Source organism: Ixodes scapularis, unplaced genomic scaffold (assembly GCF_016920785.2).
Source record: "Ixodes scapularis isolate PalLabHiFi unplaced genomic scaffold, ASM1692078v2 PGA_scaffold2__306_contigs__length_199485367, whole genome shotgun sequence".
NCBI classification, from domain to species: Eukaryota; Metazoa; Arthropoda; class Arachnida; order Ixodida; family Ixodidae; genus Ixodes; species Ixodes scapularis.
Window position 1 is genome coordinate 114,746,817 of NW_024609857.1, and position 72,089 is coordinate 114,818,905.

General features: G+C 46.2%; 2 protein-coding genes across 2 annotated transcripts; both read right to left on the reverse strand.

The window, feature by feature from the left end:
* Positions 1-9,087: 9,087 nt before the first annotated feature.
* LOC8026161 (luciferin 4-monooxygenase-like) lies at positions 9,088-16,658 on the reverse strand. The gene is made up of 6 exons (XM_040221236.1): positions 16,486-16,658; positions 16,164-16,362; positions 14,438-14,710; positions 14,212-14,356; positions 9,258-9,518; positions 9,088-9,113 (listed from the first exon to the last, which is right to left on the reverse strand). Exons 1-6 carry the CDS (start codon positions 16,656-16,658, stop codon positions 9,088-9,090), a joined length of 1,077 nt encoding a protein of 358 aa, XP_040077170.1.
* A 26,747-nt stretch (positions 16,659-43,405) lies between these two features.
* Positions 43,406-57,213, reverse strand: LOC8041584 (long-chain-fatty-acid--CoA ligase-like). Its single transcript, XM_029983756.2, has 4 exons — positions 57,085-57,213; positions 49,733-49,934; positions 44,378-44,481; positions 43,406-43,612 (listed from the first exon to the last, which is right to left on the reverse strand). Exons 1-4 carry the CDS (start codon positions 57,211-57,213, stop codon positions 43,406-43,408), a joined length of 642 nt encoding a protein of 213 aa, XP_029839616.2.
* Positions 57,214-72,089: the final 14,876 nt, after the last annotated feature.

Sequence of the window (72,089 nt, forward strand, 5' to 3'; positions counted from 1 at the left end):
TTTCGTGAACGGCAAGTGCAGCAAGACGAATTTTTTCGCGACAGAACGTCGGTTTGTAATTGAACCTGCCGAGGTAGCGATTGCGCTCGCACGCCATTCGGCGATAGGATAAAAAAACTTTTGCCTCAGTGCAACAGAATTGCACTGCGTCTATTTTCTCACTCGCCCCCATCAAGATCTCATCTCATACTGAAGACGAAAAGAAGTTTCTATCATTGTAACCTCGTCCTTCCACTAAAGGGGCGCAGAGCCAATGATTGTATGTATTACGTGCGCACCTTTGAGCGTTGGGACACTACACTATCCTTCAGCAGTTCTCGAAGCCACTGCTGCCTTCGGGTTTCATTGGCCGAGAACAAGAAAAAAAAAAAAAAAAAAAAAAAAAAAACGGCTCCGAATTATGAGACGTATGCTTATTTCCTTGACAGCCTTTCAGGCAGCAGTGGAACGGAATCTTGACCGATTCGTTCGATCATCGCGGGTCCAGCGTCTGACAATACTGCGGCAGTACCGTCAACCGCTGTAGCAGACGACGTAGGAGACGACGGTGCTCATCCGGGCTGCCTAGAGGCCGCTGCGAAGATCCACTAATGATGACGTTTAGAGGAGGAAAGGCGCAGGCGTTGTGATGTGGTATTGCTGCAGCCCTTCGGAACTGTCGATCAGACGGCGCCTACAGACAAGGCTTCCAGGACTGAACTGGTCACGAGCTTCCAAGTGGCCGTCACTGGAGGTCGTCTGACGTCAAAACCTGGTGGTGCGAAGTCAAAGGAAAGACTTCAACCGTCGTCACGGAGCCCGGTCACTGCGGCCTTTGAAAGCAGACGAGGATGCCTGGGTACAGGACATTGCGTGCGCAGCAAGAGGCCTGAGCCCGGCACAGCAACCCTGTTCCTACGTTGTCGAGACCATGGGGTAGTGCAACGCAACTGCAGCCACCTGTTGCCCTTCACCCCCAGCCGGCCGAGCAAGCCGGTTCGTGTCCTGTCAGCCACATCCGGCCAGTCAAACCCCATAGTTGTACTACAAGCCAGCCCTTTGACTCTTGGCTCTTCAGACGTGCCTGGTGCTCCCAGTACTAGTGTCATCCCAGGCATTACACGGTCACCCATCTTGGTGGCCTCACTCGCTGCCCGTCTTGGGCGGCGAGTGAGGCCACCAGAGAGACGACTTGTAAGCTCGAGGTTAAGTCCGCTTCAGCTCGAAAGAGGGATGTAGTGAGCCCATCTTGCAAAAGATGGCGCCACCCATTTTGTCTGGCGGTGCTTACGTTTTCGTTCCTGAATTTGGCGGAGTGAAGGCAGTCTTTGTTCTGCGTTCAACTTGCGTGGCCATTTCTCGGCTGCTGTCTCGTCAGCTGCCTCGCGGTCGCAACAATAAATACTTTTGAGTCAATCCTCTTTTCAGTCAATACGTAATTTCTCAGTAAATGCTTTTAATTCTTTTTTTTTTCCGCAAAGACAAATTTGCTTTTCACGTGACAAAACTCGGTTTCGTTTTGCTGAGCACCGAGACAGCAAACTATTGTTTTCATCCAAATTAAAAATGTTCCCCAGACATGGTCGGCCAAACTGATCTGAAAACACTTAGGTCTATATTTTAAAAGACCCTGAGGTATTAATTTACTTGTTAAAGACCGACGTATACACTTCGCGCTTTCCACTTTTACTCGCTTCCTTGTTTCCTGTATCCTCTCCACTTTTTGCCTTACCCCAAACTTTCCTTTCCTTGCAGCCTAGGAGAGGGGGAGCTCAAAGAGGATAATCTCCATTGCAAAAAAACGAAGGTTGCACGTCGGTCTTTAAGGTAGTTTAACAAGCTGACCCCGTTTCTCTTGCATCTTGATTGTTTTCTCACAGATTTTCCGGCGGGTTTGTGTTGACTTCTGCAGCTTACGTATACAACTTCGGTATAAATAACCATCCACGAAAGTCACATATGGCATCAGCATTTCAATGACAAATATAATAGCAACTGCACATGCAGTCTAATCGGGAAAGCTTGTTTTTGAAGTTACAAGAACATAAAAAAGAAAATTTAAAGTAGATCAAATGTACAAACCAACAGGGAAATATATCCCTACTAAACAACCATACATTTGCACCCCTTCTAATCTGAGTTCTTTTATTTGTATTACAATTTATACTATAGCACCCACAAATACAGCAATCCAGCGCTTTACATAATTTCAAACTTCGCGTGAGATGTCCTTTCTCTACAAAACCCGATGTCCCATTTTGAGGCTCCATGCATCTTCTCACGATAGTTCTACAGGTGGTTATTCCCTGTGGTTCAAGCTTCTTTTGTCTGCTTTTCCGAGGGCATTTTTTGGAATGCAATCAACAAACACAACTCCTCCGTAGAGATGCTTGTGGACTGGCAGACGCTCTGCAAGAAAAGAAATTGTTTGAGTAGTTATTTTTGAAATACCAACCACGCAATTTCTGCGTCGAGCTTATTTACAGGAGCAGTTTCGCTTATCTGGCTTCGTAACTTGCTGCGGCATCTTGCACAAATTTACGCTCATCCTCCGCCCTAATATCCCCTCGCAGTTCGAACCAGATGCCAAAGTTTCAGAACTAACCGTTTTAATGTGAAAGCATCAACTGTCCCATGGAGCGAAGACGGCGTTGTCTGTAACCGTCTGTAGCAGAAAAATGGTACCTAAATTTCCATCCCGAATAAAACATACCGAAAAGCACAGCAACGCAGATGCCTATAGTGACGGAAACCGGCGGGTACGCTCAAGGTCGAAGCGGGCACGTTCCGGAGATCAGACAAAAGAGAAGCACAGCAGCGCAATGTTACGTCACAGAAGCCGTCGTAAAGCCGGCAGTGTTTGCCGCGCCTGCGCAGTGGGGGAGCGTGATGTCACCACCGGAGCTACGTGTGCGAAAGGAAGACGTGGCACGATGCTTGTAGGAGTTCGCTGCGTGAAGGAATGCTTTCGCATTCCTACACGTTAGGAGTCCTAAGTGTCTCTGCCGAATTTTCACTTGTTCAAAAGTTATAATCGATTTTTTTCCAATTTTAAATGAGAAAATGGCGCCTGATGAACAGCTGCTATATACATGCTGCTGACTGGCGACAGTTACCGAAAACGGGCCCCATTTTCCCATTGAAATTTTCAGAAATTTCAGAAAATGGTATAACTTTTGACTGAGATAACGTTTCGTTCCGAAATTATGTTATCTGGCGTGGGCGGGAAATTACCATTAGGCGATGCATAATTTATTTCTAAAAAAAAATACGTTTTTTTTTTCTGTGAGTATATTATTAGATATGGTGAAAGTGCAGCTAATACTACCTAGAAAACAAGAAAAGTAGTCTCCAACGTTTGGCTAAAAGAGGCTCCTTGAGGGCTGTCTTGAGCACTACGTAGGCTACTGAGTCAGACGAAAATAATCCCTGGAGAAGGGGAACAACAGGGACAAAGGACAAACATAAATCTCTAAACACAGCTAGGTGACTGGTGAGCAACCGAAAAAACCCGCCTGGTCCGGGTATCAAACCCGAGGCCTCTCCATTACAGGTGGAGCGGTCTACCAACTGAGCTAACTAGGGGTTAGACGCCAGTAGAGCAAACGGCTTTTGTCAGCTGCCACCACACTCTAAAAAAAGGTTGTTTAGACGTTAAACCCCTTATCACATATACGACACCACAAAACTTGAGTTCGACGTACATCGCGCTGACGTCGAAACGACTGCCTCAACTTTTGCGAGAGGGTTAATGACGGTACGATATACCATATTAAACTGCTAAAGTATTTATCAAAGTTGAGCCTAGAAAACCCCTATAACTTTTTTTGCGCTCAGTCACACTATCAACCCGCTCGTGAAATTTGGCAGCGTCGGTACAACGTCAGTGCGCTGTACATCCAACTGAAGTTTTGGGGTGTCTTATATGTGATAAGGAGTGTAACGTCTACACCCCCTTTTCTTTAGGGTGCAGTCTAACACCAACGAGGACGAAGCTTGCGATTTAAGGTTATAATTATAATGAAATTAAATGCAAAGGTGCAAGCGAGCTGGACAAGAATGACGAAAATAATCCCTGGAGAAGGGGAGCAAGAGGGACAAGAGGAAAACACAAATCTCCAAACACAGCTAGGTGACTGGCGAGCAACCGAAAAAATCAGCCTGGTCCAGGTATCGAACCCGAGACCTCTTCATTACAGGTGGAGCACTCTACCAACTGAGCTAACTAAGGTTTAGACGCCAGTAGAGCAAACGGGTTTTATCAGCTGCCACCAGTCTAACACCAACAAGGGTGAAGCTTGCAATTTAAGGTTATAATTATAATGAAATTAAATGCAAAGGTGCAAGCGAGCTGGACAAGAATGACGAAAAACCCGTTTGAATGATAAAACCCGTTTGCTCTACTGGCGTCTAATATCTAGTTAGCTCAGTTGGTAGAGCGCTCCTCCTGTAATGGAGAGGTCTCGGGTTCGATACTCGGACCAGGTGGATTTTTTCGGTTCCTCACCAGTCACCTAGCTGTGTTTGGAGATTTGTGTTTTTTCTTTGCCCTCTTGTTCCCCTTCTCCAGGGATTATTTTCGTCATTCTTGTCCAGCTCGGCTGCACCTTTGCATTTAATTTCATCATAGTTACTGAATCTCTTGAGGAAAAGTCAAGTGCCACACTTGGGCCTCCCAGGAGCTCTCAGTTTCTTCTTTTCTACCAGCTACTTGTCCGGAGACATCAAATATAAACTAGGGACATTGCACTATATCTTCTGCAAACATAGTGTTACTTTCGCAACTAAAAAAAATGCAAACCAGCTTGAAAAAAAAAAAAAAAGAAAGGACTGAAGAGAGATACGATAGTGATTACCGAAGACAAACAACGTGCTTATTGCACGTCACGTTGCCGACTTATGAAATTCCCACGTTTACATCATGCAGTCTGTCGTTGCCTGGGTACTTGGATATTGTCCCTAGAGCAAGCGAAAAATTTCTATCTGTGTTATTTCGCTCCGAGCTCTAAATTTTAGGCTTATGTCAACGAATATACGCTCTGAGGCCCTATCTGCGAACCCCCATTACAACCAATCATCTAGCTTTTTTTTTTGCCATGCGATCTATAGAACTTCAAGAAAGTGAAACTGTACGGTCAGTGAAAAGAAATTTTGGGTTTGTTGCATAACGCACTACAAATTTCAGTTGATATGTATAAGGCTCCGGCATTATGCTCATTACATTCAGATAATAAATGGAAGTTGAGGTCCAGGTAAAAAAAGAAAAGAAGCTGAGCGAAGAGCTGTCTCCTATTGTTCTGGAGTCTACAGCAGTACACCTAATTTATTTACATATTTATACCTACGAAGACGGTCGAAGGCTGAATGGGTTTAACTCCGTCTTTATAGGTTTAGGTGCTCTGTCCCTACAATTCTTTGTCCCCTGAATTTGATTATTGCGATTGAATTGGACAGAAATAAACAAAAAACCTCAGTCTCCCCATGTTATTCTTGCTCTCAAGCTCCATTTTAACCACCGTCAGCACTCTGTCATCTGTTCAATGTCATCGCACCATTTTTAGATGCGGCGCCACAGGCCTTTATGGCATGAGCTAATTCCCTTTCTGCGGCATTGCAGCTCTCCTGAGCCGCAATACTAAGACTAAACCGCACTTATTTTGAACATCTGTTCAGCGATTGCCGCAGGGCACGTGGCGACCCCTCTGCCTCCTTCACACCTACACCGTGGCCTCCTTATACCCGTAAAAGGTGTTGTGACATCATCATCGGCTCCTGAGAGCCGGCTTAGAGGCCAGCGATGGTCATCTGACAGCACCGAGGACGTCACTTTTTCTAAAATTCCTCTACTAAGCTCCTGCGCTTGGCCAACACCCTTTAGATAGAAGGGGCCTAATTTTATGTCATCTACTCGGGGCCAGCAAGGGGAACCATATTGAAAACGAGTGCTGAGACATTGTTCGGCTAGAACTCACCTTCAGTCAGAACAGGAGTCGCAGCCAAAAACTGACGCAGCATTATCGTTCAATCTCACTTCTCTGGCCCTCAGTAGGTGATGTAGAACATTCAGTACTACTATTTTCTATCTAGGTGGTGTTGGGTCAGCGCACAGCAGCGACCTGGGAGCTGCGGCAATATTTTAATTTAGTAAAGCATGTTCCTGGGCTAGTTGGTGTATATTTAGTAGGTATTAAGTGAAACACCGCAAAAGAGGCAAGGACTAGCTAGAGCCACTCTATGTGGCAGCGTGGCTGCAGAGTAGCGCCACGCTTTTCCCTGTGCCGCCTCTCACCGCGATTGGTCACACGCGGTACCATAGCAACGAGCCGAGCTGGCAATATGCCCATAGCAACCGAGTGAGTGCTCGTCACGTGACCTCGCAAAAGCCACGATGTCACCACTAAGGTGGCAGCGCCCAGAACTGGTAGATGCAAGTTTGTTTGGTGCGCGGAGTCGTAATGTGCTCTCTGGTGCAGGTATAACGTGAAGATCTGAAAGAATGAGACTTTATACCTTTTCTGTGCAAGATCGCTGTGGGTATTAGCACCTGTGCGACAGAATCAGTCATATCGCCGTAGTGGTGCTCGGATTCGCGGATGTGTTCGAAGATCGATGAGGCTTTTAGCACGCAATTTTTGCATACTCTTGGCTTTGTTTCAACGGTGGAGTGCCTGAGAACCGATGCGGAATGTATGAGTCGCAAGTTGGGCGTTGGGGAAGTTGTTTCAGCCCCAGGTAACCGCATAATCACAGAAACGTTTAGCGAGGAAGCTCCTGCGATCTTTACGTTTTGTGCTACTCAATGATTTTACGATATAGCTTTTAGGATAAAATCTTCGCCTTTTTCTAGCTTCCTTTGAAAGTTTGAATTTCTGAAAATGAAAACGAAAGGTATACCTCGCGTGTAGGGCCTAGGGGAAGTTGTTTCAGCCCTGGGTCACCGAATAACCACAGCAACGTTTACCCAGGAAGCACCTGCGATCTTTAACCTTTTCTTCTAATCGATGATTTTACGGATTGGCAGTTCTGAAGACTTTGATATAACGTGCTTTCGTTGCAATGGATTGCATTTGATCGCAGAGTTTTTTGGTTTATTTTTCAAGTGACAAGCTGGCGTTTGCTCAAATGACGTGTATAAGATGACCTGTTATAAAACAATGCATCAACACATACTAATAAACTTAGATGATCAGAGATGTGTTCGTCTTTGTAATTAACAAGTTACAGACATAATTATTTTTTTTCCGTGTAATATTTATTTTCTGTAGCTGGGCCCGTTTTGTGCTCATTAATGTCAGTGTGCTATGATGTTATCATCGTTTGTGTATGGTTCTAAATATCCTCTTTGCAATGCCTACAAAGGCCAAACTTACGTCAGCCGACCCCAGCTCATGCACTGGACACGAAAACTGCGTATGCGCTCGTCAATAATTAATTCGTCGACGAATATTTGAATTCGCGTTTGTGGCCAATGAGCGCACTGACGGAACTTATCATCACTGGCGAATGCCAAGTTCTAGGGTGTGCTTAAAAAGCACGGTGGAAGCTTGGGGTCATCGCACCGGTGCCCTAGCATGTTACGACCGCATGATTTCGCAATTCGCTTTTGAGTTGATGATTACAGCTACGAAAGAAGAAGTTAAAAACCATTTCACGGTTCCTTTAACGCGGATATCCGTGCTACACCAGATAAAAATATTGACATTTCGCATGCCGGTAAACTTCCGGACGACCACTTGGCCTGTCGGCAAAAACACCTCATATCCGGCATCCGCCTCTTTTGATGGCGTTTACAATCCTCTGTAGACCACCGTGCTGTCCTTCTTGGTTTAACCTTGTCGACTGTTCCTCGCCCAAACGAGGGTTAGACTGTCGTCGACGTGGCACCTCGCCAATCGGTGAGATAATCTTATCTTGAATGAATGATTGGGTCTTCAAGAAGTATGATGCTAAGCATACATTCGCTAACTATGGGGCGGAACAGACATGTCCCGAGGCAAATCTTCCTGTCGTGGCCGGTGTAATCGGACTTTGTTTCGTAGGAGCGAAGTTCGAAAGTACAAGGATGGGACGTACGTCCCACCAAGCGGCCGCCATTCCGGCGGCGTGGAAAACCACTCGCCTTCTCCGTGCACATACGATACCAAGCAGCTCTCGTCGGCCGACAGTCCCCGGGCTGCAAATCGTCTCACTTACAGAAAAAACACACACCGTTCCTCCAGAGGCCCGTGCCGTACCGCCACGCCAAGCGTCTTTTACCACTAATGGACGAACGGAGATATCCAACTAGCAAAAAATTGCCGCCCGGCGTCGCTAGCAGCACGGTTACCATGGCAACCTCCCAGGCCCAAAACGGAGATCACTGTGGGCGCTTCTGACGTCGTGCACCTAGATAATTTTGCGTCGTGTCGCTACTCTGGCAACTATGCTGCCATATAGAGTGGTTTTAGAAAGGACAAGAGGGTAGACAGGCATGTCTACTTTCGTCCTTGTCTCTTTCGCGCTATGGTATGTTGTACTTAGGTATCTTAATGGGCGATTACGTCGATACTACTACTTTTGAAGTCGAAAGAAAACTTAGCACTCGCACTAGTCTGCACACGAACTAGTGTGCTGTCTTCTTATCTTCGTGGTGGTTCGCGTGTAATCCAGTGTTTTCTTATTATAGAAAACTTAACTCTTTTTTTAATGCGGAAAAAAAAATTTGAAATTATTTATGGAACTTTAAAATATATTACCAGCAATACAAAGCGCTTGAAAATATATTCCATCTCATGTTAGCAGCGCTAGATTATTCAGTAGCTGCTTGCAATAATTCATCTGACGTAGTATTTAGCCGGAGTGAAAAAGAGTGCCGTGATCGGTTTAAAACTACTCAGATACCTAGACTCATGTGCTAAAAACCTACCCAGAATTGGCCTTGTATGTACATGGACAGTGCGTTGTCCTCAGAATATAACCTACAACCTAGGGTCATTCCTAATAAAATTGTTACCTAGAATTTCAAGAATTGCTTTTTAGCGTAGACTCAAAGAAAGCTGCTTAACTTGGCGGTTGAGACATCACCCTTGAAATCTAGCGAACTTCACGTTGCTGGTGCGAATCACTTTTTTACGTCAGTATTTTCCTGACGGTACCTTAAACTGTTCAGCGTTAATCAAATATTAGATGTCAAACCAGCACAATGTATATTGCCTTTGATATCGCTGTGTACAAAAAGCGATACATAAAAACTCTGACCATTATCGTTATCCGTGCTCAGAGGAAAGAAGTCCTCTTACCTGCGACAAACTGCTGCAATTCCTCGGCTGTGGTTCCTCGAGGTCCTTTGTGACATGGTTTCACGACTACGAAGGCCTTTCCCACGTCGCCATATTCCACGTGGGGCAGACTAATAACTGCTGCTTCCTCGACGCTCTCATGAGTCAACAAAACAGTTTCGACATCTGACTGGGCAACTTGCCGTCCCATACAGTGATAAAATTGCTTCATTCGCTCCACGATGTAAAAGCGCCCGGTTTCATCGTAGTATGCAATGTCTCCTGTGAATAAAATTTAAGTAATCAACCTTTACGCTGTTTATTAAGTCACACAGAGGCTTCTAGACCCATGAAATGCAGTGTTTAATGTGCGGTCGATTAAGACTTAAACCGTCGTTTCGCGAGGTGGAGAACCTTTGTTTTTATCAATTTCCCCGCTACATTGGGTCAAGCGGCGTCAATTTCCCCGAAACTTTACATGGGAAACTGAATTGGTGTATAGATCACGCGGCGTAAATTATTCCCCTATATTTAGCGAGGAAACCTATTTAATGTGTAGGTCACAAGACGTGAGGTCACGTTTTGTCGATTTCTCCGCTAAATTTAGCGCGGAAACTGAATCGGTGCATAGGTCACATGGCGTCAAGTGACATCACGTGACCTAAAGAGTACTGCAGTTTTCTCGCTAAGTGTAGCGGAATAGCTTGGCAATGATAATAAAGGAAGGGGGAAGTATAGTATCGGCGAAGAAATCGAAATATAGGGGGCGCTTTATCCAGCTGTGTTCTAAAGCACCTTGATGTTTTTCCGTTTGTCTTGCAAATAGCGTCAGATGCGCGAGTGCACGAGGTCCGTGTCTCGAGCGGCCTTTGGAAGCAATTGACGACGCAGCACTGAAATGGGTGGTCCTTAGAAGCGAATGACGGCGGTGCACCCGCTCGTGGCACGTGGCTTGCGCGTTACCACAGCAATGGTTCGCGGTACTTGTAAGCGTCAAGCTTATTGAGGGACTGTATTCTGTTTTCCAGAGCTCGGTGTTCACTCAATACGTGGTCTGTGCACCGGGTTTTCTACCTGGTGCACCTTGATCCAGCCCGGGGGGGGGGGGGGGGGGGGGGGAAGGGAAGGGAAGGGAAGGGGGAGTGGAGGGGACGTGAGTATTGCGTCAAGATTCTTATGTGGCACGTGTTCAATCGGTGCTTCACTAATAAAGGACAAGCCCCAATGGAATGCTGACGCAGCCTTCAGGCCGAACCGCACCGGGCGTAGTTCCGACGTATTTACGGGCGTTTCGTCGGGCGTAATCCCGACGTATAGGTTCGTCGAGACGAGCGCGTCCTCGACATCTCATGGTTGGCGTAAATACGCGCGTATTCGGCAATCCTAGCGAAGCGAATCTCGGCGCTTCGGTGTATTTCGGCACGGCGTATCCGGAAGCGTACGGCGCGGTGCCAGCCAATCATCTCGTGAGTTGACAGCCGGCATGTGCTCGAGGATCGGCTCGCCGAGCTTTGCGGCCGGATGGCTGGCTTGACACAGCCACCAAAACGGGCGGTCTCTTGTCGCGCAACCACGCTCAAGGTCACGTACTCAAACTCACGTACCGCCCTTGGCTGAAGTGCAAGGTCGTGCAATCAAGATCACGTAAGCGCCGGTTGCGTAACCTCCGTTCGCGTAAGCGGCGGTCGCGTAAGCTCGTACGCGACAACAGGTCACGTCAGCTTCAGCTGACGTGACCTGCTGACATCGCCCTTGAGGTCGCTCCCAAGGTCGTCCTAGATGTCGTCCTAGAGGTCGTTTTAAGGGTCGTCCTGGAGGTCATCCTAGAGGAAGTCCTTGGGGTCATCCTAGAGAGCTTTTTGTTTTTGTCCTAAAAGTCGTCCTAGATGGCGTCTTTGGGGTTGTCTGTGATGTTATCCTAGAGGTCGTCATCGACGTCGTCCTAGACGCGCTCCTTGACGTCGTCCTGGACATCGTCGTAAGCGTCGTCCTCGAGGTCATTATAGACGTCGTTCTTTAGGAAAGCATACCGAGCTCCCTGGACGTCATCTTTTGGGAAGACCTCTTGGGAGCTCGGTGTACCTTTAAGTCGTCGTCGATCTCTGCACGGCATATTACGGCAATTTCATCACCATGTCATTTCCCTTCTAATTGTTTTCACCAACGATGTTCCAGTAAAGCGCATTTTATCGCGTTTGGTCGAGTGAACGTGCGTGCAATTGTTAGAGAGTTTACATAAACAACCTACTTCCACAAACGATGGTGATTGAGTATGAAATGTGCTCTACAAGTGGTAGCTTTCCAGGCTTGACAACGCTCCATATAGGCGACTTAAGGTGGCCGACCGGTGGCCACAATCGTGCAATGGTCTCAAAGCGGGGATGAGCGATCCAGCACATCGTCATACAGATCAGTGCGCTCAACGGCTTATCGGCGAACTGTACGAAATCGCTATAACTCTTTCGAATGAGCGATGAAGGACTGAGACAGAAGAAAGAACTATCTATGTGGCGCACGATGTGAAAAAAAAATATAAAAGGGAGGGTTTTGAGCAGAAATCGTGACCGTTCTCTAGCCGGAACTTGTTGGCATTGTGGCTATTGCAAGGAACATTCTTGAGACAAACATTAGGAAATTAGGCTTTCGTGGTTGATTAACATTTAGTTATTTCTCTCCCCTTGTGAAAAGCGATAATATAGCAACTGATATACATTTTGCACCTTTTCATGAAAATCGCGAGTCGGGCCACATTCCACCAAACACAGAGGGGACGTCGACGAAAAACGCAGTGTGTGGTTTGGCTGCCTTCCCCTCTCCCCTTTTGTAAAAAAGTGCCTGCCAAATGCTGTGATTACGCCCGCTCAAAGGAGCGTAAATATGTTGAGAATGCTTACTATGTTGGTCGGCCTTTCGGCTACGCCAGCCGAGCGCTGCGTCGCTAACAAAAACTAATAATTCATATTGTCCCCGTGGGCTGAGTTCTGAACGTACCCGCTAGAAGCTCAGCGTTTGGATTTCTTCTCCACTAGGTATGGAGATAGGGTCATAAGGAATACCAGCTTACAGCCACTTGTGATAAGAGTCCTTGAGCGATTTAATAAAGGCCGATAGAATTACCATCATCGAAGAAGATACCGGAGTGGTCCCTTAATAGAAATTACTTGGAGTGGTTTATGATGCTCCATTTATTAAAAATGACATCCAGCAAAGTAAACCCAAATGTAACCAGACATTCTCTACGGTATTATGTGTAATTCAAGGGTGCTTATTAACACGATTATTGTTCTACCAGTGTGTGGAAATTGGTGATCTCTTTTCTGACGATTTGCCCCTATCGAAAATTCCATCAAGATACGTAATTTGGGACACTGACTGCCAGTCAACAGCCTTGGTAGAACGTGATGGACCATCAGACGTCATCTGATTGTCCATCAGATGACGTCTGACTGCCACTGCCAAGGGAATTTCATCAACAATAACAGCATTTATAAAAGAGTAAATATCGCCAAATGCCTCGATAAAACAAAATGTTCGAGAAAAAAAAAAGAAAAAAAAAAAAAAGCAGGACCACCGCGGATCAAACCCGCGACCACATCCGTACAAATCGGACACCTTAACCCCTATCCTATGCCACCGCTTGGAAACTCGATTTGACCATTCTTTTTACACGAGATGCTTCTGCTGCAAATGCAGTTAAGCCTTCAGCATGTTATGCAAAGCACTCGTACATCACTCGCCGTACTTCAGTTCTACTCACCTGCCATGCAGAGTACTTTCGCGTCGTAGAACGATCCTTTTGTTCGCGCGTCTCCGGCCAGTAGACCTGGTACACCTTGTCGTCTTCAACTACACCGCTAACTGAGTCCCTTACATCGTCGGAACTCACAACTGGCTGGGTCTTGTCGAGTAGAAATTCTACTAAAACATAAGACATTGTAGAGCCCGGACAGGATCGACAGGTTGGAGCAAGCGGGCAAACAAAACGAGTCGAGAGCGATCGTTCATGAAAGTTCGGAGAAGCCTCTATGGGCAAAGCGAAGTGGCGTGTTCGGCTATCGGCGGGCTTCTGATCAAGGGTGTCGGTCGGCTGCGTGTCATATCTCTAACATCAGCGGTTTTATGGGCTCACGTCCCGAAATCGTTTTCTTGTGCATAGATTATTTTTCGTATTCATAGATTTGACGAAATAGTGGTATCCGAACGAACTTTACGTCCTTTGACCGTACGTCTGTCTGCACGTCAAAGCTTTTTGACGCACAGTCAGAGACAAAGGATGTACAATCAGAATCGCCACCAGGACATCCTGATGGCATTTCGCGGCGGCCGACTGCCACCAGGAAACCATCAGAAAGCCGACAAGTGGAGTCTGATGGGAGTTTGACTGTCGGTCAGAGTAACTTGTTGGCCAATCAGGCATGCTTGACGTACAGTCAGGCACAGTCAGCGGTCCACTAGAAAATATTGACTGCCAAACAGGGTTACATTGATGGATTTTTCCTTCGGGGTGAATTCTGGGTTATTTTGCTTATGGGTTGTGAAACGTGACCGTACTTTTCTGTCTTGTTTCACATATATTTATAGGTGACGAATTCTATGGGTTCAAAATTCAGATGCGTTACTTTGAACTTCAAAATAGTTTGAACAGGAAATGAGCCTGCTACATTCTGTTTGCCGCTCCAGTAGCGAATAAATACTGAAATTTTAACTTTACTGTATAATATAAAATCGCCGCTGTTTCTTTTTGTGCGCCCCCCGAGGTCACGTGACCCCCCCCCCCCCCAGAGCTCACGTGACCCCCCCCCCCCCCCAGAGGTCACATGACCCCTCTCCCCCAACAGTACCCTTCCCTACTCCTCCTCAAGAGCTGCGCTCTAATTCGGCGTTAGAGGGAGTTGTAAACGGCTTCCACTTTTTTTTTTAAGTATTAGGCACGTATTAATAGCTTCTACAAAATCTCGAGTTTTCACAACGGTACCTGATCGGAGCCAGGCATCGGAAGTAATCACTTCGACAGTCGCCTCAGGGTTGTTGTGGTAGGCTCTCATATTGGTGGGTGACTTGGCCCAGAGTTCTCCGTGCTCGTTAGGTCCAAGTACTTTTCCAGTGTCAAGTTCAACGATCTAGATTTTTTTTTGAGCAATGGTGAGATGTACGTTTAAAGTATCGTGTTTAGTAATAATTGATCCGTGAAATTCACCTACCTTCATTTGCACGTTTGGAGCCGGGAACCCGATTGTTTTGTGCTCTGTTGTGTCGCGCGGCAGCCAGGAGATCACGTTCGAGTGTTCTGTCGTCCCGTACATGCTCCTGAAGCTTTTTAGGGAGAATGCAGATGAGATAGTTTCTGCGGCCTTTTCTGTTACGCGACTGGCGACGACGAGAACGTTCTTCACGCTAGGAAGCCGAATCCCACTTTGGATCATCTTTCTGGCCAGCTTATATATTACCGTGGTGCCAGCGAAGAGCGTCGTGATCTGAAGACGACAACAGGAGTTAGAGTAATCGAAATGTCGAATTCTAGTAAAAAAAGAAAGTAGGTCAGTTATTTCCTCCACAAAATGGCACTAGTTTCAGTGGTGTATAAATAGGGTTGCTTGTTTTAGGTTATGCCGATAAAACCCGTAAAATACCCCCTGAGCCGGTATTATCAAAATTGGCTAAAGCCGAAACATTCGAATTAGAGCTGTGTTAGTAGGAAAAACTGAAGCTCCACGTGAGTAGCTTTGTTTAGCTACAGCTTTGGATGGTGCAAGCGCATAACTCCCGTAAGATTTACAAGGACAGCATCATGACATTCAACACTCGTCGGCACGTTGTCCCTACGCATTGCCTACTCCTGTCTTTCAAATTGTTTAACACTTCGCAGACAATATTATTTTTCGCACTATATTGTAGTGTAATTATGGGCATGTTTAGACAGCGGAAGCTGGTCAGCTCCAATTGGCGTCTGTTGTTTCCGCCGTATATAATAAATTTTGCCTGCGCAGGATCGCTGCTGGCCTGAGGTGTTCAAAGAGCATCACGCAGTAGTGATACACAACCGCGCGCCAGTATAATGCTCATCCAGATCGAAATGCCCTGGTGGGGATTGAACTTAGGACCCTCTGGGTTCTGCAGCGCGAGCTTTCGCCCTATGTTCTCCATGCTGCGGTGCGTTCACCCACTCGCGGTAATCTGGTTGGTCCGAGTCACTTTAGAGCAGCCAGAACGTTGTTTATGAGCTGGCTACAAAAATGACTTTCGGAGCGCAAGCATGCTTACTTTTCATTCATTCCACCACGAATACTCCGTTAAGATTCATGTGTCGGCCTGTCGTATTTTTTTTTTTTTTTGCCGTTCATGTGGAATTACTTTTTATCATCGATTGCACAGTCGCCAGTTTGATGACATTCACAAAGCTTAATTATTTAATAATTTTTTTTTAAATACCGGTACGAACATCATCGTGCTCTGGAGTAATGTGCTGTCGGCTGCGCTGCGGTGAAGCCAGGCATGTAGGATCATTTGAGGCTAATTTTGCTGCAATTATGGCTCGAGTTATTTGCAGTTCTGTCAAATGTAGCAGGATGTGGCAGGCTAAGCACCTTGGCACAGTCTGGAGCAAATGGTGCAGCAGTCAGATTATTGGACACGCCACCCATCCCCCGTGGTGTAGAGAGCAAGTTACTATTGTACACCTGGGCGAAGAGCGACAAGGCTGTCACGACCTCCGCCACTTATTCCCCCCCTCCCACTTTGGCTTTACTCGGGTCTCGTACAGCAGCATCCGCTCGTAGCGTTCCTTGAGCTGACACGCGCTTTTCTTTCATAAGGTGCCTATGTGTCTGAGGCAGGCGTGTAAAGGCCTTACTTTTTCAGGCAACGCGCATCAGTGCCGGCCAAAAATCAACTTTATGGTGGCTTTACAGGCTTTCTAACGGGACCAACCGAGGTTACTCCGCACACAGTCACTTGCGGCGTCTCGGTGTGCCCTAAGCCTTGGGTGACACACACCTCGCTGCTTCCCATCAAAGTGATTCCGTGTGCACGCCAAAGCCACTGCACGACGTTGTGACTGTAAGTACTGGTATCACTACCATCCTCCACGACGCCCGCGCAGTCTCGTTTCGACTGAATATCCTCAGTCCTGGGGCATTCCAGATAACCATCAGGTGCATTCGCTCTGGTCCGTCGCTTGGTCTCGTGGCGCTCAAAACATCGTCGTGCATGTCGTTGCGTCGCCTTTGGGCATTTCTATTTGCCCTTCTACTGGATTTTCTGGCCCTGGAGCGTCACTCGGGTTGAGGAAACCTTTGGCGTTTGGGGATCCAGTGGCTTCCTCTCTGCTCTGAGGACCCCACACTTGTTGCGCTTGAACGTTAGCCCCGACGTTGTTCCACCTTGTCCGCACATTTCGAGCAGCTCCTCAAGTGACACTGCCATCAGCCCTATTTTGTCTCCTTCACTTTAAGCAGAGATTCTCAGCACCACTTCCCTTCCTTTGTTTCCTTACTTACGCAGAAACCTGACCCACACGTCTTCTCACACTTCCTAGGCCTGGCACTTTGCATTATTTCAAGCAGCGTGGAAAGCGGATACTCCTTCAGCCTACCTAAGTTCGAACCTCTGACATCTGCCCGATTATCGTATATCTCGGGCCAGTGTGCCACAATGTCCCTCCACTCCTCTGGCCTCCTACTTGCGCTCAAGCCCCATTTAATCTAATCTGCTATGAAATGAGTGAATATGCATCGTAAAGATACCAGATGCTGCAGGTAAAGTGATCTCCGCTCTTGGCTGGCAACATCCATGGCCCGCCGGATGACAAAAGGTTATCGTCCAGTCTTCTTCTCTTCAGGAAGCCAGTTTGAAGCTTCCCTACTATACCCATGTGTTTTGCTCATTTTTGTGTAGGCTTCCTAACATACGTAAGAGTTTGACAGAGTACCAAAATCACTGCTGTTAATCGAGTTTTTTTTTTTTTTTTTTGTGGATAAGCTTGTTTTATTTCCCCTTGGACAACACCCTGATTCACAATTTCCAGTCCTTCGGTATCCCTTGTAGCGTGCCTTTAAATAGCTCTTAAAGCGAGGAAAAAAAGTGGACGTATTAGCATAAGATATGAAACCCGTGCTGACGCTTACGCGTCTTCTGTCCTGCTCTAGGATGTTCGACCTCCAGCACGAGCTTGTTGCCTTCCGACACGTTTAGGCTGCGCGCGCACGCTCGAGGTGCCCGAGACACCGAAGTATGGTTGAAGGTTGAAAGCTCGCACTGGAGGTGGGGCAACTTAAGGTCTCTTCATGTGTTTGGGTTTGTCTTGCAAGTAGCGTCAAATGCGCCTGGGCACAAAATGCGTGCCTCGAGCGGCCCTTGGAACCAGATCGCGGCGCAGCACTGAAAGGAGCTGCCCTTGGAAGCTAATAGCGGAGGAGCATCCGCTCCTGGCGCGTGTCTTGTGCGTTTTCACAACCGTGGTTGGCGGTACTTGAAAGCGTGAATTTTATAGACTGACTTTAGGGTAACTGAAGCGCCCTCCTGTCGTTCTCACCATGCCAGTATCACATCTGAGAGCCCTTCCCGGAGCCGTTTCCTAGACCTCTTTGACACCGTGTCCAAGTGGCTAATTAGGGTGTCATCTAGACCCGTTGCAGTTTTGCCCCTATACACGGCATGACCCCGTTCACCTTGCCCTGGGATGTTATAAGGCGTCGCTGATTGATATTTCGTGTCCCGTCTTTCTGAGAGCCATCTGGATCATGACATTTAGACCTTCAAAGATTTTTGTTACCTCTAGAGTAACTGCTCGATAGAGTTTTTTCCAGTCAAGGTTATTTCATTTGTGGGTTCCTTTGCTGTCGTTGGGTTGTAACTTGACAGTGTTAGGAGTTGCCACATACAGCAAGTTATAGTTCTGCACCTGTGGAAACTCTCCATCGCTGGACTAATCGAAACTATTTCTTTTTTCCTCCACGACCTATTCCTTTACTCTCTTCCCCAGCCACCTGATAGATTACGGGTGGAACCAGCTGAACAAGGAAGGAGAAACAGAAAAGACAACCAATCGCTGGACTGCCAACTATTTTAATAAATCGTTCTCCTCTTGTACTTATTCTTATGCGCATCAAAAATTCTTTTTCTCAAATTGTGTGTTTTTTCTTAAATCTGTTTTTACGTAGCAGGGAGGGCGCCGTTCAGAAAGGGCTTTTCTTGCGGTTGCAGGGTTATTGAGGCGGAGCTCATACAGTTTTCCTCTTCGTTGTCTATTAGCGATGTGCGCGACCAAAAGCGTCGCTGCGGTCAGCTTTCCACGATTGGCCAGACCATGGGCATATGAGCATTGTCAGATTGTCAACTTTGACGGTGTTAGTTCCGGTTGCGATGGTTCCTAGCTTCCACTGTGCTTTTTAAACACACCATCGAACTCGTCGTCGCACCTGGTGGCAAGTAGCAAGGGTAACAACTGGTGACGTCACGGTGAGGAAAATCCCAGTCGTGACGTCACGAAGGGAAACTATTAGAGGGCGTTACCAAAATATCTCGGCGCTAATAGCCAAGGCCTCCAACATCTCCCTTGGAAGCTGGTTTTAGGGGATTTCTCCTCGCGTGTCAAGGACAAAACCCCGAGCATTTCTCCCCGGCACGCGGACCCCACGCCGAAAGCGTCAGGCTTTGCGATGTGCAAAAGCCTCCCGTTTTCATCTCGTGATGCGCGCGTGCCGGGGAGAAATCCCGGGGATTTCTCCCCGGCACGCTCATCCCACGACGAAAACGTCAGGCTTTGCGATGTGCAAAAGCCTCGTGTTTTCATCTCGTGATGCGCGCGGGCCGGGGAAGAAATTCTCCCTCGTGTGAATACTCCTTTAGGGTCTAGCCATGTCCGTATGTCCGTCAGCCGTCGGGTGCACGTGCTCCTGCTCGTGAGCTCACGCGCTCACGTGCTCACGAGCTCGTGAGCACGTGCTCCCGTGCTCGTGTAGGGTAAAAAAAAACGCGTCTCCACGTGGTGAATGATGTTGATTGGGGCGAAGCTCTGGTGGTGCTTGTCTGCGTAGACGATGAGCCGCAGCATACCGAGCCTTTCGTTCGTTTTCATTCATGTCAGAAAGAAAATGTGTGGTATGTAACGTGGTTATATACGCATTTGAGCATTTGACCGCAGCGTGACATGGATGAAAACGAACGAAAGTCTCAGCATGCTGCGGCTCAGCGTCTACGCAGACAAGCGCCACCAGAGCTTCGCCCTAAACAACATTATTGACCATGTGATGATGCGGTTGTTTTTATGGTGCCCTATGATGCCATAGCTTGCTTAAGCTTTGGTTTGCACTTGTAAGTTCGACAATGCGCAGCAAGGTGTCCTGGTTCAGCGAGATTCTTAACGTTCGCCACATGTTCACATGCACGGTCGTTTATGCATCTCCCCGTGTCTCCAATATAGCATCGTCCACATGTTAACGGTATGCTGTAAGCGACTCCTTTTGGGGACGGAAGGTATTTTGTCCTGTGCCGGGTGTCGCACATATATTTATTGTTCGTTTGTGTCTGATTAATCTTGCGGCATACACTCTAAGAAAAAATGGAGGAAAAAAGTAGCAACGGCGCGTCTTCCTCCCTTCTACTGACGCGCCCCCAAGTGGACACGAGAAAAGGGGAGGAACGAAACGTTTTTCTCCTTCTCCAGGCAGACGGGAGAAAGCTTTCGCCCTCGCGACTCATCTTCTTTCGGCTTTCTTTTTCGAGCAGGTCGCGCACGTTGTTTAATAAATAGCTGTTGAGTTGATTGAGCTTCAGCGGCAGCGAAGGCCGCCTGTGATTCCGTCTTATAGTCTAAACGTGCAGAACATTTCGGTTGCATTGATGTTTTTATCACTAATTTTATCAAACGAGCAAACAAAGCCGCTGAAAACAGCCAAGTTCCGGAGCAGTGCCAGCAGCGCCACGTACACTGGGGGATGGCCGCTTGGATGGTCGGCGGGTTTTGCTGCCGGCTGCCTGGGTGCCTTCCGTCCTGAGTTCGGTTCTGTTTTCCGATGCCGAGTGCAACCGGCGTTCAACGTGGTTCTGTATTTGTGCGTGTCAGCAACATAGCTGCAACATCGTGATGGCAGTTTTGTGGGTTGTGAACAGGAGACTGGAATTATCGCCGATGTGACCGTGTGTTCGCGTATCAGTGGTGTAACAACAAGATGAGATCGTAAACTGTCGGGCATTGATGCCGTTGGTCGGGCCGTAATCGGAGGGGGCGGGGTGTCACAGGTTGACATTCCGCTTTACATTAAAAAGTGTAATCCCACTTGAGAGATTACGTGCAATCGATCAACGTGAGGATAGCCATGTTGGAACGCTGGTCTGAACAGTAGAAGCTCCTATCGCTGTGACTGTCGGAATTGTCTCGTCCCCGAGAGCGATTGCGCTCTGGGGCAAGGACTGAACCGTACGAAATCGTGACGGAAAGTACGTATATTTACAGTATGGAATTTCGGCATTAAAAAACAATCGTAGGTAAAAGCGAAAAAATAAAAAAGGTACCCTCTATTTTGCTGTTTAAATATACTACGGTTCCTGGAGAAACTGCCCTCCAAGTGGTGCGCTGGAATGAGCGCTAGAAGTTTTCGGGCTCGCCACGGCGTAGCTCCGTACACTTAACACCTGCCGCAAGTCGCGGCTTTGACTGCATTCAAGTTGATCGAAAAGCGATTTCTCAGCCCATGAACCATCACTTCCAGCTGAGTGAATATCCGCTCTACAGAGATTAATTCAACACGGCAATTGCAGCTTTGCGCGAACAGCACAAATAGAAAAACCAATAGAAATACAGTCTATGACGTGGCGTGTGGGGAAACAAACTCATGGCTTCGAACCGCATTGGAGCGGCTTGATTTATTGGCTTTAAAATGATTACGGCATGATCGAGCGTTTACTTTTTAATAAGAGATTAATCCCCTGAGCCATTCAAAATACTCTCAGAGGTATAACATTGCTGGAAAAATATCAACATGCTGGGAATATTTTTTATTGCTTAGGGAGTCACCGAAAAGTTCCGTACGTTCAAAACGACCAGTATAAAAAAGGAAACGCAGAGTACGGGTTACTGTTCGGGTCAGTGTGGTGTTGCGTTGTATTGTTATTTGTGTGTGCCGTGTCTGTGCTCAATATATGTTCACCTGATGCTTGTAATAAGCGTAATGTGTGTATAGTAGAGGATCCCAAGCTCAGTAGCAGAGCCGTGTATGTAGAGAGTTTGGTCAATGGGAGGTGCGGGCAGAGCCAGGGCAGCCAGGGCGTGCGGCAAACTCGAGAAGAGGGCTTGGCATGCTCTCTTGACTAACCAAAAGCCGAAAAGAATCCCCTAGCGGTGGTAGCGAGAAACAGTTCTGATCAAAGGTCTATGTTCGTATATGGTTTTAATTAGCGCGTAAGAGTGAAGTGTAGTAACTCTTCGTGGTTGAAAATAGGGTGCACGTGTTGTTTTCATCATGATCATGCAGAAAGATGTAAGAAACGAATGCGCCGCTCAGCTCTGTTTCGCGCGGACAGAGTGTGACCACTCGGACGGCAGATTCCCTTTCCTCGGCGCTTGGCGTACGGATTATGTCGATCATTCCGCTAGTCGCACTCTTCCACCATCATTTTGGATGAGCGGGATGAGCGTGATTGAAACATCACGTGTACCATATTTTCAGCCATCGAGAGTTACTCCAATACAGTTAACAGGTTTGTTTCTCGCGACCACCGCCAGGGTATTATTTCCGGCTTCTGGTTGGTCACATTCGAATTTCTGAAGACGCTCTGGAACACGCCCAGCCCGCTTTCGGTCAATGGCGCCTCCTCATTTGTCTCCTATACTTCCCAACGAATGGCCAAACTCTCTACATATACGGCTCTGCTCAGTAGTGGCCTGAGAAGAGCAAATTATTTTTTTGTAGAACATGAATTGGGCGGTACCTAGCGCCACCTAGCCTAGCTACTTGCAATTACTCTGCCAGACCCCGCCATCTGGTGGCTAGCGACTTAACCTTTCACGCTACGCGATAAACAGCGGCTTCGAGTTTGTTCTTTCGAGAGCGGCTTTTGGTTTCGCGGATTGAGTTTGTTCCTTCTCCGTGATGTGCGGTTAACGAAGGAATTGTGACTCGAGGAACACCAAAGGTAAGACGCAAAGTGCGCAAAGTAACTGGGTATCGGTTGTCTCCGTTTAACATCGCAGTGCTGTCGACGAGAAGACTGGGTAACTGCTTTCGAAACGCAAGTTTCTGTACCTGTGGGGAGAATCTGGCTTCGGAAATAAACACAGTTTGCGGAAAGCTCGTGTTACGCTTTTATTTGCTGCTGCTCTCGTCCCGTACAAGAGACGTAGCGTCCTCGTCAAGCCTTATTGGGCCCGATTTGCTCGATTCGGGGCCGCCATATGGAGATGCAAGCGACGGAGGAACTTTGCTCCCCTGCTTCAGGGACGAAAGTTTCTCCCTTTCTAAAGGAACATAGGTTACAAGACCGTTCCTCCCCTAAGGGAGGACTATCCATACCCTTTTTTCTAAGAGTGTAGGGAATAAGCCTTATTGGGAGCCGAGCACAGAACTTGAACGTTTTGCCGGTTTGCTATTTTTTCAATTTGTGGGTGACCCCATGAATATACGGGACTACTACAAAGGGCTTCTTGGTTTTCCTTGCTTGTTCTTCACTTTGGACATTGTTCCTCTGGCCACTGTGGCATATTTTTTCACATATGGAGGCCAATAAGGTTTTTGGATATCCGGCATTGCGAAGTCGTGAAATTTGGGTATCAAAGCTTTGTTGGACTTGATGTGGGCAGGTCTTCTTTAGGCTTGCGGAGAGGGCTGCGATGGCCACTCATTGCTTAACATTTTTTGAGTGTTCGGTTTTTTGATTTGCCGTTGAAATTTCAAGCAGGGCATGTCTGTTGGCAATACCATGCACGATCAGGAAAAGGGTTTCTTCCTTTTGCTGAACTTTTTTGCAGTTTAGGAATCCCCCTAACTGATCTCTCGTGGGGTGGATCTATGAGCCTCTCGACATCCTTTCGTTTTGATACGAGGCGATTGAAACAATCAAATTGAGTGCAGACATTCCCAAAGGCTTGACACCGCCCCAAGAGCACGCACACATCCCGGTCACTGCTGTCAAGTGCACACAAAATGGGCCGTGTGGCTGTGTATATTTAGAGTCATTAAGTATGTTAGAGCACCGTAGCTCGGAGCGCGGAAACGAAAGCTCGCGCTGCAGAATCCATGGATCTTTGGTTTAATCCCCTCCCCTGCCCGTTTTGATTCGGATGAGCATCGTACCAGCTTGCAGTTGGGTATCACTACTCTATGACGCACGTTGAAGACCCCAGGCTATCAGTAGTAATGTACTGGCTAATTGTACAATCTACAACGGAAACACCACACGGCCACTGGGGCTAACTAAGTTCTCACTGTCTAAACAAACACGCGACACGATTACTTTACACTGAAATCTTTGTCTCTTTCTTTATTTCAATTTCTTGTAGGCCTTGGACATTTTTTCAATCACATTACGACAAAGGGGTGCCATAAACTAAAGGACCCAGTCACGATAAAAAATAAGAAATTCTACGCTATATTCTCTGCCACAGTACACTATAATTACTTACATAAACTTTGCCTTACCTGATGTCTGCGAGTAGTGTTCACCATATTTTCAAAAGGTGTTCCTTTGGAGATAATGACGCAAGTGGCCCCGGAGCAGACAACTCTCATAAGCATTCGGAATCCCACCGGCAGCCCACATGAAAACACAGCGCCGACAGTCTCCGTCTTCTCAAACATCATGTTGAGCCTATATTAAATGCAAACAGTTCAGTACTTCTATTATGGTTTATGCTACAAAATCGGCCACAATCTCGACTTCGCTACTCGAGCAAATTAGATGATGGTAATCACAAGCAGAGCGAAATGCGAGAAGTAACGAAAGAGAAAAATCAAATCAAACTTGCTCGTTTTACGTGCCACACTACCGAAAGGCATTAGGCAAGCCCTAGCGGAGGACGGAAGAATAGGTTTAACCACTTGGGGACCTGTTTGACGTGGAATGGAAAGTGTGGTTCCGCGCGCATCCGCCTTAAACGTCATATACCCATTTGTTTGAAAGTTCAGAGCTGCTAATGCAACATCTCAGGATGCACTCCATTGATTGTTTTTATTTTTCAGGATCATACAATATTTTTTTTGTTCTATTATTTTGTTTTGCTTGGTTGTGTCGTCTTCTTTTTTATATTGAATACTCGTTTATACAAGTGCCGCAAACAGATGGCACCAATAGACCCATTTCATCAAACGGTCGGCGCATGCATGAAGTCACCGTCACTTTATTCTATAGGTACATATGGAGCACGCGCGGAGCAGCGCTGGGGTTCTTCCACTGTGCAGAAAGGCTTCTCTGATGCATTGCGGCGGAAGTGTCGAACTGAACCCGAGACGAAAAATATTAACACCGAAATTTGAGACAGACGCCGTCTGTCCTTTTTTTTTTTTTTCTTTTTTGTACCTCTTACTGTTTTAAATCTTTTCCATCCCATTGTCAGGGTGTGTTGCATCACGTTTATAGATAATATTTTCGGCGTCGTGATTTTTATTGTCATTCTTGGAAAGTCGACTGCTCTCCGGATTTTGAATTCGTCTATTCTGTGTTTGATCATTACGCAGAAAATAATGGATGTGTATTCCGAGAAAAAAGAAAGAAAGACACACACAAAATAATATTTTATGAAATAGTTTTATGTGCCATTACGACACGTGCTTATTCGGAGAGAAAAAAATTTAACCTAAAAAACTATAAAAATTTGGTAAACACTTACGCTACCCGTATGGTGAAACAGTGCCACAGCTGACGTTGGTCGTCGGAGCCGCAAAGTTGTCTTATCGGAGCAGATGGACTAAATGAACGGTAAAGGTGTGTTCGCACAGCGAACGAATTAAGGGAACCAGGTCCACGGACCAGAGAAATGAGCGTATCACGTGAACTTGACGTCATTACCAAAAGATCCGCAGGTCCCTGGTTAATCCGCGAACCTGGCTATAAATGCCATGGTTACCGTGGATCGAAGTGAGGACTGCAAGTCCGAGCTCCTATGGTATATTCGGCTGGTCGCTTTTCAGCCTCTTGGAGCGCTCTAAAAAGCTGGTGAGCATTCGCCTGGTCGATGCCAGGCGCTCCAAGTATATTCGGCTGGTTCTTTCGGAGCGCTCTTGAAGCTCCGACCCTCGCCGTCCTCCGAATCGGAGCGGTTTGAGGCGCTCTGACTTGGAAGTGGGAGCGCGCGAGAGATCTGGCTGCCGACCGGTCACGTGACTCCAGCCACTCCGCCATCTTGCTTTTGTGTCGGAAGCGGACGGCGAGGACGCAACTACTCCGCAGAAAAACAGCCGTCAGTCTCGACGCCGTCACCGTTGTGTTGTGCTGCCCGAATTGAGGTGACATGTTGTTGAAACGAAGACGTTTAATGTTAGGGGTGGCACCGTGAGTGCTGCTGGCGAAGCTAGCTGACAGCGACAACACCAGCAGTTCGGACGACGACGACGAGGGCCGTGTTTACGAAGCGAAGTATGCCGAGTTGTTTGACGCACCTTGTACGGTGCCCAAGGTCAAGGCCTATGTTTCTATAGTGCGAACCTACTCGCACAAAGCGGTAAGAACAAAAGTACGAGAGTGTTCAAGCTGTAATGCTGTCTTTTTTATAGTTTCGCAGGAACTTCCGCTTGGCACGGCTGGCTTGCGATGACCGCGTTGACGGCTGCCATTTTTCAAGGATCGACGGATGGATGGATGACTGAATACTGCTGAACCCTTTGAATCCGAGAAGCAAAAGTTCCGCTAGAGGACGGCTCGCGCCGTTCTCTAGTGGCGCGGGCCACCCTCTATCCGCTCGGCTTGCAGCTCCGAAAAGTTGAGGAACGTTCGGCTGGGCGCGCCGATCCTCTCGCTCCGATGCGGAGGCGCTCCGGGATCTGGTAGCTCCGACTCGGATGATTGGAGCGCTCAAAAGTGACCAGCCGAATATACCATTAGCTTCGGTTGCTGCTTTCGCTGCACGTGCTTACAAACAAGGTTCGCACCTCTCAAAGTTGTGACCTTGCGCTCATAGCTTTCGCTGCACTCCAAGCGAAGAGAGAGCCACCACGCGGCGCACGTGACGCTCGATTTGCATCCTGTCAGCGTCTGGTCAGTCTGCCAGTGAAAAAAACGAAGATGAAGGGCCCCAGTGACGGAACGACGTTTTTTTTCAAATTTTATTCGTGAAAGAATTTCTTCATCTGCAGTGCCTTCTATACGGCCAGTATCAAACAACGATATAAAGTGCCAACTCTCGCCTCTGCGATGGAATGCAGTGGCTGCTTCTGCCGGCATGGGCCTTACAAACCAGGTGAGATGATTGAACGCTGACTGATTCTTTTGAGCCGCGCAGTTCTATTTCGCCGTTTAAACTTCTCTTATATTTCAATAGAAGTAATACGTTGCTTTGAAGAAGAAAAAAAAAAAGCGACTTATCGTGAAGCTAGAACAGAAAAATGCGAAAAAATATGGCCAAGTTCCTGGGGACGAGTATGATATGCGGAGGTTCTCCCGCGGCCTCTAGGCAGTGTTGCCAGATGGTCCCACCAAAAAACCGCCAAACGACTGGGAGGTATAGCCCAAATATAGCCAAAGCCGTAAAAAAATATAGCCCAAAATAGCCAACACTAAAATCAATGATTTTTAAGCCTTATATTGACAATTTCTCACACTCATACAATACACGTTACAATCTCTTTCAAGCCTCCGATGCACCACCTTTTGTGTACATTATGTTACTTGTAAATTAAAAGAAAAGCTTCAGAAGGATGAAAATCCGCACAAAACTGACCCTTCCTTTGGTTTTCAGAAGTACAAAACACACAAAGACAGCTTTATTGTGAAGCACGGGAGATATAATCCTACAGTAAAAGAACAAAATACAGAAGCAGAACAGTCAGAGCACTGGGTGTTTCAAACCAGAACCCCAATATCTCAGGTCCTTACCAATATCCCACCCGTCTCTTTTTCTCTGTGAAAAATATTAGTGTCACCCATTCAAGTTCACGCCATTTCTGATTGTGTTGCCCTGTCTTGGGGTGGGCAACGACTGGAAGGTAGTCAAGTGTTTAGCGGTGAAACTGCGGACTTCTCATCAAACCAATTGGGTGCCGAAGGATTCTCACAACGGGCACCAAAGCAGCATTTGGAGAGTTCAGTCTACGTCCGGGCAGAGCCATATCATATGAGTCCGGGTCAACGTTACGTCCGGGTTGAAGGCGGTCTACCGGGCCTGTGGTAATAGTGCAATCTGTTTGGTTTACTCCACTGCGCTGTAGGGAAAGAGACCCACTGATCTCCACTAGAGGGGAGACCGCTTGAACTCTGCAAGCATTGCTTCACTGCGCATTGTGAAAACCCCGAAGGTTGTAGAAGTTTGAAGCCTTTCTCCTCCCTTTCTCTCCTCTCGACTAGCAAAAAGAGAAACACTTTTTTTTTGGAAACTGAATAAAAGATCGAAAATTAACTGGCCGAACCTCAAAGTTCGGCGTCGAACTTGAGGTTCGACAAAAGATCAAAAATTAACTGGCCGAACCTCAAAGTTCGGCGTCAAACTTGAGGTTCGACGAAATTTCGCAGCATTCTTAGAAATAGCCCAAAATAGCCACATAGCCAACCACGAAATTTTGACGCCAACTAGAAAAAAAAGTAGCCCAGTTTGGCTATTTATAGCCGAATCTGGGAACACTGCTTCTAAGGGGGCTATGTTGCACGTTTTGGACTCCCAAAAGACTAAGGAGAAGGAAGTGACGCCAACAACGCTCTTTGGACGTTGATTGGTGGAGTCGCTGATGACGCGTAGCGTCGTGCTGCGAAGGCACGTTCATTCACACCTACGTCACTTCCTTCTCCCTAGTCGCCTGGGAGTCCAAAACGTGCAACATGTCCCCCCAGTTCGTGGGGCGCAACAGCCTGTGCTTCACTGGGCATGCACAAAAATCTACCGAGAAGATGAGGATCCTTATGCCGTGAGGTAACCCAAAGGCGATTTGACGACTCCTTATTTTACGTTGACGAGTTTTCGCGCACCGTTTCAGTTTATGAAACCCATTCACTCATGTGCGAAACAAGGCTGCCGATGCCTACCATAGTTATAGCTTTGCGCAGCACCGCTGGCTTTGAACTTAGCCGTGACGACGCTCTGCATATTTTGGCATTTGTTCGATCAAGTAGGTCCCGTTTTACTGAAATACGAAGTACACGCCGAGTGAAGCTGCTAACACTAGTAATTGTCAGTCACGTCTTGCAACAGAGTCACGCTCTATCCAGGCGATGCAATTGAAGTGAGCATGTTCAATCATACACGTTGCCTTTGGCAATATAAAGGTTTAAAGACGAGTCGGAAACGCATTTAGCAGCTGGCTTGGTGGAATAGCGGACGGGAAGGGGCTTATGATAGTCAAGAATCATGGTGAGAACTCATGAACTCCTTTTTACTTTACAGCTGTCCTGCGAAACAAATTCGGGATTGATTGCGGCTTAAAAAAGAGCATCCTGCATTGACACGCCTTACACGCATCGTGCTCAGCAACAGGTCTGAGTGACTAACCATTAGGCTTGCCTGAGAAGTGGCCAACTATAAAAAAAAGTTAGAGACAAATACTCTGCCTCCGGATAAGCGTTGCGCAATGATGCCTTCAATAAAATTACCGAAAACTTCGCAGCGAAGTTTTTTGATGATGTGATTGATCATTTTAAAAGAATAACGGCGGACTACATCTGAAAATTAAACAAACGACATTTTATTTGGTGTCAGATAGAGGTGTGTAACTAATTGAATGTCACCTAGACCTTGCGAAAGTAAATAGCTATGTATCCTATTCCACATAAATCATCATACTCCGCAAGCAATAAACAGGCTTAGGAACAAATATTGGGCCTACGAAGTGAAACCTATTTCACAGCATTTTATTCTTGAAAGCATTGAACATTTTCTGAAGTTACCATTTGCATGTATAATTTTGTAATCGAGTTCAATCAAAATAAACATTTCCAGATAGCGAGATGAATAGTCCTCTGATGAATCGAAATCGGAAAAGAAAACTAATTACATTCACCGGTTTTCCGAAATACAATGTATATTTCACGTTTCACTACCACTTTTGATTGCCATAAATGGCCACACGATTTCGGGTTGTGGTATTGGCACTCATTGTTACATCTGGCTATGAGGCTCCATACATGTGTATTATAATATCGCATGGTGCTTTAGGTAACTACTGTTGCATTCTGTGTTTAATATATTTTGCATTGGTGTTTGTTTTTTTCGAGGTCGGTTCCTGCATTGCAATATTAAGGGCCGGTTGCACCAACACCGCTTAGCGCAAAGCGCTAAGCAGTTTCGGTTTCGTTCGGTTGCACCAAAATCGCTTATCCCTAAACCTAGCACTAAACTACGCTTAACTTGAGCGCTCAACATTGGCCGCTTTGCTTTTGGTTGTTTCTTAATCCTGGATTTAAAACATGGCGGCTGGTTTGTCGCGGTCGACGCGGTGGACGAAATTGGTTGTTTCAAAGTGTTTTAGGCTACATCAGCGTGAAAGTCTCGACAGAATAACCTTCGATTGTGAAAAGGATGCAAAATATTGTCGCGTGAAGTGTTTATCGACCCCTGCTTTGAAGTTGGCTCTCCACTCTCAGGGCGTGTCAGCCCTAACCGAGATACGTACGGAGCTGTGGGGCTCACGGAGCTGTGGGGCTGTGGGGCCCGGATGTTCTACGCGTCAAACCTTCTATGCCGATTATTGCAGAAGCCCACGCGTGTACATGTGGGGCTTCGCGTGGCGAGCCAGAGTTAGTCTCTCCCCAGCGTTCGACTCTGCTCTTACGCCGACTTCGACGCCCGCGACGCTCTGTTATTATCTTTTGTACCCCTTTCATTTTTGGCACAAGTTCGCCTCATTAAACGTTTATCTGTTCCTCTTTATTTATTGTTCTTGTGGACACCACCCGTGACAATATAGACAATACACTAGAACTGCGTTTGGGAATTGGAGAAGAGTTCGAATATCGCGCGCCCAAGTTTGAAATCCAGGGAACGACGAAACTGCGTGTGTATGCATGAACCGTTCCCTCTCGTTGGTGTAGCTGCCTGAACGTCTAATGCACTGTTATTTGAGACAAACTAACACCGCCATCTGGACGATGAAGAGCACTTTAAAAAATTCCGCACTCAAACTTTCAAGCATGTAGCTCCACCTAATTTCGCGCCCGTGGTTTCGCCGGGTTAGCACCCACCTAGCAATATTCGTTTTATCACCCGAGAACCTTCCTGACACAATAAGCGAAAGAGCTTAGTTTTTATTGTTTCCATTATCAGCAGTCTCATATTTTTGTTTCTACGTCCCGTCATGGTATAACGTGACGACGTAGTGCCACGCGCGTTGGCGAGCAAGCGCGTGCGTGGCCGAGTGGTTGCCGCGCTTGACTGTCGCGTGGAAGGTGTAGGTTCGATTCCAGTGAGCGGACTGTCCTTTTATTTATTCTTTCAACTTGGCCTTCTAGTACGTTCGAGAGCATTCTCGTCTGATCGAGTTCCGAATGTCCTACACACCGAGAGCTCTACGCCAAACGATCCAGAAACTCACGAGGATACGTAAGGGATTCCGGAAGGCGAGCGGAGTCAGTTTCGCCCCAGCGTTTGACTCTGCTGTCACGCCGACTTCGACGCCCGCGACGCTCTGCTTTATTCTGTTTCCTTTTTATTTTTGGGCACAAGTTTGTCCCAATAAACGTTTAGTTTCTCCAGTTACTATCTCCACAACTCTTGTCATTCGTGACATATTGGTGGAGGTGCGGGGTATTTGCATTCTATGCCCTTGGACCGTACCCCTTCGAAAACGCGCCGGCAAGGTGACGTGCTCAGCCCTGGGAGGCTACCCTTCGCAGAAGACCAGACCAAGGCCCGGTCAAGTCGCCGTAACCAAGGCCTACCCCCGGAACTCGGACCCCTGCCGCAGAAACCAAAAAAGAAGACCGCGACGATGACCACTCCGCGCGTTGTTGTCTACCCGTCCCTGCCCGTACGCCCGCGTCCTTCCACGGTGAGCCTTATGAAGGCATCGAGGACTGGCTACAGCAGTACGAGCGAGTGGCCCAGTACAACCGATGGACGGACGAACAGCGCCTGCAGAGTCTTTACTTTGCGCTCAAAGGGACGGCCAGGCACTAGTTCGAGAATCGCGAGACTTCCTTGATCTCGTGGACCACCTGCAAGGATGCGCTGAGACGGACATTCGCCATCCAATATCTATGGGAGAAGGCCGAGGACCTTCTTCGAATGAGGACACAGGGACAAAACGAGACTACCACCAGTTTCGTCGAGGATGTTTTGCGCCTGGTCGCTCGCGCCGACCCTCAAGCCACCGACGAAAAGAAGCTGCGAATCCTAATGCGAGGTGTCAAGGAGAAGACCACAGAAAAGCGGCTCTTCGGTGGTCTTTTTCGCAACCCCCCATCCACCGTCGAAGACTTTGTCACGGAGGCCACGAACATGGAACGTGCCCTCCTCGCAAGAGCCACCCACTACGATCGGCACTCGAGCGTCGCTGCTGCTTCTGCATCGGGCTACGACATCAACCCTAGCATCCCTGGCCTTCGCGACATCATCCGCGACATCGTCCGGAAGAAGCTTATGAAGCTTCTATATGAAGCTTCTACCGACTGCTGAACGCCCGGCCTCAATCTCCATTGCCGAGGTCGTCCAAGACGAGGTTCAGCGAACGTCCCTACCAGATATCCCTGTCACCGTGGCCGCACCCGAAGAACCGACACTGACCTACGCCGCCATGGCCCGACGACCGCCGCAAGCTCACCGCCAGGTCACGGCACCACCCCGACGTGAACCTTTAGCGCCGCAGTTCTCCCGACGCCAGGAAGATCGGGCGCACGCCCACCCAGAACAAGCAGCGCCACGACAGACCGACGTATGGAGGACGGCCGATCGACGCCCGTCGTGCTCTCACTGCGGTGATGCCGGCCACATTTACCGTCGATGCCACTACAGACAACTGGGGCTGCGCGGATTCCACCCGAGCGACCCGCGCCCAAGACACGGCGAACGCCCTCGCGACATCGAGGAGTACCTCCGACGCTCCCCTCCCCAGTGTCGTCTCTCCGCCGGGAAGCCCGCTCCCCGTCGCCACTGCGTTCAGCGTCCCAAGCGCAACGACCCCGCCGAGAGAGCCTATCTCCCCTACGTCGCCGGGAAAACTAAGTACGGCAACGCCTGGAGGTGACGTTGCCGAAAACGACGGTAGCAAACAGCCTCCGAAAACGCCGGAGCGCTCCCACTCTCCCGACGCCCCGCATCGCACCTATGCCCCTGCAACGATGTCCAAGATACTAAACGTTGTTATCGACGGCCTCGACGCATCAGCACTCGTGGACACCGGGGCAGACTACTCAGTCTTGAGTGGGAGGCTCTCTCGCCGCCTGCGAAAAGTGACAACACCGTGAGATGGACCTCAAATACAAACCGCCGGAAGGCATCACATCACACCAGTCAGGAGATGTACCGCTCGCGTCAAGATCCACTGTGAGACGTGCCCTGTACAATCCGTCATTCAACAAGACTGTGCCAACGACGTTATTCTCGGCATGGACTTTCTGTGTGAATACGGCGCCGTCATCGACCTTGGTGAAAACAGATTGACGCTGCAGACGCCTGCTCCACCTTCAGAGAAACCGCAAACAGCGTCAGCCGCCGTCCGAGCCGTTGCCGACCACGTGAACCTGCCGCCGCGATCAAGTGTTGTCGTACCCGTTGTGACCGATGCAGCTACCTGCGGCAAAGTTGTTCTGGAAGGCAGCCTTCAATTGCTCCTGGGAAGAGGAATAGGCGTCGCAAAAGGAGTGACTAAACTTCAGGATGGGCGCACCGTGCTCCTCGTGACAAACTTCCGAGAAGAGAGGAAACACCTCACAAAAGGTGCCGCTGTGGGCCACATCGAGCAACTTCGGAACTCCGCCGAAATCGCCGCAATTTCTTAAGAATCATCGCCACCTCAGCAAGACATTATGCCGCCAGCGCAGCTTGACATTGACGCCAAGCTTCCAGGCGCGAAACGACGGCAGCTGAGTGACCTCCTCGCCGAATACAGCGACTGCTTCGCGACGTCGTCGAAGGTGCGCCAAACCACCGTTGCGAAGCATCGCATCGTCACCGAGGACGACGCATTCCTTGTGCACCAATCGCCGTACCGAGTCTCTATAAAAGAACGGGAGGTCATCCAACAGCAAGTGGAAGAAATGCTGAACGACGACATAATGCAGCCTTCAAGCATTCCGTGGGCCTCTCCAATCGTGCTGGTTAGGAAGAAGGACGGAACGCTTAGGTTCTGCGTGGACTACTGGCAGCTGAACGCGGTAACAAAGAAAGACGTCTACCCACTCCCCCGAATCGATGATATGCTAGACCGGCTGCACCACTATCGATACTTTTCATCGATTGACCTGAAGAGTGGCTACTGGCAGATCGAAGTCGACGAAACTTGAAAGGAACCGAGAGAAGACAGTTTTCGTCACGCCGGATGGCCTGTTCGAGTTCAAGATGATGCCTTTTGGCATATGCACGGTGCTGGCAACTTTCCAGTGTGTCATGGGCATGGTACCGGCAGGGCTGAAGTGGTAGAGCTTTCTCGTCTACGTTGACGACGTCGTAGTGTTTTCAAGTGACTTCGACGAGCACTTGCGGCGACTCCGAGCTGTTCTTCAAGCCATTCAGACCGCCGGACTCACACTCAAGCCGTCAAAGTGCCGGTTCGCCTATGACGAACTGAAGTTCCTATGCCACGTGGTTAGCAACAAAGGCGTACGCCCAGATCCCGAGAAGATTCGCGCCGTCGCGGCATTTCCAGCGCCGACAGAGAAGGCCATGCGAAGATTCCTTGGACTTTGCGCCTACTATCGACGCTTCGCTCGGGATTTCGCTAAAACTTCCGCACCGCTCACAAACTTCACGAAGGACGCCGAGAAGTTCGAATGGGCCGAGGAGCAGCAGCAGGCATTCGACGAGCTGAAACAACAACTCTAGACTCCTCCTGTCCTTGGACATTTCGATCAGGATGCGGAAAGCGAGATCCACGCGGACGCAAGTAACGCGGGGCTGGGCGCGGTACTGGTCCAAGTGCAAGAAGGTATCGAGCGAGTCATCGCCTACGCAAGTCGGACACTGTCCAAGGCGGAAAAAAATTACTCCACGACTGAGAAAGAATGCCTTGCGGTCGTCTGGGCAATCACGAAGTTTCGTCCGTACTTGTACGGGAGCCTGTTCCGCGTGGTGACGGACCACCACTCGATTTGCTGGCGTGTGAAGCTCAAGGACCCGTCAGGACGCCTCGCTCGATGGAGTCTCAGACTACAAGAGTTCAACATGACTATGGTCTACAAGTCAGCTAGGCCGCAAGCACAGCGACGCCGACTGCCTGTCCAGAAACCCCCGTCGAAACCCCTTCCGGCTGCAGCGACGACAATGACGACGAGCGCTTCCTAGGAGCAGTGAACACCGACAACATGTCACGACGTCAACGGTACTATCCTAAGCTGCGCGCATTAATCGAGCACCTGGAAGGGGGCGGGAGTACCGTGCCACGTGTCTCCGCACGAGTACTGCCGACCTTCGCAATTCGACAAGGTGTACTTCACAAAGAGAACTTTGGGGACAACAACACACCGCGGTTGCTGGTAATCCCGACCGACCTTTGAAAGAGATCTTTCAAGCATGTCACGACGACCCGACGTCCGGACGCCTCGGTTACAGCCGAACACTGGCCCGCATTCGAGAAAAGTATTACTGGCCAAAGCTCTCCAAAGCCGTCCACCTATACACCTGATCGTACCACGAGTGCCAGGGACGTAAGAAACCGCGGACGAAGCCGGCAGGTCTCCTGCAGCCGATTGCTCCCCCGACTGCACCGTTCCAGCAGATCGCAATGGATCTGCTTGGCCCTTTTCTGTCGTCAAAGTGGGGAAACCACTGGATAATCGTCGCCACAGGTTATCTCACGCGGTACGCCGAAACGAAAGCCCTTCCTTCAGGGACTGCTGTGGAAGTCGGCAAGTTCTTCATCGAGCCCATCGTCCTCCGGCACGGCGCTCCCGAAGTTCTGATTAAAGATCGCAGATCATCGTTCATGGCACAAATGACCCAAGAAATCCTCCGGCTCAGTCACACCTGCCGTCGTCGTACCACTGCGTACCACCCTCAGACGAACGGGCTGACGGAGCGACTCAACAAGACAATCGCCGACATGATTTCTGTATACGTCGGCGTAGAGCACAATACGTGGGACCAGGTGTTGCCCTACGTCACGTTCGCCTACAATACGGCGGTTCAAGAGACCACTGGATTCACACCTTTCCAGCTCGTACATGGTCGGAAGGTAACGACCATGCTAGACGCCCTGCTGCCACATGAGCCATCTGACAATGAGAGCGACGACGCCCAGGTGGTTTCTCAACGGGCCGAAGAAGTCCGCCAGCTCGCCCGACTCCTGATTCAAGACCAGCAACGTGTCGACGCATGCCGCTACAACCTTCGTCGCCGGGACGTCCAATTCCAGCCCGGAGACAGGGTGTAGGTCTGGACACCGATTCGCCGCCGGGGTCTCAGCGAGAAACTCCCGAAGCGCTACTTTGGACCCTATAAAGTGCTTCCTCGACTCGGGGATCTGAACTACGAGGTGATGCCCGACGGAACACGGACTTCATCACGCCGCCCTCCACGACCGGAAGTCGTCTACGTCGTGCGCCTCAAGCCGTACTACGATCGATAGGACTGTGAATTGTGTTTTGTAATACGCTCGATAAAATTGTGTTGTACAAGTCTAGGTAGTTTGCCGTTCCTTTTCTTTTTTTTTTTTGCTGTTTTTATGTTTTGGCACGTCGCATCGAGACGACGCGCTTTTGAAAGGGGGGGGGGGGGGGTGTAATGCAACGCGCGTCGGCGAGCAAGCGCGTGCCTGGCCGAGTGCTTACCGCGCTTGACTGTCGCGCGGAAGGTGTAGGTTCGATTCCCCCAGTCAGCGGACTGTCCTTTTATTTATTCTTTTAACTTGGCCTTCTAGTAAGCTCGAGAACAGTCTCGTCTGAATAGAGTTCCGAATGTTCTACGCACCGAACGTTCTACGCCGAACGATCCAGGAACCCACGGGGGTACACAAGGGATTCCGCAAGGCGAGCGGAGTCAGTTTCGCCCCAGCGTTCGACTCTGCTGTCACGCCGCCTTCGACGCCCGCGACGCTCTGCTTTATTGTGTTCCCTTTTTATTTTTGGCACAAGTTCGCCCCATTAAACGTTTAGTTTCTCCAGTTACTAACGTCTCATCACTTGTCATTCGTGACAGTATTGTCGCATGACGTCATGACATCACGTGACTCACGGTGCCACCCGACGTCATTAAATCTCGTGGTGTCACAGTGCACCGTGACTTGACATGACAGTGTGACGTCATGGTGTAAGCTGACGACAGGTACGAGGTGGTGTGGTCAACACTACCTAGACTAGGAGAAGGCCTCCGCACTTCTCCCCTCCTTCTCTCTGACGTCATCGCACCTTGCCCCAGAAATTTCAAAGCTCCTAACTATCTCGCCTCCCGACAGATGGCGCTAGCTGCGTCACCGTCGTACGCGAACCCGGGAGGGAAGCCGTCGCCATTTTTGCGGGTTGCTGACAGCACGTGCGTTGCTTGTTTTTCTGTCATCGTACGGCCGTTCCATGTTGCAGTGCTCGTTTTCGACGAACTTATTATGTTGACGAATGCATACTGCGACATGGGGCGGTGTTGTGTACCGAACTGTCGACGGAACTACGACAATGGTCCCAAAGTTCGCTCGTTTTCTTTTCCGAGAGACGTTAAGCGAAGAGCGGAATGGCAGCGGGCTGTCCGACGGCGCGACGTCGACGTGGGGCTGTTGAAGGACCCCAAGGTAAGCTGTATCCAGAGTGCGCCTTCCGAATGGCCAATATGTCTCGTAATTATCCCAAGAAATACTAATTGGTGTTTTGTTTCTTTCACGCGCAGGTTTGCGAGCGTCACTTCAAACCGGATCATCTGCGTACAACGTCTACGTATACGGACTGCGATGGACGAACGATTGAAGTTCCCATGAAGTAGACGCGGCTAACTCCAGACGCCTTCCCAGCCATTTTTCCTCACTGTCCTTCGTTTATCTCGGATGCGCGCAAGTCTCGAGAAGAGCCTGAAGTGAAAAGAAAGCAAACTGAAAATGAGCTACTCAAAAAAAAAAAAAAAAAAAAAAAACATTCAAGAGTCCCTAACAGCGTTTGAAGAAGAAGAAAAACAACACAAAGTTCACAATCTCTGTGAACTTGGTGTACAACAGCATGAGACGTGCCTCGTCTTCGCCCACATCGAACCGGCATTGCAAGCCCCTGAGCTGCTTGTGTCTGTGGTAGTGTCACAGGATCTCTCCGTTCGCGTGAATTTTAAGTACGCTCCGTTGGTGTCGGATGATGTGTGCATTCCTGGCGAAATCCGTGACGTTCGTGTGCTGGATAACCTCCTGGACGACGTGGAGCGCTCTATTGAAAAGAAGACCCATCAACAGGAGGACAAGGTAGGAAGAATGCTTGGACTGGCTTTCTCATTGCTCGGTGACATTTGTGACGATGAGTTGCATGATGATGAGAGGGCTGACGCACTGATCTTCCTGAAGGAACAGTGTAAGCTGCTGACAAAGAAGAGCGGAGGTGCGGGGTATTCTGCAGAGCTTTTGGTTTTTTGCAGCATATTGCACACAATTTCTCCGCACGCATACAAGTTTTTTCGACACAGCAACAAGCTTGTCTTGCCACATGACACAACCATCAAGCGAGTTTGTGCTGCTCTTGATGTTAGCCCGTCGCAGGAACAGTGCGAAGAAGGTTTTCTCAGGTACATTAAGCGCATGGCAAGCATTCTAAAGCCTCGTGAAAAAAACGTGACGCTCATGCTTGATGAGATACACCTTCAGCAGTTCTTCAGCCACCATCCAGATACGGTACTAAAGAACATTTTAAAACCGGCTGTCAATACGCTCCTGAAAAACTATGCTGCTCGCAGGAATGACACTATCATAAAAGAAAAAGGGTGCACAAAGCAAAAAAAGTTACTAGCGCTACAGTAAACTTTGCTAGTTGCCAGTTTACTCAAAAATAAAGCGAACTTCGGTAATGGGTAGTTTTTTTAAGCTGGCAGTTTCGGCATTTTGTTGCACAATGTGATTATGACTGTACCAAATGCTTAAAGTTCGTTCTTTAGGATGCTCTTCATACATTGTAATAAATGTACTAATGGCTAGTTTGTTTTGTTGTTAACGTTGCCAGTTTGGTATTTCTTTTTGTCGCACAATTTGATTATAGCTGTGAATATTACTGTACCAAATGCTGAAAGTTTCTTCGTTGTCATACCTTATTGATACATTGTTATGAATGATCAAGTGGCTTGGGTTTCTTTTTTCTTTTCTAAAGCTGGTTTGTTCAGGTTTTTTTCGTCGCACAATGTGGTTATGTCTGTCATAATGGCCGTACTAAGAGGTAAAAGTTCGCGTCTTCCTTGTGATACACTCTACTTATAGTGTAATAAATATTTTGCGAAGTAGCCGGGCCTTGTGTACCTTTCTTTTAATGCCATTGGAAGCAGTCACGACCGCCGTGATGAAGCGCAGCAGCAGTATATTCCATCTCCATGTAACCTAGTATTCGTTAGAAAATTTCCTATGCTATGCATCTATCGCGGCAATGCAGAAATAGGCGTTTTGCGCAACTCAAGTTAGAGCACTATATAGCTCCTTCGGAGCAGAGTAGCGCAATCTAGAACGCCGCCTCTCGGCGACTAGCGGCGAACGCCCGGAGGTTCCAACTGCGGTCAGAAAGGCATGGAGAACGTGTGAAAATCGTTGTTTCTTCAGTATTGTGGGAATGTACGGAATCGCAATCGTTTTTGACATAATAGAGAGTTTTAGGGAACCGTTTTTGCACATCCGATACGGTACGATGGGCCCTCCGGTACGAACTGCGCATGCGCCTGTCTTCTGCGATCTTACCGTAATGCGCTGGTCGAACCGTAAGGCACGACCGGCACGACCAATGGCCGACATGGGCAGTCTCGCTTGGTTAGCAAAACGGCTATTTCGCTGGCGGAGAGAGCGTGCCGTGGCTCCAAACATGAAGAAAATAAATCGTGGCAGTGCCTGGCAGGAGTGGCATGTGTGACAGCAAGTCCATAAAGTTTGAGTCAGCAAATAAGGAAAAGAATAAAGAACAAAACACAATAGGACTTTTTGAATAGAAATAAATTGCTGTTTAGCGGAGCGAGAAATCGTTTGCTCGGTAGCTCAATGGATTAGAGCGCCGATTTCTTGTGCTCGTAGAGGTCCGGTAGTGGAGAGTTCGAGTCCCGCTGGCCCAGACACTTTTCTGTTTTTTACATATTATATAGTAAGTTTTCTTTTTGTTCTTTTTATACGAACATTGGATGTGCATTTTGAGCACTTATCACCCGTTTTTTACAGCTGCTGTTATGACTGAGGATTATATGTAGTGGCAACAGAGTGAGCAACAGCCTTCTGCATCAAGCCTCTGGATACTTTTTAGTTTAAAAATATTGCATGAATTAAAAATTTCTGTAAAAATGCTAATAACATATATCCTATAAAACGAGCCATTTGAATGTTGGGTGATAGTTTTAATAAGTGCACAGCAGTAAAGTTACAGGTTTTCCTTTATATTTTCTTCGTGATCGTACCGTACACGGCGCAATGATCGGTACGCGGGCGTACGACCGTGATCGTCTGCTATCTGTACCGTAAGAGAGCAACATGAGCGCCGCATCTACCTCCGTCCCTCCGCCTCCTCCTCGCAAGCGGTTTACAGCAGTAGACAACATCTTTCTACTTCGGGAGGTGCTACGCGCTACTCCTTTTTCGCTCCAGCACTTTGGAATGACGCAGCGTTGAAAAAGAACTTCTCGTTGCGAGGAGCGAAGGAACGGATTGACCTCCTCGTAAATAAAAATAGAGATTTGAGACGTACTGAAAGATACGTCATTCCAAAAATATACACACTGTATGGAAAGAAAAACAGAAATCATTACATTCCTTCCTTATTTAACGAACTCCCAGAGTCCCTTATGAATATAGAATCCACTAGGGTACTAAAAAGGAAACTAAGGAATTGGTGTCAAGCATCTGAGCTGTAGATATCGTAGCCTAACCGTTGGAGATATTTCGTACTTTTATTTCATGGTTGCGTGAGTGGACTTGGCTATAAACACCTATATTTCATGCTCTAAAGTGTTCCTTTTTGTATTTATTTGTGCTGCTAATTTTGTGTTCCTTTCATATTTTTCCTTTTTTTTTTGTGCTGCGGAGTGTTTTTTTTCTTTTTTTTTTTGTAACATGTATTGTAGTTGGTCGCCTGACCCCACATACAAGTAGAATGCTGCTTTTGTGGGCGAGCTCTTTATTTTGTATGACTTGATCTTAAAACAAAAATTGAATCAAATTGAAAATTGAACTGAAAATTGAATTGAATTAGCTTTGCACAAGAAAAATGACCGCATCAACTTGAGAAAGTGAGTATATTTTGGTTATTTTTGTATTTTCTTCGAGATTTAATATTTCTAGTTTTATTTGTCCATAGCTTTCTTAATACTCGATCCTGCATTGGGCCTCGAGGGAAAGAGACAGGATCGCTAGCAGACGACTTCGAATGTTGATGATAAGCGCGCGCGAGCGTGTTCTTGTGCCAAATCGAGTTTGCTTTCGGCAATGTTTCAGCATATCAGGACGTTGTTAATGTAAACATCATATTTGGTTGATGTAAAACACCGAAGCTTGCCCGCTGAGAACGCATGATTTATTAGAAAACAAGTTACCATGTACGGTCGAGGCATTATTTTACTCCCCAAGTATATAAATCTGGTACACTGAAAGAAAAAAAAAACCAAAATACGCTGGCACATCATTCGTGGTATCCGCACATCATTCCTGGTATCACAACTTTTTTCTTTACTCAAAAGCTACGCCAAGTTGGACGTCCTATGCCTTGCCGCCAACAAGCGGCTTCTCTTAGTGTATCGGTGCTCGGTGGCACCCGAAAGAAATGCGACTGACTCCGTGTCACGGCAAACCAAACAGAATGTTTATTCCCTCGTGCCCCTGCACAAGTCACGGGCCCCACGGCACGTGCGTGCGTGCCTCGCTTATAGAAAGCGGGAAGTTCAAAAGAGACTCAAGCCACACTTAGTGCGCAGACAGTCGTACAAAATCACTTTTTCTAAATTGCTTTCGCCGAATAGAGCCAACTCCAAGTCATGGTCAAAAAGATCGAGCGCGATTGTTGTCGGAAAGCTCGTCTGCTTCTTTAGCAGACGAACATTTTAGAACTTCGCTGTGCTAGGGGCGACACGCCGTGGTGCGCCAGGTTTTGTATTACGGAAGCGCATTCATTCCAGTAAAAAAACGAGACGAACTATAAGTAGGTATACTATATTTTTGGTTCTTTATATATTTAGGGCGCGATCTTTATTTACTTGAGTTTCTGCGATTTGTACAAACACACGCAAATTTGTCTTTTCTCGATGAGGCGGATGCAGGTTTCCGTTGCCAGGGGGCGCGACCTGTACCGATCGTCTGCTATCGTCTGCAAATACGGTTCCCCCAAAACCGTTTCAGGGCACACGATCGCTCCACACGCCCGATCCAAGGTATCGACCGTTTTTGTTTATCGATCGTATTTTGTTCCGGTTCCCTAAAACTCTCTAATAATGGAACATTTTAGAATAATTTGCGAAAGTTTTGCGCCATGCAAGGACGTAACTTTTTTTAAAAAATTGCCTGAGCGGCATCATGCAACAGACGACACGGCGACGTCACACCATTCACGTGACCCGCTCCGGCCAACCCGAAAAGCCCATCTCCGCTGCGAGCAAAAATCGTCTGCTTCAAACGCCATTGCCTTGGAAATTGCCTTCTCAAAATTTGCACACGCATCTGATATTATTAAAACTTTGATAAAGTGTTTAGTGCTTTACTAACTTCACGACAGACTAGTTTTGAAAAGTGTGAACTCGCCGTTCATTTTTTAATCAGCCGTGTTGTGTCGATCTCCATGTATTCTCCCATAGGGCGGGCCGCCTCCTGGAACCCTGAGTACCACGTGACTCGCGCCGAGCCGCTCTGTCGGCCATGTTGTCGGCAAAACACGGGGTTCAAAGAATTGCGCTACTTTGCTCCGTAGGAGCTATATAGTGCTCTAACTCTAGTAAGCGCCGCGCGGGACGCTTCTGCGGCTGAGCAGCTCTCGTCGACGGGCCAGGTGCGTGACGTCACGGAGGCAGTGCGGAGGCAGTGCGGAGGCCTTCTCTTAGTCTAGGTGGTGTTGGCGTGATGCGCGGCGCTACATCAGAGTTGTGCCAACCGGCTTGAGGTTAGAGGCGTGACGTCGATGTGGGCACTCTTGGCGAAATGCCAAAAATGGCCCGCGTCCATATGGAGCGCGGGCGACGGGGCAGTGCCCGCGAAGTATCGAGCTAACTGCTACCGCAGCAAAAAAAAAAAAAAATATATATATATGTAAATAAATAAATTAATAAAAAAAATGTCGTGCGACTATTAGCGACACTTCATGTCGCATCAGCACTAACCACTACCCACCTGCCCTACAAGCAAATCGATGTAAAACGTGACTGCGGATGTGCGTCTTATCAATTCCGTGTCTATCCTTCTCTCTCTTTCTCTCTCTCTCAGACACACACATACACACTATATATATATATACACACACATATACACATACACACACACACACACACATATATATATATATATATATATATATATATATATATATATATATATATATATATTCCCTGCGCACAGCCGAAATGACACCGAACACATGCTGGTCACACTGCTCCTAGAGTCCTACTGCGTCAATTTTAGGGCTAATGTTACAACCATAAATATATTTTAACCGCGAAAGCAGACCTTTGAGGAGTGGGGGTGAAAATTTGTATTATCAGTTCAAAATGCCGTTGCAATGAAAGGGGACATATATATTATTTTCTTTCCTTGCAGTCTGCATGGTGTTTCTTACCTATAGAGTTGCAACCCAGCCACACAACTGTAGTGCGTTTCTTCGACGGCCTTTGGGCGACCTGTTGTACCGGATGTGAAGCAAAGAGCGATTAGGTCCTTTTCAACGTCGATCTCAGAGATTTCAGTAAAAGTTTCTTGCTTTATGTTTTTGAAATCCGTCACCGAAATGTATCCAGGATTTTCACCCACGACAAAGTATTTCTGAACATATTGAAAATGGTAGCGAACGAATAACCATTTAATTCATCCACAGCTACGGACAAACTAATCTGTAGGAATTATTGACAGTCACCATTAATTGGCCAATTTATGAAAGGAAAAATTGCCTTGTTGACAGATTTCTGGTTCGTGTAACCATACCTTCGAAAATAAAGAACCATTAGTGACATCAACTTTATAATTAAGAGAGTTCTAGCAAAGTTATCTCGCCAACTTACATGGAGAATTGATTAAAGTTTACGAACAATTTCGGAACTCTCGTTTTTTTTGTTTTGTTTTTTTTATACGAGGAAATCTGTTAAATTAAGTTATGTACACTGAGTATTTACAAATGCGTGAATGAACAAAGAGTTTTCCTTTTTTTCTATTTGCACCAAAATTTAAAGAAAAAATCAAACTTTGGTTAGGTGTCCTTTTTTTGTCTGGGAGCTACGAGGCCAAAGTAGCATCTACACCACTTCAGACCAAGGTATAAGTCAAGCTCAACTTTCCGATTCGCTCAGAACCTCTTTTTGCTCATTTTCAGCCACGTAAATCTTTCTGGATTGATGAAATGTCTGGTATTTCAGTAGAAAATAAATGCACATAGAAGCATCCAATGATAGATAAAAAATGGAGATTATTTTTCCGGTAAAGGTTTCATTTAAATTATCATTGTAAAACTGGTCTGATTTAGACCAGAATATAAATCATGATGTAAATCACTATTTAAATAATTGATTTTTATTCTCCACCCTCGATACATACCCGAATTTGCAAGTCTCGAGTTAAACTCTTCAATAGGTTTGCTTCTTCTTCTGTGGTGAGCACGTGAGTGGCGTTTCCAGCTTCTATTTTCTTCAGAACTTCATCTGCAAGAAGTTTATGAATTGTGAAAATGTCTCTAGAAAAAGAGCGGCATACGAAAATGCAACACTCCATGAATTGGATCCAAAAATGTGTAAAAAAACTGGTCAGATTCAAAGCATCTTTACCCGATTCTTGCAATCTGGAGAAATAATCAAAAATGCGTTTATACCATATTCCCCATATTCTAAGATGGTATTGATTACGCCTCGACAAATGAAGCTTCCACATTTTTAGCCGTTATCATAACATGAAAAAAAAAACATTCTTCAGGCCAAATAAAAAAAATGCTGAATTCGCGGCTTACTGAATGACGGTTGCAGCTACATTACATGTTTAAACTAAGAATCCAGCGTCGTTAGAACTGTAAGCACTCTATTTTCTTTTTGATGTGACTACTTTATGAGTGACGGTGGCTGAGTCAAGGTGCGTTAACTGTGTTTATTATAGCGAAAGAAAGGCGTTTAGTCAAAACCAGCACAGAGAATCTTCTGCGTGGCGGGGGGTGGCGTTGATTCGCCGCTGCTTATGTTTCAGCCAGGAGAGAGACGGGAGAGGGAAACTCCGTCGGGCCCCGCTTGCGAAATCGGGGGTGTCGGGTTGCTCTCCGTCGGTAGGGGAACATGGCTCGTACCGCTGGCTCGTACGGCGCGTACGTAGCACTCCTCCACCCTTAGTTTACATTAAGTGGCTTGAAAGCGCGAAGGCTTCCGTCTCGGACGAGTTGACCTTCTTGGCACTGGCATGTTTGGCGCCTCGGGAATGCCGACGTCGTCCATCCATGTGTCGTTCTCAGAAGTTGGTGTTTCCATTTCCGGAATCTGCAGCCTGATCTGGTCGGCGTGTCGGACAACATCGCCGTCTGGTGTAGTAACAATTGCCATGCGCGCTCCCTTCGTCTCCTTTGCGGCTCCCGGAATCCAACGAAAACCCGATCCGTAGTTGCGAATAAACACGGTTCTTCCTGGTTGAAGTCGTTTGTCAGCGGTGATCTCAAGTTGTTATTCTTCCTTTTTCTCCAGCCGCGCGGGGTTAATGAGGTCCAATCTCGAACGTATCTGACGTCCTACCAAGAATTCTGCCGGAGATTTTCTTGACGTGCTGTTGGGTGTTCGCCGGTATGAAAGCGATTAGCGGTCCAGCTTTGTGTGTAGGTCTTTGCCAGAAATCTTTTTCAGAGCCCACTTCACCGTTCGCACAGCCCGTTCGGCGAGTCCATTCGACTGTGGGTGATATGGTGCAGTTCGAACGAGACGCACGCCGGTCTGGGATGTGAAATTTTTAAAGGGTTGTCCGGTGAAGGGAGTGCCATTGTCCGAAACGATACAGTATGGTATTCCAAAACGAGCAAATAATCCTCGCATTACTTCTACGGTCTTTTCTGAAGTAGCATTCTTCACCGGAACAGCCTCAATCCACTTAGAGTAGCTGTCTACTACAATTAGCAGCATTTGTCCGTCGACTGGCCCCGCATAGTCGATATGGATTCTTGACCAGGGCATGGTCGCTGCTGGCCACGACAGTGGCTCCCTTGAGGACGGCATAGGTTGCGCTTGCTGGCACAATAACAGTCGCGGGCCATGTTCTCGATGTCGCGATCCATGTTTGGCCACCAACAGAGCGATCTGGCCAGGGACTTCATCGCAGTCATGCCCGAGTGGGCGTCATGTAGCTCCAGCAGCACTGCTCGCCTTGCCTTTCGTGCAATTACCACTCTTCTCAACCACACCACAAGTCCTCCCTCCACCGACATCTCCGCTCTACGGGTCCAGAAGGGTTCGAGAGTGGGAACTTGTGGCTGAGTTGGCCATTCTTCCAGGATAGTCGTTCGAAGTTTACTCAACTCCGTGTCCGCAGCTGTCGATTTCGCGAGTTGTTTCACCGAAAGTGGTCCAGTTTCCAGTTGCTTCACGAAGGCCACTTCCTCTGGGCTTGTCGGTGATTGACTTCCATCGTTCAGTGGAAGTCGGCGTTGCCGTTGCACTTCCCAACCCTCTGGCGTATGTTGTACATGTATCCACCAAGTGTCAGAGCCCACCTCTGGATCCTGCTAGCCGCTGTTGCTGGGATAGTCTTGTCTTCCCTGAAGAGTCCAACAAGGGATTTGTGGTCTGTCACCAGTGTAAATTGTCTCCCCAGGAGATAATCTTTGAATTTGGTGACACCAAAGATCAAGGCAAGAGCTACTTTTTCGAGATGCGAGTAGTTCTTTTCAACGGGCGATAAGGTCCTGGAGCGGAACGCAATCGGCCTCGCGACGCCATCGATCAGGTGAGAAAGCACCGCTGCCACTCCATACGGCGACGCATCGCACTCCAGCAGTACTTCTTTCGATGGGTCGAAATGAGCACAAAATCCGCAGTTTTGGATTGCGTTCTTTGCTTCCTGAAACGCTGTTTCTTGGGTCGTGTCCCACTGCCACTTCGCATTCAGTTTGAGTAGGTCGTACAAGGGGTTGAGCATGGTTGACATGCGGGGAATGAAGCTCCTATAATACGTGAAGAATCCAAGGAACGACCTTAGCTCTTGTACATTTCTTGGTGTTGGCGCTTCTTTAATGGCCTTTAGCTTCTGTTCTTCAGGATGTAGCCCATCACGGTCAATTCGGTGTCCAAGGTAGGTTACCTCTTGTCTCCGGAATTCGCACTTGTCTTCTCGAAGACGAACACCGCTGCTGTGCAGTTTCTGAAGTACTTTCTCCAATTTTCGCCCGAATTCTTCCTCGCGTTCTGCCACCAGAATGTCATCGAGGAACACCTGCGTCCCCGGAAGGTCGCGTAGGAGTGCTTCCATCCTGCGCTGAAATATCGCCGGGGCCGAGGCGATTCCATAGGGCAATCTGTTGTAGCAGTAGAGTGCACGATGCGTGTTTATCACTGCCACCTTCTTTGACGACTCATCGAGGGGAACCTGTTGGTACGCATCCTTCAGGTTCAATTTCGAGAAGCATTCTCCGCCATTCAGTGATGCGAACAAGTCCTCGATTCTTGGAAGAGGGTACTGTTCAATATCACAGGCGGGCTTTAGTGTGACCTTAAAGTCCCCACAGATTCTCACGAAACCGTCTTTTTTCATGACCGGCACGTTGGGAGTCGCCCATTCAGAATGTGTCACCGGCGACAGGATTCCTTCTTGGCAAAGACGGTCGAGCTCAGCTGAAACCTTGTCTTGCAGCGCGTAGGGAAGAGATCTTGCCTTGAAGAATCTTGGTCTTGCATCCTGGCGAAGGTGCAGGTGCACTGGTGGTCCCTCCATTTGGCCTATTCCAGGCTTGAACAACTCGCCAAACTTCGTCTTGAGTTCGGAGACCCGGTCTTCCGCCTCGGCGAAGTTGATCTTCTGGAGTAGACGTAACGCTCTAATTACCTCGCGGCCGCACAGACTCGGTCCATTGCAGTCCAAGACGTAGACTGACGCCTTTGCACTCTGTCCTTCGTGTTCCACTGTCATGTGGAGAACTCCTTTAAGTTCTAGGGTTCCCAGGTAGCACGATAGCTTCGCCTGACAAGAGGTCATTTTAGGCCATGACTGATGGTGTTGGTGGTAAACACTCACCGAAATGACTGATACTGGGGAACCGGTGTCGACCTCCATGTTGACAGGAATTCCGTTCCAACTCAGCGGAATGGTTCATGGCTTGTGCATTGGCAGCTCAGTGACGCTGTTGATCGCGCGAAGATCCAATTCCTCTGCGGGGGCCGATTGTGCTGCAGCGATGACGTTGGCCTGACCATGGCGTGCCGAACCACTTGCCTGATTGCGCGACTTGACACCCTTGCGAGATGTCCCATTTTTCCGCACTTAAAGCAGGCAGTTGACATAAAAGGACACTTTTTTGGGTCGTGGTTGTTGTTGCCGCATCGTCCGCCGTTCTTGTGCTGATGCCCTTGAGACTGGGGTGCTTTGTTTCGGGGGAAGCGTCACACATGCTTATTCTTCACAGCTCGTTCGCTCACCTTGTTGACTTGGGGATGATTCGAGCATTCTCCTCTCAAGTCCGATGCATTCTTGCTAGTGGTCTCCAGCGCCAGTGCTATGCGCGTTGCTTTTTCCAAGGTCAGCGCTGACTCTGCCAGCAGTCTCTCCTGCACTCCTACATCGCGCACACCACACACGAATCGATCCCGGATCATAACGTCGAGGGCGTCGCCGAAGTTGCAGAACTCGGTGAGTTTCCGGAGAGCTGCCAGAAATTCCGAAATGGTTTCCTCCTCTTGCTGGGAGCGGCTATTGAACTTATACCGTTCCATTATTTCGGATGGTCTAGGTGAAAAGTGTTGGTTGAGGGTCGCAGGATCTCCTCGAACGTCTTTGTGCTTGGCTTCATGGGAGTCAATAAACTTTGAAGTAACCCGTAGGTCTTCGGTCCTACGCAAGACAGAAAGATTCCGGTCTTCTGCTTGTTGTCGATAATCCGATTACCGACGAAGAACTGCTCCAAGCGTTCTGCGTAGTTCGCCCATTGCTCCACCTCCGCGTCTTACGCTGGGGCGGTGCCGATAGTCGCCATCTTTCTTTCACTTGAGAGTTCTTTCCGAGGAGAAATCACAAACCGTCGGGACTTGCCTTGTCAGAGGTTGGGCATCTGGATGAGGGCTTCGATATCGTTGTTCTCGTCGCCATTGATGTGACTACTTTATGAGTGACAGTGGCTGAGTCAAGGTGCGGTTAACTGTGTTTATTATAGCGAAAGAAAGGCGTCTAGTCAAAACCAGCCCAGAGCATCTTCTGCGTGCCAGGGAGCCGGGGAGCGGCGGTGATCCGCCGCTGCTTATGCTTCAGCCAGGAGAGAGACGGCAGAGGAAAACTCCGCCGGGCCCCGCTTGCAAAATCGGGGGTGTCGGGTTGCTCTCCGCCGATCCGGGAACATGGCTCGTACCGCTGGCTCGTACGGCGCGTACGTAGCACTTTTTTAAGTTCCATGTGATGGGAAAGAGATATGCATTCTCTGAAGAGTCAAAATTGTTATCGCCTGAGAAAATGAAACGTATAGAATGCTCACCGTCCGATGGCTATAGTTCTAAATAACGATTTTCCAAATTGTATATATTTATTTTAGAAAAATGCAAAAATTCCAGGATACGTTTGTCTATTTTTTATTTGGAGAAGGTTGGTATTTTGTGCGTTCGGGCAAGGATAATAATCACCAAAGAGACTTGTTCCTTTTTCTTAAAGTAATGCTGGAATCAACGGTTTGTATAGACATCAAAACCATTCCCATTCTGAGCGTAACAATGAAGGACTGAACCGGCGTACCTTGATCTGATCCCGGCTCAGACGGTATGACGACTCCTCCAGCAAACACAATTCCATACATAGCAATAAAAGTTTCCACCGAATCGTCCACGTGCACGAGTACCTTGTCTCCCGGCTTTATGCCATGACTCTGGAAACCAGCTCCGTATTTTTGCAGCATCTTAAGCATCTCTGAATACGTAACCTCATTCTCTCTGCAGATCTAGAGTGATACAATGGTGAGTAATCACAAATTCTGTTACCCAGAATACATCCTTTCTGAAATTCAGTCTGGAAACATTGACGCTATCAAAATCTAAGTGTGTTGGATTTGTGCCAAACAAATGGCGGCCTCCTTAAGGCTCATGAAGAAAGAAGCTGAAGATATATACTGTCAAGCGGAGGATATACGAGGCCTGCACTTTCGCGACGACAGTACGACACGACGCACAAATTAGTTACAATGGCTGCGTAACCATTTATTTCGGAGTGTGATTCAATCAATCTCATGGCACAAGCTTGGCTTTAAGGCCTTTTGACGTCGAAAATTTAGTCGAGGGGCTTATAGATCGCCGCTTTATACTGGTCAGTTCTTATGTTCACACCACCGAAACTGAAACAAACGAAGAAAGAATTATGAGGTCATCGAAGAACTCAATCTCATCTGCCATTGGCGTGCGAAAGTGACGGTGACTGATGAAATACAGTTGCATGGCCGCCATTAGTTTGCCGAAAGTGAAGCTGCATTTTGAGCCACCAGGTGGCACTGAATTTCGAAAAGGGTTTATTGTAGGAAGCATACTCTGCGTGGGTCTATCATACGCTCACTATGGTTATATTTAAAACCTTATACGTTCGTTAGGTATGCTACCTAACGACCGCCATCGTTTTCCTTTTTTGCTTTATCACTTTTGAAGTTGTTACAGCCTCAATTATCTGTTCAATCTGCAAGTTCTTGTTCAGTATAATCTGCTACAGGCAAGGAAAACCAGGACAGGATTCTCCCGGAAAGCCCGCTACCCTTTCCACCTTAGCGAGCAAACGCTGGAAGGAAGGCGAGTTCACTCACGTGCTCTCCTGCGTTCACTCTGGAGTTGAGGGCTCTGTGGGAGGTTCTTGTCCTGCGTTTCTTTACCTGCAGCAGAGTATATACCAGGGGTGGCCAAACCGCGACTCGCGAGCCGCATGCGGCTCTTCGCTGGTCCAAGTGCGGTTCGCTAATCCCTCGTAAAGCCCCCCCCCCCCCCCCTTCCCCTTCCCCACCACCGCTCCCCTTTCGCCCTTTACGCATTTCCCAAGGATTTCAGAATAAAGAACAGCTTGCGGTTTGGCAGCCTTGTGCCCCCTACGTACAGTCGAAGAACCGCTTTTCACTCGTATGCTTCCACAGGTCCTGTTTTTTCATTGTTCGAAGGAGTTTGCCGGACCCTAGGGGGAAAGGCATCAAGGACAGGGACTGTCAAACCATCCATGGACTTTGGCTTGGGGTCGAGGAAACGTTCAGTCTCGCGGCCTTTGTCACTCGCCGGTGATACTTGTCCGCTTTAGATAAAGAATGTTCCCTATTGTTCCTTTTTTGAAGGCCGCGGAAGCCCGAGTTGCCATACCCCTCTCCCCCCCCCCCCCTCCCCCCCCGCGGCTCATACAAGCTTCTTGGTTTTGTTTGCGGCTCATAGGCCGGGTCAACCTGGCCACCCCTGGTATATACCTTAACCCGGGTCGATACACCCGCTGTTATGTTGTTGTTTTGTTGGTCTCGCTTATCGACGCTAGCGAGGGCGTCGCTGTCAGCCTGCTACATCAGTGGCGCGTACTGCGATGATTGAACCGACAAAAGCGGCTGCTCCTAGCAGCTCGGGGCTCTTCTTTGTCCTGCTGCCGAGATGCAATAAACGCAGTCAGACCAACTTCAGTTTCCGTCCCGGTGGGCTGCCCGGAAACGTAACACCGCTACCACAATGACAGGCGGTCTGCCAACTTGTCGACACACACTATGTATTTGTTTTGTCCCCTGGGACGGTACATCTGGGGGGCACTACACGTGACACTTCGGTGTGTTGCGTCCCAAAAAACACTGGCTTAGCGCAAAGTCGAGGTGTGCTGCTCCTTATTGGATGACACTCAACAAGAAGCAACACGTTCGAAATGAGTTTACATAACGTTCGAATTGTTTGACTTTTGAATTGGGCATGTTGCAGGCTCTTGGAGAATGTTATTAATTTGTTTTATCAATTAAATTTTCTGCGAAAACCGTCATGAAGAACCGTCACGAAAGACTGCGACATCATGACGTCATGCGGTACTATGATGTCAAATGGCACTCCAACGTCACCTGACGAGGTATTGCCACGATGTCACGTGACGCCATGATGTCGCGTGATATTGTCATAAAATCTCTGAACGAATGAATTGCTAGACACTGCAAACAACGAGACACACGTTACACGTCCTTTGTCTGTCCCCCGCCGACCTGATAACCTAACGACAAGGTATCCTTTTTTCCCGACGGCTGGATACTTTTAAATAGACGGACAATGACAAAGATAAAGTACAAGAGGACGACCCGATATGTGAAGCTCGGAGCAATAAGTTGATTATCTACAAAATGTTTAGCTGGGCTTGTTGGTTCATGACTGGAAATGAGCGCCAAAGGAACGGGGACAGGTGAAGTGGACGCCCCGTGTTGTCGTCCACTCCTTCACTTGTCCCCGTTCCTGTGGCGCTCATTTCCAGTTTTGATCATCTTTTTACCATTACTTTCCATCGCAACAATATTATGAGGTGACGCCATGTTGATCCATGACGTCAAGTGACATCAAGGTGATACCGTGATGTCACGCGACAGTGTGAATATAATTGGGACCTTGGTCATAGGGTGTCACGGGATACCCTGATGTACGCTACATCCTGTGACTGAAGTTCACATAAATTACTACGCTGTCACCAGACACCTGGACCGGTTTGTTCATCTTGCGGCTGCGGACGCGGCCGCGGCCAGGAGGGATTTTTACGTCACGTGAACAGCTCCATGGGGATAAGGAAGTACCTAGGGTCCCTGCCTAATGGCGGAGAGATCCGCATCGCTTCAAGCACAAAAGCCTAATTTCGCTCGCAGAAACTGATTGGAGGGACTTTCAACTGGAATCTAATTGACCGCCCCTTTATACTGTAGCAGCGGCAGGTAAAGTTACGGCCAGGGAGGGCAAATAGGAGCCAAAATAAATAAAAAAACCACACGAGATAAAAGCGGTAGCAGTATTTTTATATACCTCCGCCGCGCACACCAGCTCGGAGCACGTGGTGCGAAAGCTCGCGCTGCAGAACCCAGGGATCCTGGGTTCGAGCCCCACCCCTGCCCGTTTCGATCTGGATGAGCATCGTACCGGCGTGCGGTCGTGTATCACTACTGCGTGACGCACGTTAAAGACCCCAGGCTAGCGGCTGTACCGCACTGGCTAAATTTCTCATCTACAGCTGGGAGACTCGTCGCCCCTGCGAGGCAGACCAAGTTCTAGGCTGTATAAACACACACACAACCCAATTTTTTATACCTCCGCCGGCGCCGCGCCTCGCGCCTTGTGTTGTGGTCGATAGGTTAAAGCGCCGGTACTTGTCCTCGCGGCGTGAAAGTTCCCGGTTCAAATCGCACTAGAAACTTCTTTTTTTTTTTTTGTATTTTGCGCGTGTCTTACTTTTGAACTGTGATCCTTTTTTGGAAATCGTCCACTTACACTACTGCGCCTTACACGCTTTTACTGTTAGTCCCACCTGTTCAATCGAAATACCGGGAAGAAGAAAAAAAAGATCAACGCAAGTTAACGCGCTAATGCAATAATTTCGTAATGTTCATTAAAAGGAAACCAAGCTAACAGCATCAGTATGGCTTTCACACAAGCGGAGCCGAAACAAGCATCCTTTCCCCAGCGTTTACAATTTTATCTGTTTTCAAATAACGCTCTTGCTGCGATTCCTTTCAATAACAAGAGACGCCTATTTAGGACTAATAAAAACTACAGTTGTAGCAATTAAAAAACAAAAATAAAACATGCAAAAAAAAAAAAAAAAAGACTAGCAGCTGTGGATACATTGATTGAGCGAAATCCTACAGGCAAGGCAGCAGGTCAAACGTCTGAGAAAGTAGTAAAACTGAACTAAAAGAGATCATACTTTTACTTGCATGGAATGAGATAAAAAGTATATTTATACTCTTTACATTTTGTTGTGGCAATCGTTTTGTAATATTAACACATTACTTGTTGAATTTTAGTTAGACTAGCAGACGATCACGACCAAATGGAAAAATGAATCAGGCATCGACCATCGCAAACCCTCTCTCTCATGCAAACACCTAAACTGACTTTGGATCAAGAAATGGAATTAATTATAATTAATTCCATTTCTTGATCCAAGGTCATTTTAGGTGTTTGCATTAGAGAGAGGGTTTGCGATGGTCGATGCCTGATTCATTTTTGCATTTGGTCGTGATCGTCTGCTAGTCTAACTAAAATTGAACAAGTAATGTGTTAATATTACAAAACGATTGCCACAACAAAATGTAAAGAGTAAACTATACTTTTTATCTCATTCCATGCAAGGAAAAGTATGATCTCTTTTAGTTCAGTTTTACTCCTTTCCCAGACGTTTGACCTGCTGCCTTGCCTGTAGGATTTCGCTCAATCAATGTATAAACAGCTGCTAGCCTTTATTTTTTTTTTGCTTGTTTCATTTTATTTTTTTTAATTGCTACAACTGCAGTTTTTATTAGTCCTAAATAGGCGTCTCTTGTTATTGAAAGGAATCGTAGCAAGAGCGTTATTTGAAAACAGATAAAATTGTAAACGCTGGGGAAAGGATGCTTGTTTCGGCTCCGCTTGTGTGAAAGCCATACTGATGCTGTTAGCTTGGTTTCCTTTTAATGAACATTACGAAATTATTGCATTAGCACGTTAACTTGCGTTGATCTTTTTTTTCTTCTTCCCGGTGTTTCGATTGAACAGGTGAGACTAACAGTAAAAGCGTGTAAGGCGCAGTAGTGCAAGTGGATGATTTCCAAAAAAGGATCACAGTTCAAAAATAAGACACGCACAAAATACACACACACACAAAAAAAGAAGTTCCTAGCGCGATTTGAACCCGGAACTTTCACGCCGCGACGACACGTACCGGCGCTTCAACCTCTCGACCACAACAGAAGGCGCGAGGCGCGGCGCCGGCGGAGGTATATAAAAATACCACTACCGCTTTTATCTCGTGTGGTTTTTTCTTTATTTTGGCTCCTATTTGCCCTCCCTGGCCGTAACATTACCTGCCGCTCCTACAGTATAAAGAGGCGGTCAATTAGATTCCAGTTGAAAGTCCCTCCAATTAGTTTCTGCGAGCGAAATTAGGCTTTTGTGCTTGAAGCGATGCGGATCTCTCCGCCATTAGGCAGGGACGCTAGGTACTTCCTTGTCCCCATGGAGCTGGTCACGTGACGTAAAAATCCCTCCTGGCCGCGGCCGCGTCCGCAGCCGCAAGATGAGCAAACCGGCCCTGGTGTCACGTGACACCCTGATGTCACATGATACCGTATCGTCATGGTATGACGCTATATCATAGTTTCCCCTGATACCAGACGTCGTGTGACGTCGCAGTCATGTGACCTTGTGACGTAACAAGCACAGGATGTGCCCAGTTCATTCATAACACATCCTGTGAGCATGATACGTCTATACTTCGTTTCAGCTTCGGTCCAGACGCAGCCGATGCTACAAGCGCGAGCATGTGGCCCAGAACAGTGCTTGCACTGCACGAGCGCGCGTGCTTGGCAGGGATGCTGAAAGGCCGGAGCTCGCTCTTGTAACTTTGGCTGCGTCTGGACCGAAGCTGAAACGAAGTATAGTCTACTTCTTGCTTGGGTCTATATATTGTTAGGAAGGTGAAGACGACGACGGGGCAGTGGCGCGCACGACCATCTCGCGCCAGGCCCCACGGGCCGGCTCGGCCTCCATAAATCCTTTGTCTGTTCTATCATCGTGTACTGTCCTGTCCTTTCTGCTGCCGACAGCTTCACCCTAACAGTATGGTGGAGGTGCGGAACCATACTCATCTTCTTCATTGAACGTCAGCACCGCGCATCAAGAACCGACAAAGGGACCCTCCTCTTTTCAGTGACTCACAACGACACCACGTACGAAGTTGGCGATCAAGTTATTCTCGGCACACCAATTCGAAGCAAGGAAAATGCGAAAAGTTTCTCCACAAATACGTCGGCCCATTTCGTATACTTCGCCGCATCTCTTCTACATCCTACAATACAGAGCCCATCGCACCTCCCCGAGATCATCGCACTAAATCACGTGATATTGTTCATCTATCACGAATGAAACGTTACCATGCACCCCACCTCTGAAGACGCCAGTGCCGGTGGCCGGCCCTTCTACCGCCGGGGGAAGTTTTGGACAGAAGACGACGAGGGGCCGAGAGAGGATTGTCAAGCGCGTGCACTTGGCTCGGTTCAGTGGCTACTCAGAGCATTGCTCAGTGTATGGCAGCGAATCATCATTCTTTATCACCCTCACAGGTGGTGGAGGTGCTTTAAGTTCCTCGACCTCTCCACTCCGTAACCCCATTCTGGAGTTACGAAATAGACGCCTTCTTCCGGCCATGTCCCAAGAAAGAGGCAACTCCAACGGCCAACCATCTGCCAGTGGTTCCAACGGGCAACTATCTGCTGGTTCAACACCGTCAGTACCCCGCACCTCCACCACCTGTGAGGGTGATAAAGAGTGAATTAATGGCGTAGGTGATTCGCTGCCATACATGAGCAATGCTATGAGTAGCCACTGAACCGAGCCAAGTGCACGCGCTTGACATCCCTCTCTTGGCCCCTCGTCGTCTTCTGTCCAACAATATTAACATTGTGCGCTCATTGTCGGAAGATAATCATTATTCAGTTAGCTGCGTTCAGAACCCGCACACTTGAGATGCTTTAAGGTAGGCCTAGTAAGCCGTTTTAGTAACCGTACCACTTTCCGACTTCACCTTCCCTCTCTCAATGAATTACTCGTTGAGAGCATTTGGCATCCCCGGCCATTATAAGCGTTTCAGTAAAAACAGCGCTTATGTTACGTTTGTTGCTTCCGTCATAGAAAAGACGTTAGCGTGGTGCATCAGCGATAGGCCACAGAACAGCATTGTTTGCACGCTAACTTTTCTGATCTAATAAGGGATAAGGAAATATAATAAGATGAGAAAATATAATAAGAGCTCCAATGCCCGCGTCAAAGTGAAATGAGCTACAGGTGAGTATAATTGCACTTTATGTAGTATTGTGTGCAATAATCACCAATATTTCGAGCAATGCGCGCAATAAATTTAACTAAAATACTCACCAACGCGGTTCTTTCCCCATATTGCTCTAGTCTCTCTCTCAAAGCCTCGTACACTGACATATTCGGCACAGGACCCCCGGGATACGGAGAATGTACAATGCCATCTTCGATGCGGGCTTTCAGGTACATTTTGCTTATCGGAAAGTGTTCCCCTGTTAATCCCGCCTCCGTAATCTGAACTGAAAGGGAAGTCCAAATTCAAGGCATCTTTGACTGAGAACGCTTCACAAGTACTAATAGAAAGAAAAACTAGTCGGTCGTATAAATACACTTACTTGCGTTTAATTTTACGCAACGTCGGTGAAAATTATTTATATTCTGAAAAGTCCAAACAGAACACAATAAATTCCGTGCACGGCAAAAAAAAAAAACACACTCACACACACATACACACACACACACAAAAAGCTTGTTCTTTTTGCGGTGATGTTTTGGCGCGTGCGTACGTATTGAGTGAGGGCATTAACCATGCATACGAAACGGCGAAGGTTTTGACAAGCTAGCAGAGCGTGACAGTGGCTGTCCGTATCCGCGCGATGAGCATGCTTAAAGCCTCTGTTCAATGACGCAGGCAGGGTAGCTTTCCCCCCGGCAGAAAAAGAACAAAAACGAATATTTTAAAGCAGAAAGGAACCGAACAGAACCACAGTTGCACCATAGAGTATCAATCGCCAATGTCCCGCCAAGTCACCCATATCTAAACCTGTTATGCAAGTTGACTCCAGTTCTTTCTCAACTGAAGGGTCAGTAAGCTTTTCGCTTACTACTCAAAAAACCGGAGGAAAACCTCAACTTCCTCTACAGCGAATGCCATGCATGTCATCTGCCGTGTCCTGTTTGTAAAGCTCTAAAGCCGGATATAAATATAAAACATTCTAGTTGTCATTTTCAAGGTACTATTTTTTTCGACCAAGGTAACATGGCCGACGAAGTGAAACAAATATTAAAACGAACGTAACTTTAAGGTTTTTTTTTAAAAGTAAACCTGGAAACGAGAAGACATCGGGCGATGTGTTTGTGCGTGAAAATGCCTGAAACATGCATCCAAAAGCAAAGGTCAGCTTCATGGCGGAAGCGTTGGAGTGTGTGCAAAAATAGAACGCACGTCTGCGAAGTCTGGGAATGCGTATACATATAAAATGTTTTTTCAACTGGCGGCATGACCGAATTATATAATATGGCGGGTTTTAGAATAAAGTATCCAAAGGCTTTGCGTACGCAAAAAATAGCATCGCCGTCATTCCTGAATCCAAAACGCGGTTTGGGCTTGGCGCATGCGCAGTGGTGACGACGCAATTTCTTTGCATACGCAAAGCTCTGGCTTACGCTATTCTAAATCTCGCAATCCTTCGTGTGTAAACCATGCGAACCATTCCTGTGGCATTGTTGATTAACAACTTAGAGGTATCCTATTCTCTCACCTCTTGAAACACCTTGGATATTCTAGGTATTGTTGTGTGCTCTGCTTAGGTTAAATCCTTTGAAAGAATTAAAAATAGAAAGACTATACGGAGGTTGGAAAGTAAGTGCTGTACAACGAAATCCTTGAAATGCTGTCTTTGTATTGTAAATTTATCATATATAACGTGTTTGTTATTTTGGTTGGAAACTGCATTTTAATTTCCTGATGAGCAGTAATATTGCATAGTCAAAATGTTAAAAAAACAAATAGTTTTCTTTGTGCCTAGTTAGGTTGTGGCCACCCACACACCGACACAGGGGCAACTCCCGAGATATCATTTCTCCGCTGAACTTGAACGCCTACTGAGAGTTTCGGAATACAATACTCGACTCAGGTGCTGCGTCGTTGGCGGATATTGCCGTACGCTGGCATCCGTTCCGCGCAATATCCAGGCTGCATAACGTTGGATAAAATTCGCAGGGTCTCTTATGTTATCCCTAAGACGACTTGAAGGCGAAAGCCCCAGCGCCGATGGAAATGTGATAGCGAACATTCGAAGACTCGAAGACAGCCCGCTTTCTGACGACACACTTTTGGCGCCGTTTCATTGGTACCTTTAGTTTTTGTACTTTTCGTGTCGCCGACGTGGTTTCGTACTCTTTGCGTCGTCGACGTATTTTCGCTCAAGGACTTTGAAGGTCGACTGAACGATCAGACATATAAGGCTTTTGCCTTAATAAGCTCATTGGTCGCCATTGCACCGCGGATAGTTCTGTCTCGTCTGGTTGCCGTACTGCCTCGCGATTTCACCGCTTCACGCCCCACCGCGAGATAACCCTACACACGAGGGTATAAAAGAATACGGCGCAAGGCTCCACAGAGAGACTTTACAACAGAACGACCCGAGACTACGACGACTGCTCGTCGTCTTCGGCCCTTCCTTATGTAAATAAAAAGTTCGTATTCTTACCAACTGTTCCGGACCAATTTAACTTCGAGTCTGGAACAATCCTAGACGTACGTGACAAGCTCAACGTCGTTTACACTGAACTAGAAAATGAGTCAAAGGGAACAATGGCTGTTTGAACGGATGACAAAAATCGGCTTTTAAACATATAAAGCTAAACTTTTGTATAAAGGTGGCCGGAAGACCTGCATTAGAAGTATAAATATTTCGCTGAACAGCCTTACCTAAGTAAAGAAACTAGAAATGAAAAAAATTTAAATTCTTGCCTACAGTTGCCATGTGCTTACTAAAAGTGTCTGATTAGCGAAACAGTCGACAGATGTCAGCAGTATTCTCCGGGTCGACGGGAGGCGCCAAGTACCACATTTTTTTGCTATACCTTCGGTGATGACACCACTTTTGTCGGGGGGGCTTGTTTTGAATGTTTCCCTTTTCGTTGAAGCGCCTCACCCAGCGTAGAATTGTAGGGAAGCCCGGAGGTTGCCGCCGAAACTCCGCCCGAAAACCTTGGCGGACCTTTTTGGTCGTGTGGCACTCCCCGTACCAGAGAGCACCATTCAATCGCTCGTTGGGAGCTAAGCGCACCCTGAAAATGATTTGCACCGAAAAAAAGCACGGGCGAAAGTTGCAAAGAAGAATACTCATTAAACAACCAGAGAGTGCAGAGCACACGACGACATGCAACGAAAAATAATTATCGAAAAAAAAAAACCCTGCGAGGTAGCACCTCTGACGATATTAATCCCTGGAGAAGGGGAACAATGGGGACAAAGGACAAACACAAATTTCCAAGCACAGCTACGTGACTGGTGCGCGACCGAAAAAGTCCGCCTTGCCCAGGACTCAAACCAGTAACCTTCCCACTTTTGCATTAATCGCATTATCATCGTAACCTTAAAATGCAGACCGTTCACCCTTGTTGGTGTTAGACTGTTGGCAGCTGATAAAACCCATTTGCTCTACTAACGCCTAACTCCTGACTCAGTTGATAGAGCCATAGCCTCTTTTATACTCAGAAAGCCTGGCAGTTCGACAACGGGGCCATAGAGTGCCCGGTCGCAGATTTGGAGCGCGAGGATCTGGTAGCATAGAACATCAAAGAGCCATTTCTCGGGAAACCTGCACGTCAGCGCACAGCTTTTGCAGTGGCGAGGTCCGGAAACAGTCTTGTTCGCTCGTGAGAAGTGTGCTTCGGCGTCTCGCCGCAGCGGGGCGCCAGTCACTTGGCTCTCCTCTCATCCGTTGTCTGCCGCTCCACCTTTTTTTATTTCGGCGGCCGCTTCTCGTGGCGATCTGCCAGTCTTTGTCAGTATATAGGAGGTGTTGGTTGAGCGCTTTATTGGTAATGCAGAGGTCTCTGGTTCAAAATAATAACCAGGCAGAATTTTTTGGTCGCGCTCCTGCCACATAGCTGTGTTTGGAGATTTGTGTTTGTCCTTTGTCCCCGCTTGTTCTTCTCGAGGGATTATTATCGTCATTCCTGTCCAGCTCGCTTGCACCTTTGCAGTAACTGCATTTTAACAGCAAATCTGTTTTGTTGTTCTTGTTTTATTTTAACTTTTCGCGTTTTATTGGTAGAATAAATTAGTCAGACGCTGACAATTCGTAAAGAGAAAGTGCGCATCGCTTCTGGCTCAGAAAGGTGTTCTACTATCGCCGAGGTGGCCGAAAGCACCTGTGGTGGCCGCACGCGATCTTACGTGCCGCCATGCATCGACTGTTGCGCCAATCAGGCCCTTGAAAATTAGCAGACGGTCGTCGTAGGTAGAGAATTCAAGTTCTTAATTTATAACTTTTTACTCACGTAAGTTTGTTCGGTGAAATTTGTGTTCCCTTAATGCACCTTCTTCGGCCACTCTTGTGTAAAATCTTAGCTCGATACGTTCAGAAACCGATTTATGCTATACCTTCAAACAGCCATGGATCCTTTTAACTCGTCCTGTACAATGGTCTATTTTGAATCCATGTATTGGGTTGTCGCTTAATTCTTTATCAGTGTTTTTCAGAATAAAGAAGTATGTGTCATTCGCTCATACAATTATATGTGGTGTAAGAAGACTCTTTAAAGTGTCATTTATGCTTTCATTTAATAAAAAGGGTCGAAAATAGACACATGAAAGACACCGTATATTTTTTTACCCATGTTTGACTTCGCGCCAGTTAATATATCCGGATCATAAAGAATATACTCACTATCATTTTATGTGCTCGGGTGAATTTCCTCAACTTTTGTATTTAAAGTTCTCTGAATAGAACAGAATGCTTCGTTGAACAGGTTCTTTTTTTTATATATCAAGAAACATGACTTTGTTTCTAATTTTCACTCTATATCAGGGTCTGAAGTTCGTACTGTTGTTCGCCTATAACGCTGGTTAACTTGACGTAATTTTCAAATCGGTCGTGCATAGTTTGCTTTATGATTTCTGAAAACACTCGGTGAATCAAAATCGGTCCATAAAGGTTTGGAAAATTTTCATCACCTCCTTTGATAATTACTGACACCCTTGCCATTTTGGATTTAGGTGGAAATCTACAGGTAGTCAAGAACATGTTTCATGTGTGTGACAATAGTTGAATAATAATATGTGCAACTGTTTTTTATTTTACGCCGTTTTCACCACAACCACTGTTACGGTTCAGGTTTTTGTAATATGATGTATATATCTTATTCCGTAGTAGGAAACATGACGAAATTTCTGTGCTTGGTGTGATGTAAGCTTCATAGTCCGAACTATACTCATGACAGTGTTACTAAAATCGCTAGGTATCCAAAAGTGGAGACTAATTTAATCAGAGAGTAGGCTCTGTAAAAGACATACTTGTAACAAAAAATGTGCGTTATCATTATACAGGGCGATACAAGGAGACGCCACGCTCTTTAAATCGACCGGAAAATTCGGTTTCTTAACCTTTCGCGCTACGACTTTGTGCAGCGTTGCCCATAGATTGTGCATTTTTTTTGTAAAATTTGCAAAGAGCGAATTTACCTGAGGAAAAAGTAAAGAAAGAAAAAGGCTTAGCTCCTATGGAAACGCAGCGACGCCGCCGGTCTGCAAACAACACGGCACCGTTTCGTACGGGAGACAAGAGATATCGCAAGCGGTCGCGACGCCAACTGCCGCCTACGAACGAGCAGACGACGCCGAGAGCCGGCCCTTTAGCAGACAAAAAACTGCAGTTCCTTGCTGTTACCGCGCCTGTCTTTTTTGTTTCTGCGACTGTCGCCGCCTGCGGAACGCGCGCCGCTTTTGAGTCGAAAAGATCGTCTGCTAAAAAGGCCTGCTCTTGGCGCCGTATGCTCGTTCGTTGGCGGCGTTTGTTGCGCCATCTCGTGTCCGGTTCCCGTGCGAAACGGCGCCGTGTTGTTTGCAGACCGGCGGCGTCGCTGCGTTTCCATAGGAGCTAAGCCTTTTTCTTTCTTTACTTTTTCCTCAGGTAAATTCGCTCTTTGCAAATTTTACAAAAAAAATGCACAATCTATGGGCAACACTGCACAAAGTCGTAGCGCGAAAGGTTAAGAAACCGAATTTTCCGGTCGATTTAAAGAGCGTGGCGTCTCCTCGTATCACCCTGTATTTTGGACATTTGACTTTATAAATTTGAAACTGCCTGGACGGCATGAATGATCATACCAAGATGAGCAGACTCATTTTGATATGATCTGTTTTATCTAGATATCCCTATATTTTTGGGCATATAAAAATGGAAGATGGATAGAACCCCGAAAAGTAAGGTTTCATGAGGCAAACTCGTGCCTAGAAACTTAAAGTAAACGGAATATGCAACGGTCCCGAAACCCCGCATTACCACTTCATTTACACTCGTTCAAGAATATTTTGAACGTGAACACACAATGACAGCCGAGAATGGGCTGAAACTTTCCAGAAAAAAACAAGAATTAAAAAACAAAGAAAGAAAAATAAACGACCGGAGTGAGGCTCACGCTTCGTTGCTGGGCGTCGCAGGTGCGTGCGTTGCCAACTCTGCCACGCACGCGGCAGTAGACCAATGAACCCCGAAAAGTAACCTCCAAATAATTGTTAACAAAATCGAATTAAAAAAAAAAAATGCTGGGCAGTGGTGTTGCCTAGGTAAAACCTTTTAGCAACACAAACGTTTAGAGATCACTATAAAAAAAAGCCCGTGCGTCTACCCTCTAGCACAACACTCGGAGAGCCACTCACCCCAACTTATAGAAGCAGTTCAGCGAATGACGATGCCGAAACATTTGTTTAGACCAAAAAAGAAACTTAGTCTGAGCAGTAATATTAAGCAATGCAAGCGTCACGTTTAGCATTACTTAATGTCACAACTCAGAGTGCATTTTTGGATCTAAACATATGTCTCGGCATCGTCATTCGCGGCTCATTGCAAGTCACGCGCATCTTCCCTGGAGCTTGGGGAATCCCGTTGCTGTGTTCGTTTTTCTGGTTGGAAATCGTTCCGTAGAGAATGCTGTTGGTCACACTTATGTGTCCTTTTGATGTATCTGGTATTATCCATGTGAGCCCCAACAAACGCCGACTTTTAGTCTGCCGCCGAAAAAGCACTGAATCAGCTGAAAAATATACCCCGAAGAAACACCGCTGAACTCGTGAAAGAATTAAAAAAAAAATCAAAATAATTATTTCATATTTTATGATTTGGTAGCATATTGCGTATAGTATTAGAGGTAGTGCCGTTTGAGATAATCGATTTGTGCAGGAAATAGCTTTCGAATAACGCACAAAAGCTATTTAGTCTGAAATAGCTAGTGCAACTTTGAAAATTGTGCATATTTGGGTCTCGCAGGTTCAATTTAGCCTCCGACGTGAACCTCGAAAACTTCGGATGAGAAAAACTTAAACGGCTCCTGTGTATTTTTAATTCTTTCGTCAACTTTAGGTACTCATAAATCACTTACTAATTTATAGGAAACCGGATTTCGATAAGAGGAATCTAACGAATCTTAAACTGAATAGTTATTCTCAAACTGAAAACGATTGATTATTATTTTCCCCTCAAGTCCATTGATTAGGAAACTCACCTTTTCAAGCGGATGTAGCCCGGTTTTTGACCTCCCTGATCAAAGACCGGCTGTGAGACACTGGAGCTTCGCACAGGCCACACTGTGCGCTGTGTTAGCTATCATCCGGAGCGACCAACAACTGGCATTTGCAACAGCGAGAGTTAACGAGGTTTATGCGTGAAACTAAAGCACCGATGTGTTGTTGTTTTTTTGGCACAGAAGCAGATTGCCCGATTGGTGTGACTTCCAGGCCCACCTGTTACGATGATAATGATGATGACGATTACCGTCCATCCGGGCTATAGTCCGCGGGCTACACATGTTAGTTGATAATATTTTCAGACTATCTACATGTACCGACAATACGAATATTTTTTTTTATTTCTTTTTTTCTATAGATTGTTCATTATAACTTTCACGTAGCGGATTTTGTGAAGGACAGAATATGTTGATGGTGATTTATAAATGATACATAGTTTTGTGAGCCAATAAAGCAGGCTTTTGTGGAGGTGTCTTGTGTATGACTTCACGTGCTGATTTGGTGTCAGGTGCGGACTCTAAGGAAAAACTTGTTTTCCAACCGAAACACGCCTCTGCGAACCCGAGTGAGAAGTACGGTTCGGAAACTGCGCTACAGGCTTTATGGCGCAAACGCTTCGTCGGCCATACAGCAGCAAACTAAGCTGAAAATGCGTGTTCTGTTGTTTAGAACAGGACATAAAATAATCTAGCAGTACAACTGGTAGAGAGACCTTCCGTGGATGAGCTACAAGCGACACCACAACCTCCCAGTCCGGGGGGATCACCTGCGCGGATGGATCATGCAGTGTTGATCTATCTGAGAACTCCAGCACCGAACGTGTCGAACAACATCTGAGTAATTTCGAAACTATGCTTTGAACCGCACAACCTGGTACTGGGTGAAGTTTCAGTGCGAGACACCAGAGAAGGAGTGGCAGTACTATCATCATCAGCAGAAGGACTGCACAATCTCCACGACGCAATTGAAATTCACCCAAGCACCAAAAATTTGTTCGTGCTAAAAAAAAAACCACAAAACGTCAACCACAATTCCGTGTCTCGGGCTTCAACCCAGACATTCTCTCTGCGGAATTCTTCACAACACTTCAAAGACAAAACCCAAAGATCGAAATTGAAGCTCCGGACTTCCATCACCGGATATCATTAAAAAAATCGGGGAACAATACTCACATCTTTAAAATTAGCGCCAAGGTCTACAAGAAACTAAAAGAAAAAAAACAAACTGCGAAATGCTCCGCATGTATCAACCGAAGGGTCAACGCTAATTACCCTTTTGGAGCTTGCGAATGCGGTAATCACGCCTTCCATGTTTCACAATTCCGGTCTCAAACAGATTACCCAAACCAAGTAAAAACAAAACTAATAATAACAAACAACATTACAATCGAAAGCAAAAGGCAAATTAAGAATGCACGAGCAAAATTTATAAAACGAAAACACTTCATTCAAACAGAACAAACAAGAAAAAAAAGTTGATCGATGATAAATAAATTAGAGATCTTGCAAATCAACTTAGGGAGGTCAAGGGCTACCACTAATACTCTTATTATTATATACACTGAAAATAACGCTGAATTTATTCTAATACAAGAACCATATCTTTCGATAACCACATTACAAGTGTTCCAAACTCGGAACCGTTTTTTCACTTCCCCACAGAGCCCAAATGCGTTATTATAGTTAAAGACCAATCATGTTCAATCTTTCTAAAAAATACCTGAAAAAGATCTAATAGTCTTACAACGTACATATTCATACAAACCAGTAGCAATGATGTCTACATATGTCCTACAACCTCATTTAACGCATTTCTAACACGTCTTGAGTCAATCATGACAATAGATAAAAACGACATAATCATAGCCTGAGATGTCAATGCAAGACACACCAATTGGGGAACAAAACAGATGATGATTGTGGGGAAAAATTAAATAATTTTGTATTAACACATCATATTATCATATTAAACGATCAACACTCTATTGCTCCATTATCTACTGTAAATGGAGAAAGTTGGATAGACCTTTCAATCATAACCCCCTTTTTAGCTCATAACGTTACACATTGGAAAGTATTAGAAACTGATAGTTGAAGTGGTATTAATTTTAGTGCCTCTGGGTTCTTCAATCAAAAACAGACCACACAAAATAAATCAACCTGAAAGCGACTCAAAAATATAATTACTTATACAACAAGATGATTGGTTTAAGACCTGGGTACCTAAACACTACTCACCAGAATGGGTAGATCACATACTGGATACACTATACAAAAAAATTTTAAATAGGATAAAAAAAAGTGTGAAAGAAATGTTCGTTCCGGAAATCGCACGGTCTCTTGGTGGACAGTTGATCTACAAATTATGAGATCTAAATCCAATGCACTAAGAAGAAGGCACCAAAGATCGTATAACACAGAAATTAGATAACTGAGAAAACGAATTTATTACAACTGCCGAACTACATCTCTGTGTGTAGTTCGGCAGGCGCCGAACGTAGCACGCAATGTTTTAGCAATTTTAGCACGAAAGATGGCTTCTTTGCAAGCCATCTTTCGTGCTAAACTTTCAGCTTGGCAACAATCACTTTCCACTACCACAATAAAGTCTCGCTTCGGAATCCCATACAAATTCGCAATTAAAAAGCTTAAATCACCCCTAATTCTTCCACCAATATTGAAAGGAGGTAATGCTTTAACTTCATTTAATGAATCAGTTTAAAATATTCTAGACCCGGTGTTCCCAGCAGACGAATTTACAAAAGACTCACCATATATAACTAACTTACGACAATATTTATGCAGTCCCTCATTGTCTTCTCCTGATGTTGAACTTACATTTCAAGAAATATCAAACATAATAACTAAACTACGACAGACAAAATTAATGTTACGTTTCTTAACTTTTTTTGGGGGAAAAATCATCACGAATTTTTTCTAGCTTTATTCAACTCTTGTCTAACATCTGAATATTTTCAAAAAGACTAAAAGCAAAGGAAAAACATACTACTAAATAGAAAAGATAAATGCAAAGCAACACCCAACGCTTATCGCCCAATTTGCTTAAATTTCATACTCGGAAAAGTTTTAGAGCGTGTACTCTATAGCAGATTTCTTTCTTTCTTAACTAAAAAAACTGTTACACCTACTAAAATTTGGGTTCACACATCTTAAGTCATCTACACAAGCTCGGTTCTCACTTACTACACATCTACAAAAACTAAAAAATAAATCAACTGCTGTAGCGAAGGTGTCCCTAGACTTCACAAGCATTTAACACACTATGTTATCCCGTGTTTTGACCTATTTAAAACACCATTTTTGCCCAAGTAAGCTACACTATCTGTTATACTCATTCTTTCTCGATAGAACCATCACATATATCACCCAAGAAAAACAAGAAATAAACAAATAAATTAATATGGGATGCCAAGGGTTCTCCACTAAGCCCTTTACAATGGAATATTTTACTATGGAATATTTTACTATCAGGATGACTCGAAAGAACTTTTCCGAGTCACATATATCTACAAGCATTTGCAGAGGACATCGTGGTTGTCATAGAAGGAAACTTAAGAAGAAAATTAGAAGAAAGAGCTATTGAAATACTGCAAGAAATAAAACAGTGGAGATCCGAACGTAAATTATATTTTAACTACTCGAAATGTGACTGTCTAATAATAACCAGAGGCTAACTATATTAAAAACGCCCCCAATAAAAAAAATCACGATCATAAACTAGAAATAGTGAAACAACTTAATATTTTAGGAGTCATTTATGACTCACATTTAATCTTCTTACCACACCTTCAATATATTAAACAGAAAGTCCAAGTCCATGCGGCCAACATATCAAAAATATACTAAAAAAGTTGGTGTATTACATCGAATCATTTAAGGAAAATATACTTACTGAGCATAGAGAAATGCGTAGTGTACGGATCACCCACATGGGGGAGACCATCAAGCAATGCACATATGCAAAGACAATTGCAATCTATACAAAGGTTACCATTAATTACTCAAAATATCAAGAGCTTTCCGTAGTTTCTAACTTAAGTCTACTTATATTATGTAATATCATTCCAATCAACATCACTCTTGACGTAGAACCATTTATGTTTAATGTCTTCCAACTTAGAAAACCCGCCCAATTCCAGAGCCTTACTATTTCTCCCACAGAAGTATCATATCCTATAGATCTTTGCGAAAATCATCCAACAAAGAGATTCAATATATCATTCTAAAGAATGAATTACAGATAGATCAGTGTACTTAGATCAGGTGGGAGCAGCATTCATTATTATAAAAAAAAAAAAAAACAATGAAGGAATTATAAAAATAGGAAAATATCGCTTACCAGAACACAGTAATATCCGATGCTGAAGCTATTGCCATATTAACAGCCCTTGAATATATTCTTGCAACAACAGATGAACACCATTGTAACATATACAGGACAGCCTATTAGTCCTACAAGCATTGGCAAATTTAAATAATGAAATTTCTTTAATTAATGAAAGAAAACATAGAGTCCAATCAGTCAATACATTTAATACAACGGCTATTTTTCACGTCAAAAGCCATTCTAATATATTAGAGAACGATCTAGCCTACCAATTTGCAAACTCGGCACGCTATCATGGCGAATACATAGACCTACCAAAATCAAAACAAAATATAAAACATACAATAATGGGATTATAGCACGTAGGAGATGGGATCACTCTTGGCAAAACTATGGCAAAAACACAAAATTATTTAAATATACACCATCAACAAATCACATACCTCATTAGCTTTCCTCCTTCTAGAAACATCCGACGAATTATTACTGCACATGGCAGATTTCCTTTTTATTCCTATAGATTTAATATACACTGCCACACTACTTATCCCTGTGGACAAACTTGTACTACTACGTATCATTACTTTAGTACATGTCATCTAACAAGGCCATATATTCAAAAACTTTCAATTTCAAACATAAACTTCAATATTTGCCAAAAGCTACTCAACCCTAAAACTCATATAAATACTCGGAAGGCATTAGTTGAACATATGTCAGACAACATTCCATAATGTATATGTATATGTTTGTATACATATATATATATATATATTTCGAAGTTGAAATGTTCAACGGGACGAATTCAGAAGAAGACTGTCTTCGAAGCACCTCCTCGGTCTAGTTGTTTATTTCCTCCTCTTCTGTCGCCCTATTGGGCTGGCGCGTGGCCTCCTGTGCAGGCCTGGCTTGCTGTTGGGCTCGCCTCAGCCTATGTCGCCACACACACACACACACACACACACACACACACACACACACACACACACACACACACACACACACACACACACACACACACACACACACACACACACACATATATATATATATATATATATATATATATATATATATATGTATATATATATTACAAACTTGAGAATAGAAGATATTAATCTCAAGAGAAAAGCAATAGCTACTGTAAAGAAAATTCTTACAAACTCACTTTTACCCCAAGCAAGAACAGAACCTGAAATAAAGACAACCAGCAGTCCCCTTAAAACACCCAACTGCAAATATGCACACTTTTGATGGCCCTGGAAGACCCCAAAAGCGGTGGATACCGGGGTTTGGATCAGCTCCATTCTCCGGGCTTCGTTAGCTACTTAGATCAAAAATCGAAAAATGCGATCCCATGAGAGGACTCCATCTGTGGTTAGGAGAGCCGTGGACTAGTTCCTGGCTCGGAGATTCTCCTAGTTTACCATCCTGCACCAAGACCACAACCAATGGCAAATGGAAGACCCACAACAAGATCAGGGGGGTGAGCCAGTTTCCTACCCAGGGCTTCCTTTAACCAACCACGACAAACAGCCACCAATAGAGAAGACCCCAAACAAGAGGTTCCAGACCACTTCCAGGGGTTCTGGGCTTCTCACTAAAAATAATTAGAGTGTCAACAACAAAACGAGAACGAAAAATCATGTACTATCAAATCAACAGTGTTCAGTAAGGGAACACAAATAAAGACAGTGAAATAAAAAGAAAAGTGGTTGATCCCTTTTTACGGCACCTCAAGAACAATAACCAACAACTAACAACGCGCGAAAGGGAAAGTAATGTGGATTAAAACGACTAAATATTTCGTGTCGGTTTCAAGACACATCCTCATACCTTTCAATAAAAAAAATTATAGAAACACATTATACGAATACGGGACGAAAATAAAAAAAAAAGCCTTATAAGTGTGATCCTTTTTCTTCGGGGGAAAATGTAAATATGTAAATACTAAGGTATCTATAGCTATAAAATGATGATCTCTTGTAAAAAAAAAAAATAAGAAGAAGAATTAAAAAAATTAAAACCAACGAAGCAAACATACCAATAAGGAAACAGACAAATAATAAATAAAATGAAAACATACATGAAAATAGAAAGAAACGCAGATATACATAATTATTAAATAAATCATTAAAAGCGAGTACAATTTTTTTAATTGTTACCAAATAATTTACTTATATATTCCAGTACGAAAATTCTAAACAAGACAACTTCCTCGTCGTCAAGAACACCGAAGACAAGAGACAAGACCAAGCGGACCAACAATTAATAACTTAATACCAAAGGGGAAAAAAACGACAAAAATATTTTTAAATGCTAGCATAATTTTTCCAAGTTCGTTCCAACGCCAAGGTTAAGTTGCCTCCCTGTTTTTCTTTTTAATTGGCTTTAAAAACTAAAGAAACTTTTGGCCAAATACGGATCTCATTTTTTTTTTAACTGGATTAAACTTGTTATACCGTCAGGAGGTGCAGGTCGAGAGAAATACTTTATTTCCATTATTTTTAACTCTCACTTAGAAATTGGGAAATGGAGTAAACTGGTGCAAAAGGCTGGAACTAAAACCGAGGACACCATTCGAGGGTTAGAGGACCTTGATGGGGAAACGTGGACTCAGTCGGAAGAAAAGATAAGTAGTGTTGTGTAAAACTGCATGCATGAATGTCGACGCTTGTGATATTGCTCGGGCGCATAGAATAGGCGCCTTCATCCATAGTAAGTGTCGTCCGCTAATTGTCAAATTTGCGACCTTGATATCGCGATACAATATTTTAAGTTATAGAACAGCCCTAAGTGGGGGTCGAGTTTTTGTCAACGAGGATTTTTCGCCTGCTACATGTCACGCTTGCCGCAAATTAATCGAATTCGCAAAAGGCACGAATATTATTTACGTTACAACAACCTTCAGTTATATAAAAAATATATTTTTGTTTAATATTCGGAAACTGACGCTCGTACTTGTGTTTCAGCAAGAAGTCGGAGCAAGCAATTAGCTCATGAAATTGCTGCTGATACGTTCGTCATTGCTGCTTAAAAGCACATCATCTGCCTCCTATAGACACACACACACACACACACACACACACACACACACACACACACACACACACACATATAGATATACACATATATACACTCTCAATAAAAAAGGGTGTCAAAAGGTGTATTCTTACACCCTTTGCCCCATATAATACACCCCAGAATTTCAATTCGACGTACAGTGCCCACAGTCGGACAT

Coding starts and splice junctions, on each gene's coding strand:
- LOC8026161 (XM_040221236.1), bottom strand. CDS start 16,658: ATGGCAGTGTCACTTGAGGAGCTGCTCGAAATGTGCGGACAAGGTGGA. Junction 14,357..14,437: donor CTCCAAACGTGCAAATGAAG/GTAGGTGAATTT, acceptor AAAAAAATCTAG/ATCGTTGAACTTGACACTGG. Junction 9,519..14,211: donor CGATGCCTGGCTCCGATCAG/GTACCGTTGTGA, acceptor TTTTATTCACAG/GAGACATTGCATACTACGAT.
- LOC8041584 (XM_029983756.2), bottom strand. CDS start 57,213: ATGTACCTGAAAGCCCGCATCGAAGATGGCATTGTACATTCTCCGTAT. Junction 49,935..57,084: donor ATGGGGAAAGAACCGCGTTG/GTGAGTATTTTA, acceptor GTATCACTCTAG/ATCTGCAGAGAGAATGAGGT. Junction 44,482..49,732: donor TGAGCCGGGATCAGATCAAG/GTACGCCGGTTC, acceptor AACTTCTTGCAG/ATGAAGTTCTGAAGAAAATA.